This window comes from Ovis aries, chromosome 7, assembly GCF_016772045.2.
Source record: "Ovis aries strain OAR_USU_Benz2616 breed Rambouillet chromosome 7, ARS-UI_Ramb_v3.0, whole genome shotgun sequence".
Taxonomy (NCBI): domain Eukaryota; kingdom Metazoa; phylum Chordata; class Mammalia; order Artiodactyla; family Bovidae; genus Ovis; species Ovis aries.
The window spans coordinates 25,629,324-25,701,412 of NC_056060.1; the positions used below are offsets into that span (position 1 = coordinate 25,629,324).

The window sequence follows — 72,089 nt, forward strand, 5'->3', positions numbered from 1 at the left end:
TGTAGATTCTTAGACTGGATTTCTGTGATGTCAAAAAATTTTCAGATATTCAATTTCATTTTTAAATTAGTTTATTACATTTATTAAGTTTATGTAATTGGATATGCCAGTTGGTTGAACATCTCTCCCTTCCATCCTTCTTGAATAGTGTTGTTATGCTCTCTATATGATCTTGGATGATATGTGAAAACTTAGATACAAATATAAATAGAAACTAGAATCCTAGGGTATGAGGCAGAACTGGGAAATCAAACCCATGGTCAGTTCACTGATTGATATCTGTTTCTCTCACATTCAGGTGACAAAAGAGAAGTCCTTTCAAAGGTCAATGAATGAGACAAATCATTCTCAGGTGACCGAATTTGTGTTGCTGGGACTCTCTAATTCCCAGGAGCTCCAACCTTTCTTGTTTCTCATATTTCCACTACTCTACCTAGCAATACTGCTGGGCAATTTTCTCATTATCCTCACCGTGACCTCAGATTCCCACCTTCATACCCCTATGTACTTTCTGCTCGCAAACCTCTCTTTTATAGATATATGTGTTGCCTCCTTTGCTACCCCCAAAATGATTGCAGACTTTTTGGTTGAATGCAAGACTATGACTATTTCTTCTGATGCTTGTCTGGCCCAGATTTTTTTTTGTTCATCTTTTCACTGGCAGTGAGATGGTGATTCTCGTATCCATGGCTTATGATCGTTATGTGGCTATATGCAAACCTCTTCACTATACGACAATCATGAGCTGCCGTGTATGTATTATTCTTGTACTCATCTCCTGGTGTGTGGGTTTCATCCACACTACTAGCCAGCTGGCATTTACTGTTAACTTGCCTTTTTGTGGGCCTAATCAAGTGGATAGCTTTTTCTGTGGCCTCCCTCTGGTGACTAAGTTGGCCTGCATCGACACTTATGTTGTCAGCCTACTAATAGTTGCAGACAGTGGCTTTCTTTCTTTGAGTTCCTTCCTCCTGTTGGTTCTCTCCTATACTGTGATACTCATCACAGTTAGGAGCCACTCCTCTGCCAGCATGGCCAAGGCCCGCTCCACGTTGACTGCTCATATCACTGTGGTGTTGTTATTCTTTGGACCATGCATCTTCATCTATGTGTGGCCCTTCAGCAGTTATTCAGTTGACAAAGTCCTTGCAGTGTTCTACACCATCTTTACTCCTATTTTAAACCCTGTTATCTATACTCTAACGAATAAAGAAATGAAGGCAGCTATGTCAAAACTGAAAAGTCGCTATCTGAAGTCTGGCCAGGTTCTGCAGTCATAAGAACTATTGTATTTCTGGAAACAAAGTAAATTCACAGGACTGTTAACACTGTAGTTGTGTCTCTACATATTTACAAATGGAATCACTGTCATGTTAAAACCAATCATTTTAACCAGTGGGAAGCATTAATTAAGTTGAAATAAAGGTTAATGGTAATAATGAAAAATACAACAAACCTTGGCAATTTTCATCTTTTCTTCCTTCTATTATGTTTACTTACCTTTTTGACTTCCTTTCCTCCTTAATTTTTAGAATTTAAATTTGTTTTAAGATAAAGAGCTACTGACTGTGATGTCAATGGTACAATGTCTTTAACTTTATAAAGTGTAAATACATCGGGCCTTCTTTGGGTGGAAAAAGTATTGTTTATACCACAACGAACAGAATTATTTTTACTGTGTATAAATAAGGCAATGCACTGTTTCAAACAACTTTCAAAATTGGAAGAATAGTGACGTGTACTTTTTATTTTGCTGTTTTATGTTCACTCTGCTGCTATCACAGGAGAATATTGTGAATACTGTTCCGAGTCATTTGTTTGGTGACTTATCATTGGATTGTTAGTTTTCAAGGGGTTCCTCTACCAGCTCCATTTTTCCTTGTAAACTTCCTTGCCATTTGGGTCATTTGGGCAATGAATTCCAATGAAATGGAAGTATTCACAAGACACAAGGTCATTATGGGATTCACTAGCAGGGTCAAATAGATGAGCAGCAATGATAACTCTAAGGCTTCTGGAGGAAAATTCTGTACTCTGCAACTCAGCACCACCCACCATTTGAAAAGCAGATTGTAGGACCCTCTTGGGACTTATTCTGAATTGAGTTCCTAACCGTGAGTTAACAAGTGACTATGTGACTAGGATTTCCTACCATTTAAAAAAAAATCACAATTTCTATCATTCACTGTTCTTACATCAATGTCCATTATACACCATTCTCCATAGAGAAGGCAGTTAAGGCCTGGAAAAGGATAATCTGTTAGCCCACTTTGGTTCTGTATCCCTTCAGTACTTACATAATGGGGACATAAATCAGCTGGAATTTAGGCTATCGATCAGATAGTAAAGAATCTCCCTGGAAAGCAGGATACCCGGGTTCTATCCCTGGGTTGGGAAGATTTCCTGGAGACAGGAATGTCTACCCACTCCAGTAATCTTGCCTGGAATATTCCACGGACAGGGGACCCTTGCAGGCTACATTCTGTGGGTTTGCAAAGAGTTAGACACAGCTAAGCAACCAACATACACCCTGAAGCACTGGATTCCCTTTCACTAAGGCTTTTTGACTACAACAACTCTTAAAACTTTACCTGTAAGTAGAAGAGATTGATATTGAGAACTTGCCAATCGGTGGCAAGTAAATTACATCAGACCTCCTCCTACACAGGTGGTAGTGACTTGTCTTTACAGGAATGAAATTTTACTCTAGATATGAATTTTCTCTCTCTGCTTGTAGTTCTTCTTCCAAGATCACTATCTGAGGCCTCAGAAAGGCTCTGATATATGAATTTAGGATTCTACAAAGATTACCTGTGGAACACATTTTACTCTGAAAAATATTGTGGCAATGGACCCAGGACCATGAGACCAATTTTCCTGAAGAAGTCCAGGCTCAAAGAACAATTGAACATGCAATTAGATGCTCAGAAAAGAGTCTAGCATTATGATTATACCTACTTGGAAACAATGAACTCTAAGATATGACGTATGCATTGAGTGCTGAGTGCTGTCATGTCTGACTCTTAGCAACCCCATGGACTGTAACCCATGAGGCTCCTCTGTCCGTGGGATTTCCCAGGCAAGACTTGAATGGGTTGCCATTTCCTTCTCCAAGGGATCTTACTAACCCAGGGGTCAAATCCATATCTCCTGCATTGGCAGGCAGTTTTTTTTCTACCAATGAGCCACCAGGGAACCTATATACGTTGAACTAACAGTTAATTGTAACACTGTGTTATCAACTTTTAATATACAGTTTTTCTTTTTTAGTTTTTTAATTTTAAAATCTTTAATTCTTACATGCATTCCCAAACATGAGCCCCCCTCCCACCTCCCTCCCCATAACATCTCTCTGGGTCATCCCCATGCACCAGCCCCAAGCATGCTGTATCCTGCATCAGACATAGACTGGCGATTCAATTCTTACATGATAGTATACGTGTTAGAATGCCATTCTCCCAAATCATCCCACCCTCTCCCTCTCCCTCTGAGTCCAAAAGTCCGTTATACCTTGAATTGCCAAAGCAATCTTGAGAAAGAAGAATGGAACTGGAGGAATCAACTTGCCTGACTTCAGACTCTACTACAAAGCCACAGTCATCAAAACAGTATGGTACTGGCACAAAGACAGACATATAGATCAATGGAACAAAATAAAAAGCCCAGAGATAAATCCACACACATATGGACACCTTATCTTTGACAAAGGAGGCAAGAATATACAATGGAGTAAAGACAATCTCTTTAACAAGTGGTGCTGGGAAAACTGGTCAACCACTTGTAAAAGAATGAAACTAGATCACTTTCTAACACCGCACACAAAAATAAACTCAAAATGGATTAAAGATCTAAATGTAAGACCAGAAACTATAAAACTCCTAGAGGAGAACGTAGGCAAAACACTCTCAGACATAAATCACAGCAGGATCCTCTATGATCCACCTCCCAGAATTCTGGAAATAATATACAGTTTTGAAAAGCATAGAGTAAAAATAAAAGTGTTCCTCTTTCCATCGTTCTTAGTAACCTATTTATGAAGTTTTTGCTTCTTGCCACTGCAATTCCAGGCTTTGCTATACTGAAGATTCTGATTGCCAGAAAAACAACACTTATGAGAAATACACTATGATTTCCACTGAGCCAAATCTTTGCCAACTGCTTGACCACATTGGTATTTTCATGTTAGTCGACAAGCAGCCCACAAAAGGGGAGTCACTGCGTTAACTAGAATAGATGGCATAGTTAAAATGAGGAGCTAAATAATGTTAGTAAGTTCAGTCTCTCAGTCATGTCTGATTCCTTGCGACCCTATGGACTGAGGCATTCCAGGTTTCCCTGTCCATCACCAACTGCCAGAGCTTGCTCAAACTCATGTTAATAATGCAGACTGCAAAAACATATCAAAGTAAGACATAGAAGAAGAAAACCTATAAGAAGTTAATTAATGATCAGGTTAACACTATAGGAACTGCGCCTGATGTTCCTAGAAGCCTTTGATGAACCACATGTCCCAGGACCATATTGTTTTGATTACTATAGCTTTGTAATATAAGAAAGGGGAGGGAAATTTATTGAAAGAAATAATGACAGAAAATTTCCCAAATATGAGGAGGAAAATGAACATCCGTTTCCATAATACCGAAAGAACCCAAATAAGCCGAGCATCAAGAGATCTTCACTAACACATATTTTAATCGAATTGTCAAAAGTTAAAGACAGGGAATTTTGAGAATGGCAAGATAAAAGATACTGAAGACATAAGAGGGAATTCTTATAAGTCTGTCTGCAGATTCCTCTGCAGAAACTTTGCAGACCATGAAATAGTGAGACAATCTATTCAAAATACCTGAGAGAGAAAAGCTTCCAGTCAAGCTGAGGACCTTAACCCTGATCATCTTGCTGAATGTCACTCCACTCCATATTTATGTATTTGTTCAGCCTCAGCATACATGCAAGTCAGTTTTAGAATTATTAATATATATTCCCTGAGAAACAACTTTACCAACTATAGTACAATGTTAATGTATAATTATTTTTATCTTTAAACGTACAGGTTAAAATTGGAATGCTCTGGTTATGTAGGGTGGTTCCTTTTCTCCCTTCCTCCTTCAGCGCAATTATATAATACATTTCTAACATAGAGCTGTTTTTCAGATTCTGAATTCTAGGAGGGATGCCTTTACAACCTGGTTGATGTTTTGCTTGTTTGCTTATTTGTTTCTGTTTGCTACTAAAATTAAACACTTGTTTACATGTCTATGAGTTTTGAAAAATATATAAAGTAATTTATCCACCAGACTTGTAACATACAGAACAGTATGAGGCCCTTTTTAATGTAAAACAATAAAAACATAAAGAAAAGAATAGGGAAAAAATTTTAAACACATTTACCTTTCCTCCCATAAATATCAAATGTTGGTATTGTACCATAGCTGCCTCAGATCTTTAAAAGTATATGTAATATCACTGATCCAGTTGAAACAAGTTTCAGCTCACTTCCTATTCCTCTTATCTTCCATTCAAATACTACTTGGAATTTGGCGTTTATCACTTCCCTGGATGTTTTGGAACATTTATTGTCCATAATAATTTAAACCTGTGAAAATGTGATCACTTAAATTGTGATGAAAATGTGATCATTTAAAAATGATCATTTCATTTTTAAACTTTCTTAATGTTCATATATAAAATTCAATTTTAACTGTTGGTAGTATGCCATTGTGTTAAAATATTATAATTTTTTTCATTTCCTCATTTATAAATACTTAGATTGTCCTCTTATTGGAAAATACTTTAACAAATGGCATTGTGCATGTATCCTCGTACATGTAAAATTTTACTAGAGTAAACAGAAAACTGAGTTTGCTGAATGGTACAGAATCCCATCTTCCGTTCTTTAAAAATGACCGGTTATAAACTACAGCAGAATCTCTGAGAACAGTCAGGGATGTAACACATGTGAAATATCTAAACTATGGTCTAATAGACTACAGGTGTATTTGTCCAGGAGATAGAAGATTGTCATGGAGAAAAACGAAAGCATCTTCAAATATTTGAAGAACAAATATGTTGAAGGAGGAGATTTCTTCAACTACAGGTGGTAGTTGAACATTATAACAACAAACTAAACTGGCTTGCAAAGTAGTGAGCTCCTTGTGAGTGGAGAAAACCTTCCCCAAAGTTGGTGATCATTTATAAAACTGTATGATGTCTCTAATGATAGAAATTTGGGGGTCAAAAGATTACTCACTAGGAGTCTCAGTGATAATCAAACAATATTTTGCTTTCATATGTACCACTTAGTTGAAGTTTTTTTTTCTTTCAGCTTCTGTTAAAATTATTATGTAAAATATAATTATTTCCACTGCAGGACGACTTCACAGTTTTATAAAGGGTGATATTTCACTTCTCCAATGAGATCAGTTTCCTGGCATCCTGGTAATATAAAATGTCTTATCTTAGGATACTGAAATTTTATGGTTGAAAGAGGAGCAGAGCTTGCAGTACCTTGGCACAGAACCTGAGAGGCTTAGCACATTTCAGTGCAGAGACCAATTTAAAATCATGTCAAGAGTCTATTGAAAATGCATTTGACATGAAAATTCACAGGTTATTGAAAATTTAGAAGAGTCAGAGAAACAAGGACTGGGAGAGTTATTAGAACGTGTAAGTATCATAAGTACATTTTGAACAGATTTCCTTGGAATAGAGAAAGAAATATAAAGCTGTTTTCTAGATGCAAAATTGACAACTAGAATTCAGAAAAAGAAAGTCACTGTTGTCTCAAACTGGAAACTCCATTTAGAAAAGCAAATTTCTGTTTTTTTCTCTCTGCATATAACACAAACTCTCCTACTGCACTGGCTTTAGGGATAGCCCTGATAGGAATAAGATTAAAATTTGATGAATTGAGGGGAGTATGTTATAATCATTATCTATGCCTTCTTTGCTCCTTTTATGCTTTCTATTCAAAGGATATTTAGCCACTAGTAGCCTGGTGGGCTACAGTCCATGAGGTCACAAAGAATCGGACACGACTGAGCGACTTCACTTAAGTCTGTATTTACTGCCTATCAAAATTTGCCTGGAATGAAGACAGGAATTGCTGTTCTTTATTTAATTTTGTTTTTAATCTTACAGGAAAGTAAGTTTTATAAGATACATTATGGACAAGAAGAATTATGCATACCTATGTTCTCAGAGTTCTATTGATACTTTCTAGAGAAAGATATTAATGTAAGATTAATTCCCTAAGTATCAAACTTCACATAAAACCAGGAGGGAAAATTTATTTTATGATGGCTTTGCAGTCTGAAAATATTTTTATGCCTGAGATTTATTGGCAGTGAGAAAATATGTAAATCATTAACTAAAATGCTGCTGGGCTTTTTAAGGAAATTCTAAGAAATTTGAATGATTTTTCTGAAATTCACATGTTCCCATTACATAACTGCCTCTACATTTCTAATTTTGGAAATGAAAATAGCCTTGGAGATTATCTAGTCTTATTTTCTAAGCTAATAAATGGAAGAAGTTTATTTATCTATACTAATACGTGCCTATCTAAATTACTAAAAAAAAAATGCAAAATATATTGACCTGGTCTGTAACACTTGTATTAATAGTAAAGTCAATGTGGACAGGATATTCTAGTTACTTCTTTTGTTTTGAAAAGTAACTGACAATTCTATTGGCAAGATGGATATTATATGAAATTGGGAAGTTTCAGGAAATTTTTTAGAGATAAGACAATCTGTACAATAGATAATGTGTGATAACACTTCCTTGTGTAACACTATAAAACCTTGGGCTTTCTTCTCTCTTCAACTCCCATCCCTGCCCTTGTCCCTCTCCCCAAACCTCTCTGAGTATCTATTACGTTCAGCATACATATCTCTTGTCATTCATTACTACAATCTCCTAATGTTAAATCCCCAATTAGTTTCTAACCATTGCAAAGGCTTTCCTTTTATCTGTATGCTGAGGGCAATAATGTTTCAGAATGTAAATGGTTAGAGTGAAGTCTTAGAAGACTTGTAGTCTCTATTTCGACCTTTATGTAAAGGCTTCTGCAAAATTTTGTTTCACTTGCTAAATGTAGATACTACAAGGCATACATAGCACAAAGAGGGAGTTGTGCTGCCCTAGACTCTTGATTCAGTCAGAAGAGCAGAGAAGGCAATTTTTCTCTGCCTTCTTTTCTTAGGTTCTGTGCTCATTTTATCTATTAACAAATGTCTGAATACCTGACCCTGCAGAGTAATTGATGCCTAAATTTCTTTGATGAAACCATCATGATTTTACCTTTTCTTTTGTTTAACCATACATAATATTTCCATCAGTGTAACCAGTTACATCTTTTTTTTACATTTAAGCAATTTGCTCTCTAGAGATATTTTCAAATGCCAGAGAATCATAGGCTATTATGGTTGAATAAGAATAGTGCTCATCTGCCTCCTTTTTTCAAAGAGAAACTGAGTACCTGAAAGGTTGTGTGATTTGCCTAAAGTTTGGTAAGATAGTGGAAAAGAAGTAGAAAAGATTTTATCCAAGGCTAATGCTCTGTCTATATCATATGATACCTTTGGATGTCTTTTCTTGATGTGCCTTTCAGGCTATTTTAAAGCCTATAATTTAGAATGGTTTGCTTATTCAAGTCAAGAAAATATTAGTAGATATAAAATATATTTATAGCTATGGCACCCCACTCCAGCACTCTTGCCTGGAAAATCCATGGACGGAGGAGCCTGGTGGGCTGCAGTCCATGGGGTCGCTAAGAGTCGGACACCACTGAGCGACTTCACTTTCGCTTTTCACTTTCATGCATTGGAGAAGGAAATGGCAACCCACTCCAGTGTTCTTGCCTGGAGAATCCCAGGGACGGGGAGCCTGGTGGGCTGCCGTCTATGGGGTCGCACAGAGTCGGAAACGACTGAAGTGACTTAGCAGATATAGTTATTAGATATAAATAACTAATGAAAGGAAGAATCACTTGCTATGTACTTAATTGTGGAAAGAAAAGTGTACTGGAGTGACTTTAACTTTCACTTTTGCTTTCCTATATGATGCCTGTGTTTGAGAATATTATCACTAATGTTTTTATTCGTGTATGCTCAGTCATGTCCAAGTCTTTGCAACCCTATGGACTGTAGCCCTTCAGGCTCCCCTGTCCATGGGATTTTCTTGGCAAGAATACTGGAGTGGGTTGCCATTTCCTTTTCAGGGGCTCTTCCTAATATAGGGATCAAACCCATATCTCCTACATTGGCCGGCAGGTTCTTTACCGCTTGAGTCATCGGAAAAGCTCCACTAATATGGTTAAACCTATTATACTGTTATAGGATAAAATGTCTGATTCAATTATATGAAGATCATACATATCTCTGAGGAGGGAAAAATTAATATGTACTTTAAAATTAAGGAGAGTAGGAAAAGAAGGAAGAAGTCTAAAATTTTTCTAAGCATTATTTTGAGAAAATGATTAAATTTCCAGAAAATTCAGGAACTGTACAGAATCTAAATTTCATGGCAATAACTATAATTGATTGTGCTTCCAAAAAAAATTTGGAGTGCATTTGATTAATATTTCTGACTAAATTTTTTTCTGATCAGAAAAAGAAGGCTTACATGAAAAAATTATATCTGGAATGTTTTGAGTTCCTTCTGGATATCAATGTTTTAACTATTTGATTAATTCCATTCATATCTCTGGAGGCTAAGTTGGAAGGTCACATTTCCCAAGGATATGCAGCTGGAATGTAGGTCAGGATTCAGTCTTCTTTATGTGACCTTTAGTGAAGTTTTATTGATTTTGATTTCTAGAAGTCTCTACAAATTCCTGTAATTGCCAACATATTTACTGCTATCATGAAGAAAAGCAATGTAGCAACTAGGCTAAATCCTGCGCAACATTTGAAAATTTATTTTCGTCACTTTGCTTCTTTTTACTACCTCTTTCACCACTCTCAGATTCCTGAGAGCTCCAAGTGCTCCCTCAGCTACAAAGGGCTTCCATCAGGATACAGCATCCAGCCCTGTCCCACATCCTTGGAGACAAGTCCATCCCAGGTACAGGCACTGTGCCTCCTACCTTCTTTAGAAGTAAAGCTGTTTTATGGCTCATCATCTGAGGGCCATACCAGTTTTTCTTGGTAACTTGTGCGTGACAACTAAATCCTTTCCAAGACTTAATGACCATAGATAAAGATGTGTGCACACTCTTCATTTTATCCTAGATAAGAGGCAGCATTTTATTTGTGTCTTTCTGAGGACCATGCAACAGTGAGGGACCAGGAAAGGAGAAGAGCATGGGAAAAGTAGACAGTCAAGAAAGTTTCTGATAGTCTTTCTAACTCTATCTTTGAGCTGGTAGAGTTTATTGGCATCTGTAAATTATATTCATGCCTACTTTATCTTACCTATCAGGCATAATATTTCAGCAATAAAAAGTATTGGAGAGAGGCTTTATTTCATAAGATTTAGGAAAAGGAGGAATCTTCAAGCCACCTAGCAAAAACTCCTATGATTGCCTAAATTCACTCTAAAGTACTAAAAAAAAAAAAAAAAAAAAAAAAGAATTTACGTGAGCCCATCCAGTAGAGTAAACTGGTTCTTTGAAAAGTTAGATAATATCATCCTTGAATAGGTATTATTGTCAGAAAGAAAATACTCTGATATGAAATAACACATTATTAAGAATGCTCACATATGTGTACACTTTATTAAAAATTTAGTATTTATAACTTTTTTCTTTTAGCAAACATTTTCAGTGTCTCTTTCAGGATAACATTATTCTCAATGTTTTATTTCTGAGAATAATGAGCCCTGAACAGTTAAATGACTTGCTCAATGTCATACAGCTGCAAGTTGTGATCTTAACATAGAATATTTTCCCAATAGATTTACATTTCCATTATAGTATAGTATTTTATTGGGTATAAAAATAGTGTCTTTTTATTAAATGATAAAGCTATTCTTATTTCATTTAATAAAGAATGTACTGGAGACTGATAGAAAAAGAAGGTCCATTACCTTCTTTAAAAGGAGTAAGGATTATAATATTAGTAAAGAATTTTCAGGAGGGAAAGTTTTAAATCTAACTGCTTTATCACCATCCTACCTAGCTCAGTGTTATGGGGAAAATGGACAGTTAAATTATTATAAAACAAGTTTACTAAAAATAAGAATCGATTTATATTGCAAACCAATACAATATTGTAAAATAATTAGCTTCCAATTAAAAAAAAAAAAAACTTAGAGCTTTGTTTGCCCAAAATCTTCATCCTACATTCTTAAAATGGAGGTATTGATTTAAGAGCTTTTCTGAGGTCAATGAGCTACTCTGTAACAGAAAAGGAAATAGATATAATCTATATTTTTATCCTTCACATTTCCCCCCCTCCCCCTTTGGAGCAAAGATGAGAAAGCTAAACTTTCTTCCTCTTATGTCCATAGCCCCATATCATAAGAGAAAAAATGGAAAAGATGAAAATATTCATTTATTATGCAAATCTCAATGATTTATGACATAAAATATGCAATCATCTTCCACTAATACTGAATTGTGAAAGATAGTTTCTGAAGAAGCCAATGCCCCAAACTATCTTACTAGCAATGAGAAAATAATTTTAACTGTTACAGCAGGAGGTTTTTAGAATCCACAAGGGAAAGAAAAAGAAAGGCCCCTTTTTTCTGGACATCCTAAGAAGCCACTCAGTTGAATCAAACTCAGACCATTACTAGCAATCCAAAAGCCCCTCCAATGTTTCCTCCTGTCCCTTTAATTCCATCAAGGAAAACTGCTATCCTAGCTTCAAAGACTATAGACTTGCTTGTCTGTCTTTAAACTTCATTTAAATAGAGTAATAGAGCATTTACTCTTTTGTGTCTAATGTCTTTTGTACATTAATTTTGTGAAAATATATTTCCTTCTGGTAGAAGTTCACACATTTTTCTCTTTTTAAGAGTTCTTATTTTATGTAGTGAAGAAAAGATGACATTTGGTCTCTGTAGATAATAATAGTGGATTTCTGTGATATATAAACAACTTTTCAGATATTTATTTGTAACATTCACTTGTAACTCTAATTTGCAAATTAGCTTACTTAACTTACTAAACTTAAGCAATTAACGAATCAATTGGTTGAAATTCTCTCCACCAACCTCCCAACCACCACCCTCTTCATCTAGAAAACTTTTGGCTGAATATCCCATCCTGACTCTGTTCTCCTTTTAATTACTAGAGCACTCTCTGTATTTAGACATGTGTGAAGTCTAACAAGTACATTTGAGTAGAAACTAGACTCTCTAACTGAACTGGAAAATTAAACCATAATTAGTTCATTAACTGATTTCTATTTCTCTCCTATTCAAGTGACTGAACAGAAGTCCTTTGCAAAGTCAATGAATGAGACAAATCATTCTCGGGTGACTGAATTTGTGTTGCTGGGTTTATCTAGTTCCCAGGAGCTCCAACCTTTCTTGTTTCTCATATTTTCACTGCTCTGCCTAGCAATACTACTGGGAAACTTTCTCATCATCCTCACTGTAACCTCAGATTCCTGCCTTCATACCCCTATGTACTTTCTGCTCGCAAACCTCTCTCTTATAGATATATGTGTTGCCTCCTTTGCTACCCCCAAAATGATTGCAGACTTTCTGGTTGAGCACAAGAGTATTTCTTCTGAAGCCTGCCTGGCCCAGATTTTCTTTGTTCATCTATTTGCTGGTGGTGAAATGGTGCTCCTTGTATCCATGGCTTATGACCGTTACATTGCTATATGTAAACCTCTCCACTATACGATAATCATGAGCGGGCGTGTGTGTATTACTCTGGTCCTCATTCCATGATGTGTGGGTTTGATCCATACTACTAGCCAGCTGGCATTTACTGTTAACTTGCCTTTTTGTGGGCCTAATCAAGTGGATAGTTTTTTCTGTGACCTCCCTTTAGTGACCAAACTGGCCTGCGCAGACACTTATGTTATCAATTTACTAATAGTTGCAGACAGCGGCCTTCTTTCTTTGAGTTCCTTCCTCCTGTTGGTTCTCTCCTACACTGTGATACTCATCACAGTTAGGAACCACTTCTCTGCCAGCATGGCCAAGGCCCGCTCCACATTGACTGCTCATATCACTGTGGTGTTGTTATTCTTTGGACCATGCATCTTCATCTATGTGTGGCCCTTCAGCAGTTATTCAGTTGACAAAGTCCTTGCAGTGTTCTACACCATCTTTACTCCTATTTTAAACCCTGTTATCTATACTCTAAGGAATAAAGAAATGAAGGCAGCTATATCAAAACTGAAGAGTCGCTATCTGAAGTCTGGCTGGGTTTCTGCAGTCATAAGACATTTTTTTTTTTTTCCTAGAAACAAAGTAAATTTATAGAACTGTTATTACCACTGTAGCCTGTGGCTAGATATTTACAAATTGAATAGCTGTGATATTAAAGCAAATCATTTTTACCAATGAGGAGGATTGGTTAACTTGAATTAAAAAGCAATGATGATAAAAAAATACATTGAATGAATTTTACTTATTTTTATACTTTCTTCCTCCAAATATGTGCTTTTATTCCTTTTTTTTCTAATTCTATTTTCTACTTTTTATTTAACCTCTTAAGATACAGCCTTTGGAAACATTGAGAATGGAATTGATGTTTAAGTGGTAATTAAACTACATTTTTCTCTCTCAAGATAGTACTGCTTAGATGCCAATTTTAGAGTAATAATAGGTACATAACACTTTATCATGGAGATAATAAATCTGCATAGATAATGGATGATATACTTGAGTAAGAATGCATTGCTCACTGTACTCTGTAACTGACAGCATGAAGACAATTCTAATTATCTAGTAAGGTGTAAAATGGCCTGGTTATAAAGCAGAAGGCATTTATAGTCAACACGTTCACAAATCCTTCTTCATGTTGATGCTTAATATGCCTTATTTATGAAAAACAATTCAGAGGATAAATGTACCAGTGTGTTCTGTGTCTGGTTATCTTAATTTCTGTTTAATACTGATAAAACAATCTGGAGAATTTCAAAGATAAATTACAATTCTCTACTTCTTTTCTTCACAATGATGAGAGACTCTAAGATAAAACACACTCTCTCCCCCAGGTCTTCATGATTCCTGTATTTTCAGATAGGAGTGAAAGTCACTCAGTCATGTCCAACTCTTTGCAACTGCATGGACTATGCAGTCCATGGAATTCTCTAAGCCAGAACACTGGAGTGTGTAGCATTTCCCTTCTCCAGGGGATCTTTCCAACCCAGGGATAAAACCCAGGTTTCCCACATTACGGGCAGATTCTTTATCAGCTGAGCCACAATGGAAGCCCAAGAATACTGGAATGGGTAGCCTTTCCCTTCTCCAGTGGATCTTCATGACTCAGGAATCAAACCAGGGTGTCCTGCATTGCAGGTGGACTCTTTACCAACTGAGCTATCAAGGAAGCCCTTCAGGTAGGTACGGTAGTTTTCAAATAGATACTTGGTAGAAACTATCATTTTTCTATGTGGACTTTTTCTTTAGTTAACATCTTATTTTTTATATTGTCTAATGCATGTCCAGAAAATGACAGAATCCTATTTCAAGGCCTTAGGAATAGTCATGAATTTATCCTCCCAGTCACAAAATCAATATTTATTAAAGATTTCCTACTATATGCTATTTTTGGTTTTTCCTCTTGTATTGTACTCAAGACTTCTCCTATATTTCATACTGTGTTTGATTCCACCGTATGTTATAATGTTAATAGACTATTTTCTAGTCTTACCCTTTAGAGTCTCTGATTGCAGCCATGAAATTAAAAGATACTTACTCCTTGGAAGAAGAGAAAAAACCTAGATAGCATGTTAAAAAGCAGAGACATTACTTTGCCAATAAAAGTCTGTCTAGTCAAGGCTATGGTTTTTCCAGTGGTCATGTATGGATGTGAGAGTTGGACTGTGAAGAAGCTGAGCACTGAAGAACTGATGCTTTTGAACTGTGGTGTTGGAGAAGACTCCTGAGAGTCCCTTGGACTGCAAGGAGATCCAACCAGTCCATCCTAAAGGAGATCGGTCCTGGGTGTTCATTGGAAAGACTGATGCTAAAGCTGAAACTCCAATACTTTGGCACCTCATGTGAAGAGTTGACTCATTGGAAAAGACTCTGATGCTGGGAGGGATTAGGGGCAGGAGGAGAAGGGGACGACCGAGGATGAGATGGCTGGAGGGCATCACCGACTTGATGGACGTGAGTTTGAGTGAACTCTGGGAGTTGGTGATGGACAGGGAGGCCTGGCGTGCTGTGATTCATGGGGACGCAAAGAGTCGGACATGACTGAGCAACTGAACTGAACTGAAATACTAAAGAATGTTTTCACTAAGTCTCATTGAGAAACTGGGAATGAATATAATTATAATAAATCAATTTTCATTAGAAAGTGAATACAGCTTGTCATATTTTAATAGACACAATAACATTTAAATGTTGTTTTGTAAATTTAGCATGTATAATTATTGACTCACTTGAAAAAATTTTGTAATAAATTTTAGTATAAGATAGATTGTGTGTGTATGTGTGTGATATTGGTAGCAAAATATTAACTAGCATTCAATCAGAATGCTAACAAATTGACTAGTAGTTTATTTTTATGATTATTTTTATTTGCCTGGAAAATTTTACTAATTTTTGCTAATTTTTACTAAATTTTAATAATTTTATTAGTAAAATTTTTTTTAAAATTTACTAATTTTGCAAATTTTTCTCTGATAAAAGAACAAATAAACACAGCTTTATTAACATTTTATTAATTGAATTAGTTCTTCCTCATCCCAAAAGTTATTTTTCTACTTCATTAATACAGTTGAATATTAATACTTTATTTATTTTCCATACATTATTTCAGCTGTCAACACAAATTCTTCAAAGATTTCTTCCAGGTCTTTGATTAAATCTTACAGTCTTAAGTAATTTTATTAAATCTGCCTTCACCTCTTTATTCTAGAGATATACTATAGATCAAGGGGTTGAATAATGAAGTTAACATGGAATAGAACAGACTCAAACTTTTCTGGTTCTCTTGGATTCCCTGCTCTTGGACTCACATACACAATCACAATAGAGTCATAGAATAGGGACATCGCAGTCAGATGGGAGGCACAAGTAGAGAAAGCCTTAAACCACCTATCTGCTGAGAGGACTCTAAACCAAGCTCTGATCACCAGGGTATAGGAGCTGGTAATGAAGAGTAAGGTAGAAAAAATGATGACTGAGTTACAGGTAGCACAAATGATCTCAGTGACAGGAGTTGGCATGAGGACAACTTTATGAGATCTGGTTCACATAGGAAGTGATCAGTCTTATTGAGACAACAGAACTGGAGCTGAGAGACTAGGGAAATGGACAAGAGGAAGTACAAGAAGCAACACACGAAGCAGCAGGCTCCCATATGGATATAGCATAGTACCGTCATGACCGTGGGGTAGTGTAGGGGCCGGCAGATGGCAAGGTACCTGTCAAAGTCCATGGCAGACAAGCAGGTCTCAGTGGTGCCCATTGAGAATAAGTAGAACTTCAGGAAGCAGCCAGAGAAAGAGATGGTGTTGGTCTCAGAGAGGTTATCGAGCATTTGGACACAGAAGTGACATACCACATACCACAGAATTTAGGTTTCTAATTGAATTTCACAAGTTTCTTTACACAACTAGAAGCATTTAAATTGTAAAATTCCAAAGAGCTGTATAACTTGCATGATATTTTCTAGAAAACCATGCCTCCTAGATAAGTACTAGATTCTTTTTAGAGTGGTGGCTCAGATGGTAAAGAATCTGCCTACAATGCGGGAGACCCAGGTTCAATCCCTGGGTCAGGAAGACTCTCTGGAGGAGGGTATGGCAACCCACTCCAGTATTCTTGCCTGGAGAATCCCATGGACAGAGGAGCCAGGTGGGCTAGAGTCCATGGGGTCACAAAGAGTTGGACACGACTGAGCGACTATACTTTTTTTCACTTTCAATCCTTTATCAGCAACATTCTGAAGGAAGATTTAAAAGATGAAGTCTTTTTTTTTTTTTTTTCCAGGAAAACATCTTTACTGTATTACTGGATTTACCTGGAGTCTAGTCACTAAGGAATTTAGTGTGTTTCCCCTATCTTCTTTTCTTTACCCCAAGGGATTTCCTCATGTGAAAGGAGTGAATGGATAGTTGAATAGCCACTGTAATTCCTTCTTATACTGCATTAATAAGCACATTTTTTTGCTGCAATTTGGTCACCATCAAAATTGTCCTTATTATAACTTAACTATTTAGCTATAGTAAGTCTTTTTTTCTATACAATTTGATATTTTATACGTATTTAGAGAAAAGAACTTTATTACCGCACATTATTTATTTAATTATTATAGTCATTTCATTAATTCTCCATTTTCCACAATTTGCCTATTTTCTTTTATATAAGTAATTTATTTCTCATTCTTTTTTCCTACCCTAAATAATGCTTGAAATGTCACTGAAAGGTACTATTTAATTATAAATTATATGAATAATTTATTTTAAATGATTAGATAAAGATTTTATAATCTCAGGGACATAATAAAAAAGATTCCTTTTGAAAATGTGTGATAGAAAGCAATCTTTTCGGGAATATCAAGATGGCAAAACAAAAATTAGTTAAAATGATAACAAAATATTCATATTGTGCTAACATTTCTTAAATGATGGTATGTATACTAAATGAACAGTTGATATTTTCTACCTAAATGTGAAATGATTTCATACTGTTAAATTTGAAAAATTAATTGTTCATAATATAAAAATGCAATTTATATAGACAATAAAGTAAAATACAATTTAAAAAAATAAATAAGTAAGTATGCTGTGACTAATATTGCCCCATAAACTTTGTGACAGATTTAGATATGCCATAAATTGGAGTTTGTGTTTGATCTCTGGTCTTAACAAATACCTATTAAAATATAAAATGAATATAAAAGTTGGAAAAATCATCTATAATAAAAAATAAATATATAAATAAGCATAGTAGTACTTTTTGTAACTTTCGATTAGGCAAAGATTTCTTAGAGATGAAACCAGCATCACAAGCGATAAGGTAAAAAGATAAGTTGGACTTCATTAAAATTGAAAACTTCAAAGGACAATCATAAAAGTAAAAATGTAACTCACAGATTGATAAAAGATATTTGCAAATTATTTATCTAATAAGTGACTTATATCCAGAGTATATGTAAAGACCTCTACAGTTGAGAATTAGAAAGATGAATAGGCTAATGTTTTATCATTGAGGGTTTGACTATATATTTCCCAGTGAAGACATGCAAGTGGCCAATAAGCACACTGAAAGATAATCAGCATCCTTATCATTAGGGAAATGCAAGTAAGCGCCATAATAAGATACCTCTTCATATATACAAGGATAGCTAAAGGACAAAAAAACAAACAAAAAAAAAGAGCAAACAAGGGTTGGTGAGGATACAGTGAAACTGAACCCATACATTTCATACTATGCCGATATGATAGTAAAGATGGCACAGTCACTTCGGAAAATAGTCTGACAATTCTTCAAAATGTTAAATAGTTAATATACAACACAGTGATTCCTTTCCCTAGAGTAAACCCCCAAAGTGAAAATATATGTTCACACAAAAACTTGTTCATGTATAACTCATAATAGACCACTGATGGAAACAACTCAAAGGTCCATCAACTATTGAACAGATAAAATGTGGGTATATCCATACTAAGATATGCTATTCAGCCATAAAAAGGAATAAAGTACAGATAAACATGCTCAGCAAAAATGAATCTTGTACACATTATGTTAAGTGAAAGAAGTTGGTCACAAAAGGTCACATATATTGTATGATTCCATTTATATGAAATTTTAAGAATAAACAAAGCTATAGAACAGAAAGTAGATTAATTGTTTCCAAGGACTGGAGAGAGGAAGGATGGGGAAGTAATAACTAATGGATTCATGGTTTTTTTGTGGAATGAGGAAAATTCTGGCTGACAGTATGAGATGCTATTGTTCTTGACAGAGTTAGCAAAGCAAATCTAGCAATTTCTGTAATTGCAACAATACCTGAGGGTCACTGGCTGTTATCTCTAGCTTGTGGAATGCACAAATGACCTATCAGGAAAAGGCAATGTATGGTTTATTTTATAGAGAGTTTATTTTAAAAATAATTATTAAATTAAACATATAATGGAGAAATAATGGCAACCATCTGGATCCAAATTCTGAGTATTTAAACTAAATCTTGGTAAGAAAGTGGGAAGTACAATTACGATAAATGAATTTTTATAAAGAAGTTAATTAATTTTTCAGGTCTTTAATATTGACATGGACATTAAAATTTAAATGTTGTTTTGAAATTTAGCATGACTTTTGACTTACTAGAGAAATATTAGTAATAAATATTTGATTATTGTGTATACATGTGTAACTGATATGGTAACATAAAAATTTTAGTATTAATTCTGAATGCCAGGAAGAAGACTGATTATTTTTTCTTTGATTATTTTTATTTGAATGTGAAAAATTTTACCAATAATGTAAATTTTCTCAAACAATAAAAAAATGGACAGATGGCCACAGTTAATTTAATAAACATTTAATTACATTTGACTATGTTCTTCTCCCTCCCTCAAATATATTTGTCTAATGTGGTTAATACAATTGAATGCTAATCTTTCAATCATTTAGTTCACATATATTATTTCAGTTGCACACACGAGTTCTTCAAAGATTTCTGCCAGGCCTCTGCCTAAACCTCAAAGTCTTAAATAATTTTCTCAGAGCCTCCTTCATCTCTTTATTCCGGAGACTATAGATCAAGGGGTTGAACAGTGGAGTTAGCACAGAATAAAACAAAGTCACATATTTCTGAATCCCGGCTGGATTGCCTGCTGTTGGGCTCACATATACGACCATAATAGAGCCATAGAACAGAGACACTACAGACAGATGGGAGCCACATGTAGAGAAAGCCTTATGCCGGCCTTCTGCTGAGGGAACCCTAAACACAGCTCTGATCACCAGGGTGTAGGAGCTGGTAATGAAGAGTAAGGTGGAGAAAATGAGGACTGAATTGTAGATGGCACAGATGATCTCAATAACAGGAGCTGGTGCACAAGACAGCTTTATAAGGGGTCCTGGGTCACATAGGAAGTGATCAATTTTATTGAGACAACAAAAGGGGAGTTGAGAGATTAGATATATAGGCAAGAGGAAGTACAAGAAGCCGCACACCCAGCAGCAGGCTCCCATTCTGATGCAGCGTTGCACTGGCATGACAGTGGGGTAGTGAAGGGGCCTGCAGATGGCAAGGTACCTGTCAAAGGCCATGGCAGACAAGAAGAAGGTCTCAGTGGTGCCCATGGAGAAGAAGAAGTAAAACTGCAGAAAGCAGCCAGAGAAGGAGATGGTGTTGGTCTCAGAAAGAAAGTTGGCTAGCATATTAGGGACAGTGGAGGTGATAAACCAGATCTCCAGGAAGGAAAAATTGGCCAGCAGGATGTACATTGGAGTTTGCAGTTGATGGTCGCACCTCACAGCACAAATAATGCACAGATTTCCAATGAGTGTCAGAATATATGTCCCAGAAAAAACTGAGAAACAGAGGATCCGAATTTCCCAAGTATAAGGGAAGCCTAAAAGAATGAATTTACTCATAGAGCTAGAGCAATTCTCCACATGAGTATGCTTATTTGTTTTCAAAGCTGCAAAAGAATGACAGATTTCCATGTTAGAATTGGTTTTACAAAACATTACTCATTAGGGCAGATGACTTGCTTTGAGCCACATTACTTTGTGCTGTACTTAGTTGCATCCAACTCTTTGGTACCCCATGGACTGTAGCCCACCAGGCTCATCGGTCCATGGGATTCTCCAGTCTAGAATACTGGAGTGGGTTGCCATGCCCTCCTCCAGGAGAGCTTCCTAACCCAGGGACCAGACACAGATCTCCCACATTGCAGGCAGATTCTTTACTGTCTGAATCACCAGGGAAGCTCAAGAATACTGGAGTGGGAAGCCTATCCCTTCTCCAGTGGATCCTCCTGACCCAGGAATTGATCCGGGGTCTCTCGCATTGCAGGCAGATTCTTTACCAGCTGAGCTACCTACCATATACAGAGATGTTACCATGATTTTCAAGTATCCATATTCCTATTCTGGATATAATAAAAACAAAGTGAACAAAGAGCTTTCCTAATTTCCTACAGCTGACAAAGTGTTGACAATAAGTAAATATGTATAAGGACTTACCATTTTAAATAATACTGAAAAAAACACAGATTTCCCCCCCCCCCAAAAAAAAAACAAACAAAAACACAGCCAAGTTAACTCAGTGTTTGTGACATACAAAGACATTAAATATAATGCTATTCAATATTCTTTGTTCTATTTGTGAGAAATGCGTCGAGTTGAATTAAGGACATATCAATAGATCTAAATCCTTTATACAACTTTAAATTTTTTTGAGTTAGGCTATGAGAAATAGTCCTATATCTTTTTAAGAATAGATTATAAGTCAATATTAAAATGAAAATTTACAAGAGTTCACATTTCAATTCTTCCCTTCAGTAAAAACACACTCTTGAAAATACATGTTAAAGTTAAGTAAGTATCAATTACTAAACTATCTCATGTTTACTTATGCTCACAAAGAATGTCCTAAATTTTGCAATCTCAACTACAAATAAAATTCCTTGCCTGCTACTCATTAAAAGTAACAGAAAGTACAGGGGATAGACTTTTCTGAAAAAAGGTGTATCCATTTATTTTCTGGAATTTTCCCTGATTTTGGATCAGAACACCCTTATATAGAGTGAGGATAAAAAGGAGCACCTGGCAAGATCCTTTGAGAGTTTTAGCAAATGTTTGAAGTAACATTTTTTATAAGCTCTTATATAAAATCTCAGCTATGATTCTGGAGAAATAGTACTTTTATAATTCACATGTTAAGTTATCAAACAAGAAAGGGTAGAAGAAAGAAATAAGGAGAGCTCAGACACATGTGAGCTTTACCTTACCTGAAGATACAAGCTGAATATCATGGAATTCTGTATAGTTGAATGCCATTTTCCACATCTGAGTATACAGAAAGACCAAATACAACAGTTTTCTCATATCTCAGAAAAACCAGATATAGTAGTGTTCCATGAATTATTGTGGGAATTCATATGAATTGCTGAATAGGCTTTTAGGAATAACATTATGGGATTAAGAAGTCAGTCATGGGTAGTCTTCAGGCTTGCCCTCTGTAGTTCTCCCTTTTTATATAAACTGTAAAGACAAAGTGACAGTGGCAAAAAAAATCATGGTCTAGACAGAATCAAATGAAGAATTTAAATATTGTTCCCTTGTATGTTCTGTAGAGGCCATCTTTGGAAACTGGCCCTCTAGAGAGGGAATTCATTACACAGTAGTTCTGTTGAAACTGGTTTCCTATTTTGGTCTTTATTCAGCGTGCTGGATTAAGTTTCAGATTCTTACACAGTTTTTATTCTAATTTGAAGATTTCTCTTTTGTAATAATGAGGAGGAATGGAAACAAAAAAATTGGCAGGGAAAGTTTGCTGTTTTAGCTATGATGGAAAGTAAATTTATCTCTAGTGATTAGAAGAAAGTTGTGACTGGCAATGAGACTTGATTTTACATTTGAAGAAAAGTCTCTGGAATAAAGCTTAGCATAGCGATTAGGAGTCTGTGTATTTAACCGTATTAAAGACCCCTTTCCATGTGTTAATTCTATCTTTGATACCCTAACCCAAGCTCACCACTACAACCACGTTGAGAGACACATTCTTTAGCTATGAATAAGATATTTTAAAATAAAAAGTAATTTATAAAAATTTACCATGCAGTTAGCCACTTTAATAACATGTTTGAATGATTCTGTACTAAAATATTAGTATTATTATATGGATATATACGATTTTACACAATGACTACCTAATTGTTGAGCCCTTAGGTGTGATAACCAGAGTTACAAAGATTATATTATATTAAGCCACATTCTAGAGAAAAATATCCAAATAATAGAATATTATCAAGTAAGATGTATACCTTAAGAGCTCTCCATTATTGTATCATATGTGAATATAATATATAAATATAACAGACTTTTTAATTAATAAAAGTAACATAAGAATGTCTTGATAGATGCAGAAGCAAAAATAGATAAAATTGAAACCCATTTTTAATAAAGTAAACCAGAAATAGAAATAAATGATTTAACTCGGTAAAAAAAACCCACCTCATCAGAAATAATTGGCAAAAGCATACTTTAGTTGTAAAACACAAAAACATTACAATTAAAATCAAGGACAAAACAAAATATTCATATGACAGAGTTATTGCTCTAAGTGATTCATTTTCCTTTTTTTACTAGAGGATAATATTTCTATGTTTCACAAATGTTAGACTAGGCAGTATGACTTGGTTTGCCCAATAAGACAAATTTTCATACGGCACTTTTAAAGAAAACCTTTAAGAACCTTTATGCAATGCACCATGGCTCTTTTTCCTGTGCAATAAAGTACACCCATAGCTGATTCATGTCAATGTGTGGCAAAAACCACTATAATATTGTAAAGTAATTCAGTTCAATTCAGTTCAGTCGCTCAGTTATATCTGACTCTTTGCAACTCCATGAACTGCAGCATACCAGGCCTCCCTATCCATCACTAACTCCCGGAGTCCACCCAAACCCATGTCCATCGAGTCAGTGATGCCATCCAACCATCTCATCCTCTGTCGTCCCCTTCTCCTCCTGCTCTCAATCTTTCCCAGCATCAGGGTCTTTACAAATGAGTCAGCTCTTCGCATCAGGTGGCCAAAATATTGGAGTTTCAGCTTCAACATCAGTCCTTACAATGAACACCCAGGACTGATCTCCTTTAGGATGGACTGGTTGGATCTCCTTGCAGTCCAAGGGACTCTCAAGAGTCTTCTCCAACACCACAGTTCAAAAGCATCAATTCTTCAGCACTCAGCTTTCTTTAAAGTCCAACTATCTCCATACGTGACCACTGGAAAAACCACAGCCTTGACTAGACAGACCTTTGTTGGCAAAGTAATGTCTCTGCTTTTTAATATGTTGTCTAGGTTGCTCATAACTTTCCTTCCAAGGAGTAAGCGTCTTTTAATTTCATGGCTGCAATCACCATCTGCAGTGATTTTGGAGCCCATAAAAATAAAGTCAGTCACTGTTTCCCCATCTATTTGCCATGAAGTGATGGGACCAGCTATGGTTTTTCCAGTGGTCACCTGATGCAAAGAGTTGCCTCACTGGAAAAGACCCTGATGCTGGGAGGGATTGGGGGCAGGAGGAGAAGGGGACGACAGAGGATGAGATGGCTGGATGGAATTACCAACTCGATGGACGTGAGTCTGAGTGAACTCCAGGAGTTGGTGATGGACAGGGAGGCCTAGCATGCTGCAATTCATGGGGTCATAAAGAGTCAGACACGACTAAGCAACTGAACTGAACTGAAACATGGTGTATGAGCTTGAGAGTCCCTTGGCCTTCAAGGAGATCCAACCAGTCCATTCTAAAGAAGATCAATCCTGGGTGTTCTTTGGAAGGAGTAATGCTAAAGCTGAAACTCCGGTACTTTGGTCACCTCATGCAAAGAGATGACTCATTGGAAAAGACTCTGATGCTGGGAGGGATTAGGGGCAGGAGGAGAAGGGGACGATAAAGGAAGAGATGGCTGGATGGTATCACAGACTTGATGGATGTGATTTTGAAAGAACTCCGGGAGTTGGTGATGGACAGGGAAGCCTGGTGTGCTGCAATTCATGGGACCGCAAAGAGTCGGACACGACTGAGCAACTGAACTGAACTGAACTGAACTGATATGACCGGATGCCATGATCTTAGTTTTCTGAATGTTGAGCTTTAAGCCAACTTTTTCACCCTCCTCTTTCAGTTTCATCAAGAGGCTCTTTAGTAAAGTAAGTAGCCTCCAATTAAAAAAAATAAATTAATTAGAAAAAAAACCCCTATTTGCAGGGCAGGAATAGAGACACCGATGTAGAGAATGGACTTGTGGACATAGTAGGGGAAGGGAAGGGTGGGATGAACTGAGACAGTTGCATTGACATATATTCTTTACCATGTGTGAAATAGCTAGCAAGCTAGCAGGAAGCAGCTGTATAGCACAGGGAGCCCAGCTCAGTGCTCTGTGATGACCTAGAGGGGTAAAATGGGAGGAGAGGTACAAGAGGGAGAGAAAATATATATATCAACCAGAAGCAACAAGTCAATGCGAGTGAAAAAAAAAAAAAAAAAGAACTTGCTGTAAGTCACTGATACTTACAGGTACTTAAAAGATAATGTACTTTGGGGAAAGTCAGTTGCTACATCATCATCACTGCTCCTATATACACCAGTGAAATGACACAAAGGTTATAACATACAAACATGAGTATTAGGAAGAGAAATTTTGACTGGCTAAGAAATGAATGTCCACCAAGAAAGAAAGAATAAACTAAAACACAAAATGATTCAATAAGTTGGCTAACTACAAAACATGTAGGTAATAAAACTTTCCTTTTATGGATGAGAAGATTTGTAAATTCTTACAGGTAAATTATTTCATTTTCAGTATCAACACAAATCATCTGGAAATAAACTTTGAAAGATAGTACATGCACCATTAAGAAAATGTGAATCTTTACAGAGGTATATAAAAGAAAACCAGATTATCAGGAAAGTTATACCATGTTCTTTCATGGATTGACTTCTTAGTGTTAAGTATAAATATTTAACACAAGGCAGTACACAAATCCAAGGCAGTCTAGACAAATCCGAGTCAGACTGTGGGAAAGAAACTGTTATAGAAGTTTTCCACTTGAGAAAGATATTTTTAAAATCTCCTTTGAAATAAACTCTCAGGATAATAAATGTATTTTGAAAAAGTAAAATAATGAAATAAATTTGATTTATCAGATACAAAAAATGAAAATACAACTTACAGGATGGGAGAAAATGTTTGCAAATGTTGCCAGCATCACCCTGATATCAACATCAGACAAAAATATCACTAAAAAAGAAAACTACAAGTCAATATCACTGATGAACGTGGATGCACAAATCCTCCAAAAAATTTGCAAAACAAATTCAACAGTACTTAAAATGATTATACATCATGATCCAATGGTGCTTATCTCAGAGACAAAAGGATGGTTCAATATCCACAAAGCAATCAACCTGATACACTACATTAACAAATTGAAGAATAAAGATCAACTATCATTTTAATAGATCCAGAGAAAGCTTTTGACAATATTCAACATGCATTTATGATAAGAACTCTATGCAAAGTAGATATATAGGGAAGGTACTTCAACATAAAAAAGCCATATATAATAAGACCACAGCTAACATCATACTCAGTGTTGAAAATCTGAAAACATTTTCTTTAAGATCAGGAACAAGACAAGAATGCCCACTCTCACCACTTTTGTTTTTCATAGACTCTTCAGTAGATATCGTTGGAAAACCTGGATAGCTACATGCAAAAGGATTAAACTAGACTACTTTCTCATGCCCTTTGTAAAAATTAATTTAAAATAGATTAAAGACTCAATGGGGTAGCAAACAGTTGGACACAACTGAGCAACTAACACTTTAACTTCACTTTTTTTTCTAAAGTGTAAAGCCTCAAACCATAAAACTCCTAGCAGAAAATGCAGAAAGTATGCTCTCTAACATGGTCATAGCATTATTTTTCTAGATTCATCTTTTTAAGCAAAGGAAATGAAAAAATAAATAAATGTGAATAGAGCAAACTTAGCCTTTTGCATGGCAAAGGAAACCATCAACAAAGTGAAAAGGCAGCTTACTAAACTGGAGAAATCATTTTCAAATAATACACATGATATGGGGTTAATATCCAAAATATATAAATCACCCATATACCTCAACAACAGAAACTAACCAGTTGAAAAATGGGCCACGAATTGACATTTTTCTAAAGAAGACATACATACAGCTGGCCAGCAGGCACATGATAGGATATTCAGCATCAGAAATCATCAGAGAATTGCAACTGAAAGCCATAATAACTGAATGGCTATCATCAAACAGACAACAAATAAGGAGTATTGGTGAAGATGTGGATAAAAGGAAACACTTGTACACTGCTGGTGATATTTTAAATTGGTGCAGTCACTATGGAAAAAGTATGAAATTTCTTCAAAAGCTTAAAATATAACTGTCATAGGATTCAGCAACTTCATGTCTGGGTATTTATCAAAGAAAATAGAAACTTTAATTGAAAAAGATATATGTACCCCAATGTTTATTGTATCATTATTTATAATAGCCAAAATATGAAAACAACTTAAATTTCATTACCCTGACATCAAAGCCAGACAAAGACATAGGAAATGAAAACTACAGACCAATGTCTCTAATGAATGCTGAAATAAAAATCATCAACAGAATACGATCACAGAGAATTTAACAGCATATTAAAAGGATTATACACTGTGACAAAGTGGGTTTTTTTTCCTGGAATGCAAGGATGGTTTAAAAGATGAAGAACAGTCAAAGTAACATATTAACTACATGAAGGACTAAACTCACATAAATATCTCAACTAATGCAGAGAAAACATCTGACAAAACTCCTCACCCTTACATGATAAGAAACATTAAAAAAAAAACAAAACTAGGTGTAGAAGTGAATTATCTCAACATAATAAAGACCATTTAGGAAAAGACTCACAGCTAACATTAGAGCCAATGGTGAAAGACTGAAAACATTTCCTCTAGATTAGAAATAAGGCAAGAATTCCCACTCTTACCTCCACTATTCAACATAAGAAAAAGCCCAGAGCTATTACACAAGAAAAAGAGGTAAATATTATCCAGAAATAGAAAAGGAAGAAGTAAAATAATTTCTGATTGCAGACATGATCTTATAAGTAGAAAACCCTACAGATTCCAACAAACTGTTAGACCTTATGAACAAATTCAGCAAAGTTGTAGGATTAAAAACTCAAAGCACAAAAAATTATTTGCACTTCTAGATACTATAAACAGTCTAAAATAAACAGTCTATAGTCTAGATACTATAAACAGTCATTCATTTACAATAGTATCAAAATTAAAATAGGAATGAAGCTAACATAAGGAGGTTGAAGATACATACACTGAAAACTATTACATACTGTTGAAATAAATTATAGAGCCAAATAAATGGAAATACATTCTGTGTTCATGGATTGGAAGACATAATATTGTTAAGATGTGCATACTAGCCAAAGTAATCGGTAGATTCAATACAATAATATTTAGGCCAAGTGAATATAGCAAAGTCACTGCAACTGTTTAAAAAATAAAATTAAAGAAAGAGAAATTTGCAGTAGTTCAAAAATAACATAAAGAGTAAAAAAAATCTAAACTTTACTCTGAAAACTAAAACACATAACTGAGAGAAATTAACTGAAGCAACATGTTCATGTTTATGTACACATGACTCATTGCTGTTATAGGGCAATGATCCCAAACAGTTACATTGTTTGACATATAGATTATATTTCCAGTTAGTATCCTTATATATGCTAAAAGAAGTTGATAAGCTAATTCTAAACTGCAGGTAAAAAAGAATAGGGCCTGGAATACACAAAGCAATATTAAAGAACAAAGGTAATTAGCCTCCAATTAAAATAAATTTATATTAAAAAAAGAACAAAGGGGGAGATTTATAGTATCAGATATCAAGATTTAATGTAACTCTTAATGTGACAATGTTGTATTAGTAAAAGTATAAAAAATAGAGAAGATTGACATGGAGGCCCATATATAGTGTTATTTATCGCATAGTCTCCACTGCAATCTAGCCAAAAATCAATGGTCTCTTTAGTAAATATTTTTGGTCAGTTAAATATCCATATGAAAGAAAATGAAGCTTGACGCCCTACCTCACACCACATACAATTACTTTTAAAAGGATCATATCCTTACATGTGAAAACCAAAAATCTTTAAGCATCTATTTTAAAATGAGAATATGTTCATGACTTTGAAAGAAAGAAATATTTTTCAAAAGAAATGTCTTTAACCATCTATGAAAAACTTGGCATTATTAAAACTAACAGCTTCTGCTTACTAAGACACCATTAAGTGAAAAGGTAAGTGTTAATAGAATTAAATCATTGTACTGCATATATTCAACAAGGGATTTGCTTATACATGATACAAATAATTTAAGTCAGTAAGAAAATGCCCATGATCCAGTTAACAACTGAGCAAATGATTTGAATTGGCATCTCATGAAAATGCCCATATATCTATTTCCAAATAGCCCGTAGATATATGAAAAAGATGTCAGTTTGATTTTGGATTTTTCCTACAACACTGAAGATAAAAACTGATATGAGAGAATAGCATGTTTATATTACAAAAAGGGAAACTACTGATGTCAATAAAGAAAAATATTTGGCAGTTTCTTATTGAATTAAGCACACATTTATTCTACGATTGAAAAGTTCCAGTTGATATGCACACACATCCAACAGAAATAAGTGTTATGTCCATTAAAAAACATGAGCAGAAATGTTCATAGTAGCGTTACTTGTACCTGACAAATGTCCAACAACAATGTAATGTGTAAGTAAATTACAGTATGTTCATACAATTGAAGGAAATAATACAGTTCACTGGTAACAAAAAATAAACACTGATTAGCATAATTGCTTGGAGAAATTTCACAGATAGTATAAAATCAAAGTAATCAAACATATACAGCATTATCATACAATTCCCCTTATTGAAGTTCAAGAAAGCTAAATTAATTAAGAGTGATTAAAAAATCATAAAAAGAGTTTTAGGGTTTTTGACTGAGAGGAGGATATAAGTAGCCTCCTGAGGTACTGCTGATATGCTATGTCTCTGTTTGGAAGTTTACATAGGTAAAAATTGAATCAATTATAAATTTAGGCTAGGGTTAAATATCAATATTTCAACTATTTGCATCTTGTAATATCCTTGAAATCTAGAGAATTTCTGTACATTACTAATGAAAACATAATAGACAGTTAAGTAATAACATGCTCAGGAAATTTTCAGAAGAGGGAGTATTCAGTTCAGTTCAGTCACTCAGTCATGTCCGACTCTTTGTGACCCCATAGACTACAGCAGGTCAGGCCTCCCTGTTTGTCACCAACTCCCAGAGTGTATTCAAACTCATGTCCATTGGGTTGGTGATGCTATCCAACCATCTCATTCTCTTTCGTCCCCTTCTCCTCCTGCCCTCAATCTTTCCCAGCATCAGGGTCTTTTCAAATGAGTCAGTTCTTTGCATCAGGTGGCCAAAGTATCGCAGTTTCAGCTTCAACTTCAGTCCTTCCAACAAACACTCAGTACTGATCTCCTTTAGGATGGACTGGTTGGATCTCCTTGCAGTCCAAGGGACTCGCAAGAGTCTTCTCCAACACCACAGTTCAAAAGCATCAGTTCTCTGGTACTCAGCTTTCTTTACAGTCCAATGCTCATACCCATACATGACTACTGGAAAAATCATAGCCTTGACTAGACATACTCCTTGACGAGACTTCCCTGGTGGCTCAGATGGTAAAAGCATCTGCCTACAATGTGGGAGACCTACAATGAGATCTTCCCAATGGGTTGGGAAGATCCCCTGGAGAAGGAAATGGCAACCCACTCCAATATTCTTGCCTAGAAAATCCCATGGACAGAGGAGCCTGGCAGGCTACAGTCCATGGGGTCCCAAAGAGTCGGAGATGACTAAGCGATGCCACTTCAGATGGAGCTTTGTTGGCAAAGTAGTCTCTGCTTTTTAATATGCTGTCTAGGTTGGTCATAATTTTCCTTCCAAGGAGTAAGCTCTTTTAATTTCATGGCTGCAGTCACCATCTGCAGTGATTTTTGAGTTCCCCCCAAAATAAAGTCAGCCACTGTTTCCACTGTTTCCCCATCTATTTGCCATGAAGTGATGAGGCTGGGTGCCATGATCTTAGTTTTCCTAATGTTGAGCTTTGAGCCAATTTTTAAACTCTCTTCTTTCATTTTCATCAAGTGGCTCTTTAGTTCCTCTTCACTTTCTGCCATAAGGGTGGTGTCATCTCCATATCTGAGTTTATAGATATTTCTCCCAGCAATCTTGATTCCAGGTTGTGCTTAAAGAGTATACAAATAGTTAAAAATCCAAAGATGTTCATGAATACTGCTGATGAGGCAAACACAAATTAAGATAATGAACTATTATTTTACCTATCATATTTGCAAAATTACAATAAAGATTGATATTATCCAGTGTTGGAAAGAGTGCAAAATAGCACCATGTATGTTTTTCACAGGAGGAGAAAACAGTCTGTCAACATTCTTCTCAGAAATTTCACTCTCAGGCCTGTATCCCTTCCAAATGCCCAATAAATACCTAAATAACTATGAGCAAAATTCAAAATTTAAAATTATTCATTGTTGCGCTGTTTGCAGAAGTTATAAAATAATAAATGATATGCATATCCATTAATTAATATTTATTTCATTATGGCAGAACTATTTTTAAAAAATTATGTATTATTTAAAAAGAATTAGCATTGCATACAGTATATGAAAGTATATCCATAAATCAATCTTTCTCTCTCTTTCTGTTCTTTCTTCTCCTTTCCTCTCTATTTACCCCTCTCTCTTCTTTCCCCTTGTGGTATGGATGTGGCAGTGGAAGAAAGGGTGAGAATTTAATCTTATTTACATAGTTTTATAATTTAGAAAAATAAAACAATATAAAATCTAAAATGGGAATCCTGACTAGAGAAGGCACCCCAATAAAGAAAGTGGTGAAAAGGTTTACTGTTTTTGGCAAGGCACTTGGAACCAAACTTTTCCTAATGTTTCATTATTTTTTTATTAATCTCAGTCCTGGTAACATTTACCTCTCGATTATATAACATTTTTAAAAAAGGTCTGCTATAATGAAATAAATATTCAATTAATGGACATGCATATCATTTATTATTTCATAACTTATGCAAACAGCACTACAATGAATAATTTTAAATTTAGAAATTTTAAATAACCCAGCTGACATACTGTAACTATCACCTAACTGATATATTGCAAAAAAGAATCTTTTTTCCTCTTCTTTTTCCCTATCCATTACCATTTACCTCTGCATCCCACTATTACCCTAAAACACACATATTTTTTGTGTTTGGTAATTTCTGGCAATAGATTATGATTTAAAAATTTTAATAATTCCCATTGCAATTTGATTATGAGTACCTGAATCCCTAAATCCCTGAATGCCCAAATTTCCTAATAATGGCCAGTGTAACCTAGGGGTTCCTCCTTATTTGTTTATTTTCCTACATCTGTAGTATTTAGGATGATGGCTCTGTAGCGTTAATGTGTCAGGCTTCTGACCACAAGACCCGAGAATCCACACTTTATATGCAGAAGGTATATAATTAGACTTAAACTCTATTATGTTGAAAGCTTTACTTCATGTTCCTGTTATCTATACCCATTTGCAAGATCCGTATTTAATGGAAATTGCAGAATTTTTCAGTAGTAGATCATATTGTATATGTAATATCAATTATATAAGTAAAAAATACATTTTAGAAAGCTTTCAAGACACACTAAAGTTAACCATGTTTGCTTCTTGGTATTAGGAAAATTATTTTCCTCATGTTTATCATGTTTCTAAATTTCAGCAATAAATGTTCTTTATTTTTGTAATTACAAAAATGTTTAAACATGAAAATTTAATCATGAAATACTTTTTGAAAAACATTTATCATTAAAACCTTGCTTTTAATAAATCTGAGGTGTTTTTTTTTTATATCTGCTGCTGCTGCTGCTAAGTCGCTTCAGTCGTGTCTGACTCCCTGGGATTCTCCAGGCAAGAACACTGGAGTGGGTTGCCATTTCCTTCTCCAGTGCATGAAAGTGAAAAGTGAAAGTGAAGTCACTCAGTCGTGTCTGACTCTTCGCGACCTAGACAACAATAATAGCTCTGTAAAAAAGTTACATGGATTATAATTAAGGAGATTTTTAATCTGAAATTTAGTAACTAAAATAAGCAACAATTAAGTTGCAAATAAAGGACAAAATCCAAATATTCAGTTTTTTAATATAAAATAAGAGTTTTGCTATCAAAAAAGCTGTGTGGATATTTATAACTGCACAAATTCACAGTTATATATTAATCAAAAGTATAATTGAGTTTATTATAGAAAATTTAAAACTATCAATAAGTAAAAAGAAAGTTTTAATTGTCCAAGTAAATATTTATATTTTGTTGTCTTTTCCTTTAGTATAGCTGTTTATATAGCTTAACTTTCTGTGTATATAAATTTCTTTCATGTTTTAAGTATATTTTTGAGTGTTGTTTTATTTCCCTTTATTATTTTATCATTTTCTCTGGTTAATGAATCTTTTTGCAAGCATCACTTTAACAAAATGATACTTAAATTTGGGAGATTTTCTTTTATTATTCCTTGATAATTTTAATTGTTAGCATATAAATAACAATATTTCTATTCATATAATTTTTTTCTTTTTTCATATAATTTCTTTAATTGAGAAGTAATATACATTTTTATCGTTTTCTTTAATTTTTATTTGGCTTAAAATTATCTTTTTCAAAACTTGCATTCTTGTTAAACGCCTAAATGAAGATATTCAGTTCATAGACTCAAACAGGGCATGGTAAAATATGAAGAATATTCATTGATATCTAAACTTGAAATTATTGTGTCTTAATCCCTGAAAACATTGCTATGTGTGTGGCAGCACTGTAGAATTTGAGTCGATAGCAGCTATTGCGTGTACTCACAGTCCTCAGTAGACTACTACCCATTTCATTTCATGCAGCAGCACCTTCTAGCTATTGCTCATATGAATGGATGAAATACACAAACACACTTCCTGGACTGCTAATTCTTTCATATAAAAGAAATCATTTCTTTGTGCCCAATTTGATAGGAGTCAAACAAAGGAGTAACTTGAATGTATGAGTAACCATCATATGATTCTATTTAGATCAATAAAAGCATACTATGTACCCATATGTCCACAGCTATGACTTAAGATGAGAAATGTTATTATAGATAATAATAAGCTGGATGGAAGTATATTATAATAATAATATGCAGGACAGACATTTAGCAAACTTAAGTAAGTGTCATTACTTAGGCAATGAGCTACCAATAAGACCAAAGTGGCAAATAAACTTCCCTCTAGCCATTTTTACAGGGTGGAGCCTCAAGAGTTATCTTCATAGAAAAGGCCACAGGGTTATTATAGTAGCCTAACCATCTACAGTGTGATGATTTTCTTATTTCAGATAAAACCTTTATAGACTCTAATGCCTGCCTGTACACTGGAATTTTAAATTCTATCTTCTAATTTTATTTTTTCTAAAGATTATAATTTTTTAAAATGTTAATATCTTAGTGAAATATAATATTGCCTTGAGACATTGTAAAATAGGGGAAGGAAAATGCTGACTGATGGAAGATAGAGATGCATCAAGTTGAAGTTAAAAGTCCAGTACCGGTGAGTTAAAAAAATGTTGGCTACTTCATCAGTATCTCAAAGCTAGAGTTGTTGGGTAATATATATTCATATCATCTAAGGAAAAAATAATTTCTTCCAGCTAACCAATCAAGACGCATTTTAGAGAAAAAGTTCACTTTTGAAATAAGGTTCTTACATTTTGTGTGAAATATCTTATCCATTTTTAACATTACTAATGCCCCATTGTTTAATTTTTTTGATCCAGGTGAAACCAAATCAAATGGATGAAAACCAAACAAAGGTAGTGAGAGAATTTATCCTGGTGGGTTTCTCACAGACACAATCTATTGAAACAGGGCTCTTTGTACTATTTCTTCTCTTCTATGTGTCCACTTGGGTAGGAAATGTCCTTATCATGGTCACAGTAGTCTATGATAACCATCTGAATTCATCACCCATGTATTTCCTTCTTGGCAACCTCTCTTTCCTCGATCTATGTTATTCAACAGTAACTACCCCTAAGCATCTGGCCGACTTCCTTGATAATGAAAAGCTTATTCCCTATGGCCAATGCATTGTGCAGCTCTTCTTCCTGCATGTTGTAGGGGCAGCAGAGATGTTCCTGCTCACAGTGATGGCCTATGATCGCTATGTTGCAATTTGTCGCCCCCTGCACTATACCACCATCATGAGTCGAGGATTATGCTGTGTGTTGGTAGCTGCCTCCTGGATGGGAGGATTTGTGCACTCTACTGTCCAGACTATTCTCACTGCCCGTCTGCCCTTTTGTGGGCCAAATCAGGTGGACAACTTCTTTTGTGATGTTCCCCCTGTCATCAAACTTGCCTGTGCAGACACTTTTGTCATTGAATTGCTAATGGTATCTAATAGTGGGTTGATTTCTACCAGCTCCTTTGTAGTGTTGGTTTCTTCCTATGCCACTATCCTAGTCAAGATTCGCTCCAAGGAAGGAAGGCGAAAGGCACTCTCAACCTGTGGCTCTCACCTCATGGTGGTAACACTCTTTTTTGGACCCTGTATTTTCATCTATGCTCGTCCATTCTCCACTTTTTCTGTGGACAAGATGGTGTCTGTACTCTACAATGTTATTACTCCCATGCTGAACCCCCCCATCTACACACTTCGGAACAAAGAGGTCAAGTCAGCCATGCGAAAGCTGTGGGATAGGAGTGGACTTACTTGGAAAAAGCAGGAGACATAAGAAGATGAAGTGAGCTTTTGCAAGCAAAGAATCTTGGGTTAGAATAATTACTTTGGGAAGAATGTGTTAGGAGATGGTAGCTTAGTTGTTTGGTTTTCTTCCATTAAATCATAATACTATTTATGGCTTTATAACAAAATTAAACCCAGAAAAACTCCTTTCATACTGAATTGTTCTGTGTTCTGCTTCCTTTTCTTCCCTAAAGAAAATCTGGTTTCTCTTTCTGATCAATTTAGGCTCTTTTATTCTATACATTTTGTATATTCAGTTTGCTATTACATACAGGTACAATCTACCCTTTTCAAATTCTCATCAATTTCTTCTCCACCTTGCCACAGGTTTTGTCTTGGTCTCAGTTTCAACTTACTCCAACTAAAAGTCTGCAATGAATTAAGTAACGAATTTATACAGGTTTCTTACTCTCACAAAAAAAAAGGAATATCAATTAGATGAGTCAGAGTGAATCAGATTTATATGACTGTATAACAACAAACTGGTGGGATAAAAGTCGGACACGACTGAGTGACTTCACTTTCACTTTTCACTTTCATGCATTGGAGCAGGAAATGGCAACCCACACCAGTGTTCTTGCCTGGAGAGTCCCAGGGATGGTGGAGCCTGATGGGCTGCCATCTATGGGTCGCACAGAGTCGGACACGACTGAAGCGACTTAGCAGCAGCAGCGGCAGCAGTGGGATATATTAGTCTGCTTCATCACTTCACCACACTATTAATTACCATCTAGTAGTATAATTGAGACAGCAATTGTCTAATACTGTGGGTTCAAACACCCCTCTTCGAATTACAAGTCAAGTAAAGTCCCTACCTGTAGCATGTATAAATTGATGCCTATTTCCCAGTACTTTATGAGAGCTAAAAATGATGATAGATATGAAAGCAGATTGGTGCCTGATTCATAACAGGGTTTCACTATTATTTACTCATTGAAGTTGGTACTTTTTCAAAAGATACAGATGGCGAAATTCTAAATTTCTTGATTTGCCTTAATGAAGCAACAGTGTAACCTACTGTAACTGGTTTGTGGAGAATGCCAGAAAGTGTACCAAAATGTCATAACATTTTCAATTTCATCAATTATTGGGCATAGTTTATATTACTGTCAATATTTTCATCAATACATTGGTTATCCTTAAAGTTATATTAAAACTAACTCATAGGTTTGTGTTTTTGTTTATAAGCAAAGATAGGAAAATTAAAATGACATTCAAGTTTAGAACAGCTAGATACAAATTTAATATAAATGTGAAATACAAGTGAAGCCTCCACTTTTTAGGGTTTTTATGTCATTGGATTATAGAAGCCATTGCAGCAACTAATTTGTGTGACAGAGACAGAAGCCAAGAATATTTGGTTAATTTATTGGATACTGAGGTTTTGTTTTTATTATCTATACATTTCTGAGTCAGAGTCAGATTTAGCTCTTTCCTATTTAACTCTTCCCATGTGAAGACTCACACGGTCCCGTAGCCAGAGCTGGTGAATGCGCAGAATAGATGCAGCAAAACTCCAAGTGAGTGTCTGAATCTCCGCTCAAGTGTTCTCTTAGCACTTATTATTGTTTAGTCTCCAAGTCATGTCTGACTCCTTTTTGACCCCAGGGACTGTAGCCCGCCAGGCTCCTCTGGCATCGAATTCTCCAGGCAAGCATATTGGAGTAGGTTGCCATTTCCTTCTCCAAGGAATCTCCCGACCCAGAGATGGAAACCGCATCTCCTGCATTGCATGCGGAATCTACTGCTGAGCCACCAGGCAGGCCCTACATATTCCCAACACTTACTTTTTGAAATGTCCAAAGTAAAATGAATTAAAGACTCCATAAAAATATGCTGAATATATGAAGGAAGCATCTGACTGATGTGGCAATGATTGGGGAAGAGATATTTCAAAGCTGAGGCTTTTCCCCCCATACTGGGAAAGAGAATTTGCAACGTTTTCATTGAGACATAGGAAACATTTTGAGAGACATGACAGAGCAAGAACAGATCAAAGGTGCTTTAGTTCTTAAAACAGATATAAAAACATTTATGGGTACACCACCTGTTGTCAGTGAAGACCAGATAGACACCTCAATACTGAGCAGATAATTAGGAAACCTGATTCATAACACAAATAACTAGAAAGCATGTGACTTCATCTATAGAAAAATGACTATTTATAATGGCTATAGTTGAATTATTTGTCAGTCTTTTAGTTTTTATTGCTTAAAAACAGTATTACCAACAGAGGAGACAGCAAGGGTTAAAATTCAGCAGGATTGAGGCAATTCATCATAAAGACATAATGCAGTTTATTTTTTTCTAGAGATTAAGAGAGAGGATCTCTCTTGCTCCTAGACATTTTCCACTAATCAATAATATATGGGAAAAAGTGATACTTAGGAATTTAGAAAACGGTTCAACATTTCGTAATAGGAGGAGAAGATTAAAATTACATAAAATTAAATCAGCAATCTTAGAAAATATAAAGAAACAGTTCGGTTCAGTCGTGCCCGACTCTGCGACCCCATGAACCGCAGCATGCCAAGCCTCCCTGTCCATCACCAACTCCCAGAGTCCACCCAAACCCAGTTATAACTATAAATTCTACAGGATAAATGAGAATGCACGTTTAAACAGATGTACAAATAGAGCTCTCTAGAATTCTTGAGAAAGCAACTGTCCCAATAATATATCCCTAATATCACTCTTTGATGACTTTTGCTGCTTCTCCTCTCATGACCTCCATTTTTTCAACACCTGTATATCTGTATTTTTAAATAAGAAATTTAAGAAGTCCATTGTATTTCTATACACTGACAATACAAAAATTGAAAATGTAATTAAAAGTACTAAAATTATACTACATGTAAAGCATCAAAAGCAAAAAGATAAGAAAATAAAATAGTTATATATTCAATTCATAATTATGGATTAGTGTACTTGATGAAATTCATCACTCACTCAAAAATAGCAGGAAACTCCTTATTATTAGAGAGAATATCAATAAATATCTACTGAAAACATCAGCATGTGAATTTTTAAAAACCTTTCCAATGAGATATGAAGAGTGCCAAAGAGTCCCAATTTTACCATTTAAATAATATGCTGCTAGACACCCTATCTAGGCTATATCACAAGGAAAAGAAACTGAAAGCCGTAAATGTTGGGAACAAAGAGACAAAATTGCCTTTTACAATGACATAACCTTACCACAAGTACATGCTCTTATGATTTCATTCTATAAGCTCGAAAAAAGAAGAAAATAATGTATCCATTAAAAGCCAAGACTGTAGTTATCCTTAGTGGGTGGAGAATGGAAGGGGGAGTGAGGGGACTTCTGATGCTATGTTCCTCAATCTGTGTGTTCATTTTGTGAAATTTTGTTGAGCTATATAATTATTATTTGTATACTCCTCTAAATTATATGCAATTCTTCAGTAAAAATGTTTATCTGTAAAAGGTAAAAATAATAAATAAAATGTTACTTATTTGAATAGTATTAAAATAACCATCTGGCAAGATCAAAATAAAAATGAGGCAAAAAATAATTTAATTTTGGTAGTATAACTGTCCCTCACTTAATCCCTCTCCCAATATACCAGGCTGTTAAAACTTGGTGGGTGATTTTGCTAAATTTTCTAGAAAACACACTTCTCCCCCTGTGCAAAAGTATTCCAGAAAAATAAAAGTTCTCAAACGTATTTTATAGGACTCCTATAAATTCAATACCAAATGAAAAAGAAAAAATAAATAAAATTATAAACAAATCTTACTAATTATTATGAAAGTGAAAGTCGCTCTGTCATGTCTGACCTTTGTGACCCCATGGACTGTAGCCTGCCAGGCTCCTCTGTCCATGGAATTCTCCAGGCCAGAATACTGGAGTGGGTAGCTGTTCATTTCTCCAAGTGATCTTCCCAACTCAGGGATTGAACCCAAACAGATTCAAAAAGATAACAACACTTTTACAAACTCAAGTTAAGGCTGTATTTGTGTTCCTTTATCAAGTAGAATTTATCCGAGTATTATTTATGCAAAGATGGTTCAACTTTACAGAATTTCTCAGTGTAATATTATATTGAGCAGATTGAAGAAGAAAAATATATTATTATCCTAATGTATGCAAAATATCACTTGACAGAATGTAAAGAAATTATCATTCTGTTGATATATCTCAGAATTTTGCAGGAGAACCACTCTCTACTATTTAGAGTCAATACTTTCAGTTATAACTGAACAAAACTGTGAATTTACTTTTGAGTTTTCTTGTTTCCCTTTCAGCATATTCATGATGAAACTCTCGACATCCAGCACCTCTACTAGCATCTCTACAATCTTACACTCATTTTATTTTAGGAAAAGAATATTTATACTAATCACACAGACCATGCTCTATGCTTCTGCTTAAGGTGGAATCATAAGGATTGGATTTACTTTTCCTTCTAAAGTAACTTAACATAAAATACACAAAACAATAGTTTCAGAATCCTGGACATCAGGCATCGAAGGACAACAATGGTCCCTAAGAAGGAAACCATTGAGTCCTACAATTGCCCAGCTTTTTGCTGTCAGGGATTTTTCTGGGCTGCAGAGATATACCTGTGAGAACACATTCTGGTCCATTAGTAGAGATTTCTCTCACAAGAAAATCCTTCCAATCGTACCTTAATAGCAACTACTCCTGCAGATTGATAATGTCAACAATTGTTCTGTGGTTCTCAATCGTGGTTGTGAATTACAATTACTGAGGCAGCTTACAGGTAAAAAAAGAAGCACATATTATTTGCATTTAAAAATCATTCCAGGTGGTTTTTTAGTATAAGTAGCTTTCAGATTACGCTTTGAGAAACACTGTATTATGTATTTAATTTACCTTATCTCAGAATAGGAAAATAAGTTTTATAAATGGTTCCTCAAAACTCAAAGAATTCCTCTATTTAGAATATATGACTTCCTATGAATTGACAGTGGTGAATTTCCTGCAAATTTTAGAGTCTGTGGAGAACAGACACTGATGACTCCTTTCACACTAGTTTTACTAACACATCAAGTATCCGTGTTTATGTCCAGACAGCTTAAATGCAGGGATTTCTCCACCTAGACTGATAATGCAATGGTCCACATCCATCTTCATGGATCTGGCATAAGCAACACGGAGAGTTGAGCAGATATTAGAGATGGGACATAGCCATTGGCTGGTTTCATTAATAAAAAGAAACATAGGATTTAGCATATATTTGGGCACGTACTATATGACTGAGCCATGCTAACCTAAATGAAATGTGTGTGTGCACATACGTGTGTGTGCAGTAATATAACAGAATCCAGAATCCTAGGGGAAAGAAAAGCTGAAATAATAAGGGAAATCTTCTCTGAATATAAAAACTGAACTAGGTTTCCCTCTCATTTTCTCTGAGCATGTCATGTTTATTCCTACCACACCTTTAATTTAATAATATGCTTTGATTGTGTGTATAATCAACTTTATTCCACTAAACTGGAAATGTGTGTTCTTAACCACTCTATCTTCACTCCTAGTGCTGTGCATTGAATCTTTTTATTTTTTTTATTTTTTTTTTTTTTTAGTTTTTTATTTTTTTAATTTTAAAATCTTTAATTCTTACATGCATTCCCAAACATGAACCCCCCTCCCACCTCCCTCCCCATAACATCTTTCTGGGTCATCCCCATGCACCAGCCCCACGCATGCTGCATCCTGCGTCAGACATAGACAGGCGATTCAATTCACATGATAGTATACATGTTAGAATGTCATTCTCCCAAATCATCCCACCCTCTCCCTCTCCCTCTGAGTCCAAAAGTCCGTTATACACATCTGTGTCTCTTTCCCTGTCTTGCATACAGGGTCGTCATTGCCATCTTCCTAAATTCCATATATATGTGTTAGTATACTGTATTGGTGTTTTTCTTTCTGGCTTACTTCACTGTGTATAATCGGCTCCAGTTTCATCCATCTCATCAGAACTGATTCAAATGAATTCTTTTTAACGGCTGAGTAATACTCCATTGTGTATATGTACCACAGCTTTCTTATCCATTCTTCTGCTGATGGACATCTAGGTTGTTTCCATGTCCTGGCTATTATAAACAGTGCTGCGATGAACATTGGGGTACATGTGTCTCTTTCAATTCTGGTTTCCTCGGTGTGTATGCCCAGCAGTGGGATTGCTGGGTCATAAGGTAGTTCTATCTGCAATTTTTTAAGGAATCTCCACACTGTTCTCCATAGTGGCTGTACTAGTTTGCATTCCCACCAACAGGGTAGGAGGGTTCCCTTTTCTCCACACCCTCTCCAGCATTTATTGCTTGCAGACTTTTGGATCGCAGCCATTCTGACTGGTGTGAAGTGGTACCTCATTGTGGTTTTGATTTGCATTTCTCTAATAATGAGTGATGTTGAGCATCTTTTCATGTGTTTGTTAGCCATCCGTATGTCTTCTTTGGAGAAATGTCTATTTAGTTCTTTGGCCCATTTTTTGATTGGGTCGTTTATTTTTCTGGAATTGAGCTGCATAAGTTGCTTGTATATTTTTGAGATTAGTTGTTTGTCAGTTGCTTCATTTGCTATTATTTTCTCCCATTCCGAAGGCTGTCTTTTCACCTTGCTTATATTTTCCTTTGTTGTGCAGAAGCTTTTAATTTTAATTAGATCCCATTTGTTTATTTTTGCTTTTATTTCCAGAATTCTGGGAGGTGGATCATAGAGGATCCTGCTGTGATTTATGTCTGAGAGTGTTTTGCCTATGTTCTCCTCTAGGAGTTTTATAGTTTCTGATCTTACATTTAGATCTTTAATCCTGTGCATTGAATCTTAAATATGGCAGGTGCTTGACAAACATTTGTCAACTGAGTAAATAAATCCATGAATAGTATTTGCTATATCTTTGAGGATGAAAAGAGCTATGTCCGAAATCTGTAAATCAAAAAATCAGCGTTACATCAATAAAAACTAAGGAAATTAATCCCCAAACAGATATTGATTTCCTCTTAAACTTTTTCAGTGTTCACCAATGCAATGAACATGAACCTGGGCAAATGCCAGGAGATGGTGAGAGACAAGAAGGCATGCTGCAGTCCGTGGGGTCGCAAAGAGTTGGACACAAGTGGGCAAATGAACAACAATGTTCACATATATGGGCATAGTCATAAAAATTGACTATGTCCAAATTTATAAAGTAGAAACAAGGTATTATCATAATAGCAAGCCAGATGACTATAGAGAAAATATCCCAAGGAAGAAGTTGTTTTTCTTCTATGTTCTTTAATTGTTTAGGCAAATGTGTAGAATTATAGTCAGAAGGAAAAACAGAAGTACCCAGGAGCATGCCTCTCTTGATTGACAACAATATCCAAAATTATTGGAAGTTTCATCCAGTTACTCAAATAATTCATGCATTACCCAATTCTGTCCTTTGGCTTGATGTTTCTGAATCAACTTATGAGAAAATTGCTTGAATCCTCTAAACATTAACTTAGTGAATATCAAACTTAATTCTTGCTTATGATTGTCTTTCAGGATCCAAAAACATTCAAAATTCAGCATAATATCTGAATCTGTGTTATTCTGACAAATGCTTCCTAATAGATGACTCCTTAAGGGACAGCATCAACTCAGGAAGATGCAATGTTTATTAAAAACCTACTATAGGTAAAAATTTATTAATTAAATAGTCCAGTGTATGTCATACAGTAAGTTATGTTTATACCATGAAATGTGTGGCCATAAAATATTGATTTTCCCATGTTAAAATTGACTTCTATAATTCAATACCAACATGCATTCAGTTTTTAAATAAAAATTTTAAATATAATACACATTCAAAAGAAAAAATAATATGCTTTTTAAAGCAATATGATCCTGAAAGTGTGAAGTATTTTTTCCTCTCAGGGTTTCAAAGCCAGGACAAAGACTCACATGGTATTATTTACTCTCAAGCTACTTTCCCTGTGCCAAGTATCTCATGTCTTGAATATCTATGAACTGAGAGCCCTTTCTGTGTTGCACTATAATTGTGTATGTGTGTATGTGTGTGTGTGTGTGTTCAGTCATGTTTGACTCTTTGCAGCACCATGGACTGTAGCCCACTAGGCTCCTCTGTCCATGGGATTTTCCCAGGCAAGTATACTTGAGCGGGTTGCCATTTCCTTCTCCAGGGGATCTTTCCCACCCAGTGATCAAGGAAGATTCTTTTCCACTGTGCCACCTGGGAAGCCTCACTGGACTATGATTAAGAAATAAAAACTCATTTTTAATCAATTTTGTTAGACAAACTGTTAAGAGAAATCTGGCTTAAAAAATTTGTGGCATCCATTCCAAGGAGGATGTGTGGAACTGAGTAAACATAAGCATGCGGGCCTGCTTAGTAGCTCAGTTCTGTCCAGTTCTCTGTGAACCCATGGACTGTAGCCTGCCAGGCTCCTCTGTCCACGGTATTTTCCAGGCAAGAGTACTGGAGTGGGTAGCCATCCCACTGCATGGGCTTTTCCATGGGCTCTTCCCAGGCCAGAGATAGAACAAGTGTCTCCTGCATTGTAGGCTGATTCTTTACTATCTAAGCCATTAGGGAAGCCCTGAGTAAACATATATTGTATGAGTAATTACATATGCATATATATAATATCACATACAAAATTATGTATATATTTTGTTGAAATCAGTAACTATTTCTCTATAATGTTACACAATACAAATTATACCGATATAATGTCAGAATGAAATATTTGATCAGAATTATATTAAAGAAAGTATCTTCTGAATGAATAATAACATATAACTTTTTGGAAAGCTGGACTTCAGTGAAAAGTCACATGTCGGTTTCTCAGTTTCTTCATAGATATTTTCATCTCCTTATTTCTCAGTGTGTAGATAAGAGGGTTAAAGAGGGGAGTAAAAATGGTGTAAAACACAGAGAGGAGCTTGTCCACAGAGAACCTACTAAAAGGCCACACATAAATGAAAATGCAGGGCCCAAAGAAGAGTGTGACTACCATAATATGTGCAGAGCAAGTTGAGAGTGCTTTGGAGACCCCACCAGCTGCACGCTGTCGGACAGTGATAAAAATAACAGTGTAGGAGATCAGGAGGAGAAGAAAACAGCTCATGGAAAGCAACCCACTGTCTGAGATCATAAGTATACCCAAGACATAGGTGTCCAGACAGGCAAGCTTGATCACAAGAGGAAGGTCACAGAAAAAGCTGTCCACCTCGTTGGGGCCACAGTAAGGTAAATTTACAGTAAAGGCTACCTGACTGATGGAGTGCACAAATCCAATGACCCATGAAACCAACACCAGCCCCACGCAAGTCCGCCGGCTCATCACTGTCATGTAATGCAAAGGCTTGCATATAGCCACATACCTGTCATAGGCCATGGTAACAAGAAGTACCATCTCAGCCCCACCAACAAAGTGCAAGAAGAAGATCTGAGCCATACATCCTCCGAAGGAGATGAGCTTTTGATCACTAAGGAAGTCCCTGATCATCTTGGGAGTGGCAAATGAGGCCCGCCATATGTCCAGGAAAGAGAGATTCCCCAGCAGGAAGTACATAGGGGAGGAGTGTAGGCGGGGGTCAGATATTACAGTGACCACAACAATAAGGTTGCCCAGAACAGTGACCACATAGATCTCAGAGAAGAATACAAAGAAAAATTTTTGTAGATGTTGTGAAGTGCAGAGTCCATGCAACACAAATTCTGACACCAAGGAATAATTCTGCAGGTCCATTGTCACTGGTCTCAGATTTTGTTCTGAATCTACACAAAGAAAAGAAATATAAGTGAAAGTGCCTATCATTTCCAGGCACATGAAAATGAACAACTAAGTGTGATCTAAACATAATTTTTAAGTTGTAAAAGACAACATAAAATAAGATATATAGAAGATTAAAACCAATTCCCTACCAACATATTTATTCACCTTTTTCAGACTTCAGTGTTTCCTTAGGGGCAGTTAGACATTCTAGGAGACTCCAGCATATGAGAGTTTGGGAATATTTTTTTCTTATCTAGCCTTTGCCTGTGAGCAAATGTAGAATCAATTATGTACAGAATGTGGATCAAAAATCCTTGTAGGATTGAGAATATAAAGATTTTCTTAATAGTATTGTAGTCTGTCCACCTGTCAATATTATCAGCCAATGTGTAAATGTTTTTAAGTAACAAACATAAGAATTGGAATTAAAACTTAATTTAAAATAATGCCATCAATGACGAATGAACATTGTCAAATCTCCCCATCTCTCTTTTCCATTTACCTGTTCTGTGCTTAGTCACTCAGACATGTCAGACTGTTTGTTACCCCATGGCCGGTAGCCCTCCAAGCTCCTCTGTCCATGGGGATTCTCCAGGCAAGAATACTGAAGCAGGTTGCGGTGCCCTCCTCCAGGGGAGCTTCCCAACCCCAGAATCCAACCCAGGTCTCTCTCATTGCAGATGGATTCTTTATCCACTGAGTTTCTAGGGAAGCCCCTTGCATTTACATAAACTTAAAACAATATCTGGCAAAGACATTTGATGGGTGGCCATATCTACATATCTGAACACCAATCAACATGTCTCTCACCAGAAGCCAAGAGATGAAGTAAATTTCATTCCTTAGTGGCAAATTAAAAGGAAAAGTATTCCTCCAAACTAAAAAGCATGATTTGGGTTAAAAACATATTTGAGATGATGTATGAATACAGGATAACTGCCAGATTGTGAACCGTTGTTTATGCTGTTTAGTAAACTGGGGGGTAGTGACGTTATTGTGCTATATATGAGTTATAGAGTGGCATTTATCGTATTTTCTGTTACTGTCTTTCAGCAAAATTTGATCTAAATAGTAGCCCAATTATATACAATTTTAATCTAAAGCATGAATCTGTACCATCAGGGAGAATAGCCTCAGTTGAGGCCACCAGACTCTTTCCTAAACTTTACTATTTGTCAACATCTTGGAGAAAACTTAATTATCAAATCTACAAATGACAGAAATCTGATGGAGTTCACTTATTAAATATTTCAAAAGGCTAGAAAAATGGGCTGTAGTCAGCAAATTCTATATATTTAAAAGAAGGAGAAAAGAGTGTAGAACCGATACTTACCATGTTAATAGGGATATAGACTATTATCCATGCACTTCTTTATAATTCTGTTTTTTATGCTTTTAACTATACCGAGAATATATTTTTTCTTTTATCATTTAGAAGTAAGAGAAAACTGTTTTTGTCAAAAAATGAAAAAATCCTTATAGTATAGTTTGTTATTAATGCTTGTAATTAACTGAATGATAAAGAAGATCTGGTTCAGAAAAATCATATCTTATTTTCCAATTAATATTCAATTCAAGATATGGCTTCCCAAAAAGCAATAGAGTTAGTATCTCTTTCAGGTTAAGCCTATTTGGAATTTTTTTTGGTCTTATTTATTAAATCCAATTTATCAACTATAAAATTCACCTATTTTAATCACAAAAACTCTATTATATTTAGTAAACATATCTTCTGTACTAATTTACTCACTCCTTCACACACTCACTATTTCAGACCATATCTATATAACACCAACAGAGTTTCCCATTCTTACTTAATAAAGTATATAGAAATCAACCAATATGAAAGAAAATAAATTTACCTAAGACTTATACAGTTCCTCTGATTCCACGCATTATTAAAAATTGCTGCTTTTGTCATCTTTTTCAATTTAGTTTGGGAATAAAAAGCTAATGGTCTAATTCATTTGTATTTGTAATTTTTTAAAATAAACTGACTATTTTGAAAGGATTTTAGGATGGCTTTCAATGAATGAGATTTTTTTTTTAGTACCTCTCAACAAGAACCAGAGCATAAAACCTATGAAATAATTTGGTGAAGTTGGGGGAGAGGCTGCTTTCACAATTACATATAAAAGATTGCTAAATTCAGCATTTGATTTTAAAATGTAGCTTTGAGCTCCCCAGAAATACAATGAGATGTATCCCACTATGGATCCCACTATTGATTTATCATGAGAAATAAGCTGGTGTTTTGCTTTTCTTACAAGAGGAAATTATGGTATAAATCTATTTGTGAAGGTATTGAAAAGAGTTCTTTATGAAAAATTTTACAATACATGTAGAACTGTCCTTTGTAAGAGTTTTATTTTGCTTATACTTCATAAAATTGAAAATAAAAGTTTTGTAAGGTGTTTACAGGGAACTAAAGTAACATAGGGGCTTCCCAGGTGGTGCTAGGGGAATCCACCTGCCAATGCAGGATGTGCATTGAGATGTGGGTTTGATTCCTATGTTGGGAAGACCCCCTGGAGTAGGAAATGGCAACCCACTCCAGTATTCTTGCCCGGAAAATTCCATGACAGAGGAGGCTGGCGGGCTACAGCCTACCTGGGGCCCCAAAGTGTCAGACACAGCTGAGCAACTAAGCACATAAAGTAACACATTCCACGCTTGAAACATTCTAATGATATGAATAGGATACAATAATAAAATTTTAAAATCTATAGGAATTAATGATTTTATCTGTTTTAAACCACTCAAATAGCACTCAACAGACTTGTCAAGATAATAAAGACTCAGAACTTTTTTATTCCTCTTGAACTTTTATAAATGCATTATATTTAATTGCAACACCTTTGGTAATAGACTGGGGTTATAAATTTGAAGTTAAGTGCTTCATGGACAGAATGGTCATAAATCACAATTCAGGAACCCTTGATAAATGTAGTTGGATTACCCTGACACCCGTGGTAGCATACATAGTACAGACCATAATGGCAGTATCTTTATTGATATTTCTTTCTCTTAATGACCACGAAAAATTTCACATGTAAACCTAAAACATAACTATGTTTAATTTAGTGTTTTATAAAAAGTAAGAGAATGAGACATTGAAATAATCAAATGGAAAACTCAGGAAACAAAAAAATTTTTAAAAAATTTCTACTTGCTGTTGAATCAAAATGTTCCAAAATTAGACACTAGTGATAGATGCACAACTCTGAAATGTAAAAATACTAAAAACCATTGAACTGAACACTTAAAATCAGTGAACTCTATGGTATGTAAACTATATCTCAATAAAGTTTTTTAAAAATAGATACTAAAAGAAGTAGAATAGGAAAAACTCAGTCAGTTCAGTTCGGTTCAGTCACTCAGCCGTCTCCGACTCTCTGCGACCCCATGAATTGCAGCACGCCATGCCTCCCTGTCCATCACCAACTCCCAGAGTTCACTCAAACTCACGTCCATCAAGTTGCTGATGCCATCCAGCCATCTCTGTCGTCCCCTTCTCCTCCTGCCCCCAATCCCTCCCAGCATCAGAGTCTTTTCCAGGGTTCTAATTTCAGAGACTCTTTTTTATTTGCAAGGGCTTTTTAGAGCTCATTGAACAAATGTTGAATTTGCAATCAGGAAAACAAATGAGGCTGATTATGTATACCTACAAAAGATACTTAGATACAGCAATGAAGAAATTTAAATGCTAATGCATTTTACTCTAATCATTTAATACACAAGATAATAGAATAAATCAGTCTTTACCTGACTTTTATGTACAGACACACATTCACTTAAATATACATGAAATGATTTTTACTAACCTATTCAGTACTGACACTGTAGATCCCTCAGTTTGAATTTTACATCTACTATACTTAAATACAAAATTTATATTTTTATTCCAAGAAGATTTAATTTTCTCTTCTTTGTCCTAAAAAATAATTCAGAGAAACATCATTTTAAAAAGATAGGGAACTTCAGATTTGAGTCTCTCCCAGATTTCAGATATAAATGTCTATATCCTCTCACCCATTGGATTAAGAATCCTTTAAAGACGGGCTATTTTTGGCCAATTATCATACTGGCACCTGGGGAATAAACCATCGTGGAAATTTTTGGTAGTGAATCATGTTCACTTCCCCAATTGATAATGGAAGAAACATTTCAAATGTCTGTCAGATTATAGTATCATAGTTGCAATTATTTTAATGTCGACTAGAATAATAAGGCATCATTATCTAGTTTAAAAAGAATAAAATATTCTTTCCTCTTGGTTGGTGGTTGAGTCGCTAAGTCATGTTCGACTTTTGTGATCCCATGGACTATAGCCTGCCAGACTCCTCTGTCCATGGGATTCTCCAGGCGAGGATACTGGAGTGGTTGCCATTTCCTCTCCAGAGGATCTTCCCAACTCAAGAATTGAACCCTGGTTTCCTGCATTGCAGGCAGATTCTTTACGAACTGAGCTATGAGGGAAGACCTAAAAAACATGCATGCTTTTTTCTTAAATAGTTAATTAATAAGTTGCATTCTAAAAATACGCTGAAAATCTGCCAACCTCATACATTACTTTTATGCAATCTTGATCAAGCATAACACTTTGGAGAAGGCTCATTCTTACCAGCAATATCAGATTTATATATAACAAAATATCTTCTTTCTCAAAGTCAGATTCAAGTGATCATGTATAATGACCTGTTGTCCGGGTTACTTGCAGATAATTTATAATTAGTGTCCCACTTACTTCCCCCAAAACATTTTAAATTAAATCAAGTTTCTTATTCTAATGGTTGTATGATGATTGCAAAAATCTTAGAATGTTCTAACAAATGATAATAACATTTGCAACTCTGTACATAATATTGAATTCCATATTAGACATATACATGCAGTCAAAGTTATGACAAATTTTTCTTCAAAAAGATAGTTCAGTTCAGTTCAGTTGCTCAGTTGTGTCCGACTCTTTGCGACCCCATGAATCGCAGCACGCTAGGCCTCCCTGTCCATCACCAACCCCCGGAATTCACTCAGACTCGCATCCATCGAGTCAGTGATGCCATCCAGCCATCTCATCCTCTGTCGTCCCCTTCTCCTCCTGCCCCCAATCCCTCCCAGCATCAAAGTCTTTTCCAATGAGTCAACTCTTCTCATGAGGTGGCCAAAGTACTGGAGTTTCAGCTTCACCATCATTCCTTCCAAAGAAATCCCAGGGCTGATCTCCTTCAGAATGGACTGGTTGGATCTCCTTGCAGTCCAAGGGACTCTCAAGAGTCTTCTCCAACACCACAGTTCAAAGGCATCAATTCTTCGGCGCTCAGCCTTCTTCACAGTCCAACTCTCACATCCGTACATGACTACTGGAAAAACCATAGCCTTGACTAGATGGACCTTAGTCGGCAAAGTAATGTCTCTGCTTTTGAATATGCTATCTAGGTTGGTCATAACTTTTCTTCCAAGGAGTAAGTGTCTATCAATTTCATGGCTGCAGTCACCATCTGCAGTGATTTTTCAGCCCTCCAAAATAAAGTCTGCCACTGTTTCCACTGTTTCCCCATCTATTTCCCATGGAGTGATGGGACTGGATGCCATGATCTTCGTTTTCTGAATGTTGAGCTTTAGGCCAACTTTTTCACTTTCCTCTTTCACTTTCATCAAGAGGCCTTTTAGTTCCTCTTCACTTTCTGCCATAAGGGTGGTGTCATCTGCATATCTGAGGTTATTAATATTTCTCCTGGCAATCTTGATTCCAGCTTGTATTTCTTCCAGTCCAGCATGTCTCATGATGTACTCCGCATATAAGTTAAATAAGCAGGGTGACAATAGACAGCCTTGACGTACTCCTTTCCTACTTGGAACCAGTCCGTTGTTTCATGTCCAGTTCTAACTGTTGCTTCCTGGCCTGCATACAGATTTCTCAAGAGGCAGGTCAAGTGGTCTGGTATTCCCATCTCTTTCAGAATTTTCCACACTTTATTGTGATCCACAGAGTCAAAGGCTTTGGCATAGTCAATAAAGCAGAAATAGATGTTTTTCTGGAACTCTCTTGCTTTTTCCATGATCCAGCGGATGTTGGCAATTTGATCTCTGGTTCCTCTGCCTTTCCTAAAACCAGCTTGAACATCTGGAAGTTCATGGTTCACGTATTGCTGAAGCTTGGCTTGGAGAATTTGGAGCATTACTTTACTCGCATGTGAGATGAGTGCAATTGTGCAGTAGTTTGAGCATTCTTTGGCATTGCCTTTCTTAGGGATTGGAAAGAAAACTGACCTTTTCCAGTCCTGTGGCCACTGCTGAGTTTTCCAAATTTGTTGGCATATTGAGTGCAGCACTTTCACAGCATCATCTTGCAGGATTTGAAATAGATCTCCTGGAATGCCATCACCTTACTAGCTTTGTTCGTAGTGATGCTTCCTAAGGCCCAATTGACTTCACATTCCAGGATGTCTGGCTCTAGATGAGTGATCATACCATCGTGATTATCTGGGTCATGAAAATAATTTTTTACAGTTCTTCTGTGTATTCTTGCCACCTCTTCTTAATATCTTCTGCTTCTGTTAGGTCCATACCATTTCTGTCCTTTATCGAGCCCATCTTTGCATGAAATGTTCCCTTGGTATCTCTAATTTTCTTGAAGAGATCTCTAGTCTTTCCCATTCTGTTGTTTTCCTCTATTTCTTCGCATTGATCACTGAAGAAGGCTTTCTTATCTGTCCTTGCTATTCTTTGGAACTCTGCATTCAGATGTTTATATCTTTCCTTTTCTCCTTTATTTTTCGTTTCTCTTCTTTTCACAGCTATTTGTAAGGCCTCCCCAGACAGCCATTTTGCTTTTTTGCATTTCTCTTCCATGGGGATGGTCTTGATCCCTGTCTCCTGTACAATGCCATGAAACTCATTCCATAGTTCATCAGGCACTGTATCTATCAGATCCAGGCCCTTAAATCTATTTCTCACTTCCACTGTATAATCATAAGGAATTTGATTTAGGTCATACCTGAATGGTCTAGCGGTTTTCCCTGCTTTCTTCAATTTCAATCCAAATTTGGTAATAAGGGGTTCATGATCTGAGCCACAGTCAGCTCCTGGTCTTGTTTTTATTGACTGTATAGAGCTTCTCTGGAGAAGGCAATGGCACCCCACTCCAGTACTCTTGCCTGGAAAATCCCATGGGCAGAGGAGCCTGGAAAGCTGCAGTCCATGGGGTCGCTGAGGGTCGGACACGACTGAGCGACTTCACTTTCACTCTCATGCATTGGAGAAGGAAATGACAACCCACTCCAGTGTTCCTGCCTGGAGAATCCCAGGGACAGGGGAGCCTAGTGGGCTGCCATCTCTGGGGTCGCACAGAGTTGGACACGACTGAAGTGCTTAGCCGCATAGAGCTTCTCCATCTTTTGCTGCAGAGAATATAATCAATCTGATTTTGGTGTTGAGCATCTGGTGATGTCCATGTGTAGAGTCTTCTCTTGTGTTGTTGGAAGAGGGTGTTTGCTATGAACATTGCATTTTGTTGGCAAAACTCTATTAGTCTGCCCTGCTTCATTCCGCATTCCAAGGCCAAATTTGCTTGTTACTCCAGGTGTTTCTTGACTCCCTACTTTTGCATTCCAGTCCCCTATAATGAAAAGGACATCTTTTTTGGGTGTTAGTTCTAAAAGGTCTTGTAGGTCTTCATAGAACAGTTCAGCTTCAGCTTCTTCAGCATTACTGGTTGGGTTATAGACTTGGATTACTATGATATTGAATGGTTTGCCTTGGAAATGAACAGAGATCATTCTGTTGTTTTTTAGATTGCATCCAAGTACTGCATTTCAGACTCTTCTGTTGACCATGATGGCTACTCCATTTCTTCTATGGGATTCCTGCCCACAGTAGTAGATATAATGGTCATCTGAGTTAAACTCACCCATTCCAGTCCATTTTAGTTCGCTGATTCCTAGAATGTTGACATTCACTCTTGCCATCTCCTGTTTGACCACTTCCAATTTGCTTTGATTCATGGACCTGACATTCCAGGTTCCTATGCAATATTGCTCTTTACAGCATCAGACCTTGCTTCTATCACCAGTCACATCCACAGCTGGGTATTGTTTTTGCTTTGGCTCCATCCTTTCATTCTTTCTGGAGTTATTTCTCCACTGACCTCCAGCATATTGGCCACCTACTGACCTAAGTAAGACAAGTTCCAAATTGGTATTACATAATTCAATAAAAGAAATAATAAAACCTTTCTAAGTTTCTGTTTCTCTATTTAAGCACAGAAATAATAGTTGCTAAATAATGATTGTAGAAGTAAACTACATACATCATTGTCACTTGTTTCTGAAATAGAGCTTTTATATTATGTAAAACAGAGAATTACAGAGAAACTTGTGACAACGCACAGAAGTGGATACTTGATACAAAGGTAGGGAAGGATTTACTAAACGTGATAATTAATTTTATGTGTCAACATGGAGAGTGTCTTTGGATGAGACTGATGTTAAATGGTGAACTCTTAGTAAAGGAGATCACAATCCACAATGTGGGTGGGCCTTATCCAATCAGTTGAAACTAAGTGAATAGTCTAGATTATCCTCTAAATCTTTGAGATTGAATAGAAGACAATAAGCAAAAACAAATAAACAAACAAAAAAAGCAGTCTTGCCAAGCAAGAAGAAATTCTCCTGTGGACTGCCTTGGACTTCATCTGGGCCATCAGCTTGCCTGGGATTCCAGCTCGCCAGTCCACACTTCAGATACCAGACTTGCTAGGCTCCAAATCACATGAACCATTCCTTAGAATAACTCTCTTCTCTTCTTGTCCTTTTCCTTCCCTTCCCTTCCCTTCTCCTTTCCCCTCTCCCACCTCTTCTCTCCATAATGGAAGAATTCAGATAGTAGAAGGATAAAATATCAAAATATTTTAAAAAATTTTTAAAAAACTTTGTATTTGAGACATCATCACAATAATATTAAAATCCACCTACAAACTGGTTAGCTATATGTCTAAACTTGTGATATGTGTAAACTTTAACTACTCAAGTCCTACTGGCCAAAGGGTCTTTGAGGGCTGACATCCAGCCTGTACCCCACCCATCCAATGAACCATATATGCTGATCAGGCCTGAGTCTGCCAAAATGGAATCACTTTTTTGTCCAATCCACACAAAGTTCCAGAGTGGCTGTTATAGCCCTGATCACAAAGACCTAATATCTTCAACACAGAAAAAAAAATTACAATTCAGTAAGAAAACTTGAAGAGAATAACAAACAAAAAGTATAAGAAAACTATTTTTTAAATGAAGAGAATAATAGGCCAGTGAACATTAAACATCTTACCTCAATAAATGTCAAACATAAAAATTAACAAGATATTACTTTTATTCACATACAAAATTTGGAATGAATACACCACATCTTTGGTCAAGTGTGAGGTATGTTTTAGTTAGTTTATTTTTCCAGGGAAAGAGATGAGTTCAGGTTCCTCCTACCCTGCCATCTTGGACTCCTCTGTCTTCAGCTAATGTTTTGTCTTTTTTTTTTTTTTTTGAGCGCATATCTCACTCTGGTCATGCATGTAACTTTCTAATTCCTCAATGTACATAGTCATTTTTGAAAGAAACAATTTCCCAAAGAAACTCTCCCCCAATTTTTTTCATAAGTTTTGGTGTTCTATTGTATACCTCAACAGTAAACTTTTGTCCCAGGTTGCTGTGGATTTTTTATTTGCATTACAATGTTTTTGAGGCATGTTGTCTGCTTTTCTATCTTGAATGAATTCCTAGGTGTGTGAAATAAAAACAAGTGCTACTCCTTCAGATAGCCTAAAGATAAGTAAAGGTAGATAAATATTATTTAAAAAATAACATTTGCTTTGTTCCCTCTAGAACTTTAAGTATGTCATTCCACTTCTGACCTTATGTTGTTCAGATATGAACTGCTTGGCTCAGCCCTTTCTTACTCACTGACCTACAAATTTGCAAGCAGAGTATAGTGGCTATATGAGCCACAATATTTGGGGAAGTGATTTGATGCACATCAAACTGAAACACTCATGCATAATCCTTCTAGAGCCCCATAAGGTCATGTCAGATAGACTTCCATACATTCTGTGTTTTCATTTCCTTCTACCCTTCTCTATGTCAGTTGTCCCCAATAACACATCCCTAATACTACTCTTCGATGACTTTTTACTGCGACTCCTCTCATGAACTTTCTTCTCAAAACTCTTTAGAGTTGAACTATCTGACTTTGAAAGCCTTCTACTCTAGCCTGTAGAATGAATTCTTATGCCAAATCTGCCATCACCCTTATTTTTTAAAGAACACCAACATTTTCCATTGAGAAGCTACTGCTACCTTCTTTAATGCTCACTTTGCCTTACTACCTCTGAAGTTTTGTTTAGGATTCTCAGGCTTCCATGCACACTGGTTATCTGACTGCTGTGGGCTAAAGCTGTTCAGATCAGAAATAAGATCTCATATTTCCACAGATTAAAAGAAAAGAAAGTCTCTAATGTTGTCTGTTAAATTACAATATCAATTAAAATGATTCTCTAAAAATGCCTTGGAGAAGGCAATGGCACCCCACTCCAGTACTCTTGCCTGGAAAATCCCATGGACGGAAGAGCCTGGTAGGCTGCAGTCCATGGGGTCACAAAGCAAAGAGTTGGACATGACTGAGTGAATTCACTTTCATGCATTGGAGAAGGAAATGGCAACCCACTCCAGTGTTCTTGCCTGGAGAACCCCAAGGACGCAGGAGCCCGGTAGGCTGCTGTCTATGGGGTCGCACAGAGTCGGACATGACTGAAGCAACTTAGCAGCAGCAACAGCAGCAGCAGCAGCTAAAAATGCCTAAACACTGATGGTTTCAAAATTAAAGATCATATGTTAACCATCCAAATGCATTATACGATCTAAATACTAGTATAAACTTCAGTTCAGTTCAGTTCAGTTCAGTTCAGTGGCTCAGTCGTGTCTGACTCTTTGTGACCCCATGAATTGCAGCACGCCAGGCCTCCCTGTCCATCACCAACTCCTGGAGTTCACTCAGACTCATGTCCATCGAGTCAGTGATGCCATCCAGCCATCTCATCCTCTGTCGTCCCCTTCTCCTCCTGCCCCCAATCCCTCCCAGCGTCAGAGTCTTTTCCAATGAGTCAACTCTTCCCATGAGGTGGCCAAAGTACTGGAGTTTCAGCTTTAGCATCATTCCTTCCAAAGAAATCCCAGGGCTGATCTCCTTTAGAATGGACTGGTTGGATCTCCTTGCAGTCCAAGGGACTCTCAAGAGTCTTCTCCAACGCCACAGTTCAAAAGCATCAATTCTTCGGCACTCAGCCTTCTTCACAGTCCAACTCTCACATCCATTCATGACCACAGGAAAACCATAGCCTTGACTAGACAGACCTTAGTTGGCAAAGTAATGTCTCTGCTTTTGAATATGCTATCTAGGTTGGTCATAACTTTTCTTCCAAGGAGTAAGGGTCTTTTAATTTCATGGCTGCAGTCACCATCTGCAGTGATTGGCACTCATTAAATGTTTCTGGAAATGACAATTATTTCAAAGAAATCTCTGCCACTGGCCATAAGAGAAGATAATGCTAAAATTACTATAAATGAGGGAAAGTTTCTGATATGTACAGAAAAAAACAGCTTTGAAAAGCACACATATTTAGACCCATGAACAATATGAAAAGGCAAAATGATAGGATACTGAAAGAGGAACTCCTCAGGTCAGTAGGTGCCCAATATGCTTCCGGAGATCAGTGGAGAAATAACTCCAGAAAGAATGAAGGGATCAAGCCAAAGCAGAAACAATACCCAGTTGTGGATGTGACTGGTGATAGAAGGAAGGTCTGGTGCTGTAAAGAGCAACATTGCATAGGAACCTGGAATGTCAGGTCCATGAATCAAGGCAAATTAGAAGTGGTCAAACAACAGATGGCAAGGGTGAACGTTGACATTCTAGGAATCAGTGAACTAAAATGGACTGGAATGGGTAAATTTAACTCAGATGACCATTATATCTACTACTGTGGGCAAGAATCCCATAGAAGAAATGGAGTAGCCATCATGGTCAACAAAAGAGTCTGAAATGCAGTACTGGGATGCAATCTCAAAAATGACAGAATGATCTCTGTTCATTTCCAAGGCAAACCATTCAATATCACAGTAATCCAAGTCTATGCCCCAACCAGTAATGCTGAAGAAGGTGAAGCTGAACTGTTCTATGAAGACCTAGAAGACCTTCTAGAACTAACACCCAAAAAAGATGTCCTTTTCATTATAGGGGACTGGAATGAAAAAGTAGGAAGTCAAGAAACACCTGAAGTAACAAGCAAATTTGGCCTTGGAATACGGAGTGAAGCAGGGCAAAGACTAATAGAGTTTTGCCAAGAAAATGCACTGGTCATAGCAAACACCCTCTTCCAACAACACAAGAGAAGACTCTACACATGGACATCACCAGATGGTCAACACCAAAATCAGATTGATTATATTCTTTGCGGCCAAAGATGGAGAAGCTCTATACAGTCAGCAAAACAAGACCAGGAGCTGACTGTAGCTCAGATCATGAACTCCTTATTGCCAAATTCAGACTTAAATTGAAGAAAGTAGGGAAAACCGCTAGACCATTGAGGTATGACCTAAATCAAATCCCTTATGATTATACAGTGGAAGTGAGAAATAGATTTAAGGGTCTAGATCTGATAGATAGAGTGCCTGATGAACTATGGAATGAGGTTCGTGACATTGTACAGGAGACAGAGATCAAGACCATCCCCATGGAAATAAAATGCAAAAAAGCAAAATGGCTGTTTGGGGAGGCCTTACAAATTGCTGTGAAAAGAAGAGAAACAAAAAGCAAAGGAGAAAAGGAAAGATATAAGCATCTGAATGTAGAGTTCCAAAGAATAGCAAGGAGAGATAAGAAAGCCTTCCTCAGGGATCAATGCAAATAAATAGAGAAAAACAGAATGGGAAAGACTAGAGATCTCTTCAAGAAAATTAGAGATACCAAGGGAACATTTCATGCAAAGATGGGCTCGATAAAGGACAGAAATGGTATGGACCTAACAGAAGCAGAAGATATCAAGAAGAGGTGGCAAAAATACACAGAAGAACTGTACAAAAAGATCTTCATGACCAAGATAATCACGATGGTATGATCACCCACCTAGAGCCAGACATCCTGGAATGTGAAGTCAATTGGGCCTTAGGAAGCATCACTAAGAACAAAGCTAGTGGAGATGATGGCATTCCAGTGGAGCTATTTCAAATCCTGAACGATGATGCTGTGAAAGTGCTGCACTCAATATGCCAACAAATTTGGAAAACTCAGCAGTGGCCACAGGACTGGAAAAGGTCAGTTTTCATTCCAATTCCAAAGAAAGGCAATGCCAAAGAATGTTCAAACTACTGCACAATTGAACTCATCTCAAACGCTAGTAAAGTCATGCTCAAAACTCTCCAATCGAGGCTTCAGCAATACGTGAACCGTGAACTTCCAGATGTTCAAGCTGGTTTTACAAAAGGCAGAGGATGCAACATTGTCATCATATCTTCTTTTATTTCTTTAATCATGTGTTGCATCAAATAAAGAAAACCAATATAGATATTGAAATTATAAAAAATGAAATTACTCAAAGGAAATAAAAGAGTTAAAAGTACAATAACTAAAATATTAAAAATTCACTAGAGCTACTCAACAACAGACTTATAATGGCAAAAAGAAAGAATTTAAAAACTTTAAAATAGATTAATAGGCATTATGCAAGCCTAAATAGCAAGAAAAAAAAGATAAATGGAGACAGACAAATGTGAAACATTGAGCATCAAGGTACATATAGTGAGAATACCAGGAGAAGAGAAAAGTAATTTGAAGAAAAAATATTGAAGAAAGTGTGGCCAATACAGCAGAGTAGGAAGACCTCATGTTCACCTCCTCTGACAGGGATATCAAAATTAGAACTATTCACAGAGTAGCTATCTATGAGAGTGACCTGAATGTTAGCAAAATAGATTTACCACAACTACAGATACATAGAACAAAGCATAAGGAGATGGGTGAATAAAGCTGTAGTTATCAAGCAATAGAGTCCAGGTACCAAAAAAAGACACATAGATAAATGGAACAGAATAGAGTCAAGAAATAAACTCATGGTTATACAGCTAATCAATCTAGAACAATGGAGACAAGAATATACAATGTGGAAAAAGACAGCCTCTTTAGTAAATATTAAGGTCCTTAATTCCCACATAATTTCTTCTTTATATCTTTGTAATCCTTATTTTGGAATAAAATACACTTTTAATGCAAAAAAAAAAAAAAAAAGAAAAGGCAGAGGAACCAGAAATCAAATTGCCAACATCTACTGGGTCATGGAAAAAGGAAGAGAGTTCCTATTTCTGCTTTATTGACTGTGCTGAAGCCTTTGACTGTGGGGATCACAATAAAGTGTGGAAAATTCTGAAAGAGATGGGAATACCAGACCACCTGACCTGCCTCTTGAGAAACCTGTATGCAGGTCAGGGAGCAATAGTTAGAACTGGACATCGAACAACAGACTGGTTCTGAATAGGAAAAGGAGTATATCAAGGCTGTCTATTGTCACCTTGCTTATTTAACATATGCAGACTACATCATGAGAAATGCTGCGCTGGAAGAAGCACAAGCTGGAATCAAGATTGCCAGGAGAAATATCAATAACCTCTGATATGCAGATAACACCACCCTTATGGCAGAAAGTGAAGAGGAACTAAAAAGCCTCTTGAAAGTGAAAGAAGAGAGTGAAAAAGTTGGCTTAAAGCTCAACATTCAGAAAATGAAGATCATGGCATCTGGTCCCATCACTTCATGGGAAATAGATGGGAAACAGTGGAAACAGTGTTAGACTTTATGTTTTTGGGCTCCAAAATCACTGCAGATGGTGATTGCAGCCATGAAATTAAAAGACGCTTACTCCTTGGAAGGAAAGTTATGACCAACCTAGATAGCATATTCAAAAGCAGACATTACTTTGCCAACAAAGGTCCATCTAGTCAAAGCTGTGGTTTTTCCAGTAGTCATGTATGGATGTGAGAGTTGGACTATAAAGAAAGCCTAGCTCCAAACAATTGGTGCTTTTGAGCTGTGGTGTTGGAGAAGACTCCTGAGAGTCCCTTAGACTGCAAGGAGATCCAACCCATCCATTCTAAAGGAGATCAGTCCTGGGTGTTGTTTGGAAGGACTGATGCTAAAGCTGAAACTCCAGTACTTTGGCCACCTCATGTGAAGAGTTGCCTCACTGGAAAAGACTCTGATGCTGGGAGAGATTGGGGGCAGGAGGAAAAGTGGATGATATAGGATCAGATGGCTGGATGGCATCACTGACTCAATGGACGTGAGTCTGAGTAAACTCTGGGAATTGGTGATGGACAGGGAGGCCTGGCGTGCTGCAGTTCGGACATGACTGAGAGAGTGAACTGAACTGAACTGAACTGAAATCGTACAGTTACCAATAATTAAAAGAGAGTTTAATTCATCTGACGTTAACATATCAATTGGGATTTCTATGGCTAACCTGCAACTATACTGGTTACCAAAGTATTTTCTGTAAGTAGTTCTCCTGTATTCTTTTGTCTTGCTTCTAATCCCATGCCACTGCTGACTTCTGAAATATATTAATTGACCATTTCACTGCCACACTAACTGAAAATGTTAAGATATAACTGATTCCTCTTAAATCTTTAAATCTTCGTTACATAATTAACTGTAGCACTAATTGCTTAAAATGAATCTGCCCTGAGAATCTATTTTATGCCAGAGATTGTATTATAATCTAGTGGGAATAAGAAATGAAACATCATTGCAGCCTCACAGGGTAACTTGATTAGTGGCTCTTGACGAAAAATGCAGTAAAATGTCAAACTTTTAATGATAGTATCATGTAGCATGGACAGTGTGTACACAAAAAGGACAGTGGTCAGGTTAAGATAGAAAACATCATTGAGGGCACAGAACTACCTGCTCAACTTTTTTTTTTAACTACTATTTGTTGGGTATTTAATATTAACTATGGACTATGTTAGTTTGTGACTGATAAGAGTTATTGAAGTCTGTGAAAGACTTAATGTAGAGGATCTTTCTCCAGTGTGACTGCTAACAAATTTACTCAAATATTAGTATTTAATTAATATTCTCTCATTGACACTATATGGTTTCAATACTCTTTTTATGGGTTTTACTAACAGCAAACATAACATTCACAAACATTTATCACATAAGACATTTTATTTATTAATTTATTTAACACACATTTCATTTCTCTTCTATGACAGAATTTTCTAAGCATTATCATTGATGTTTTAGTCTGGGGTAATTTCAAACAATTTCAGTGCTTCAGGATGGAGCAATTCTGATAAGACTTTTTTTTTTTTTCTCTTTCTCTCTCTCTCTACTACTTTGTGTCTTTGTGCCACATTTTTTTGGAGGACAGATATTCAGGAAAATATATATTTTTAAATAATTAAAAGGGATCCCAAAGCTCCACACTGAAATGGGAAATGGACTGCCTTATTAGATACAGAGCTCCCATTCCAGGGGAGGGTTTCTTTCCCCTGGGACTTCAGAGCTGAAATGCTGCAGCCAGAGGTTACCTCTACCCACAGCACAGCCTTCCCCCTGATCCCTGCTTGAAGGAAACTAAAAACACAAATCCCAGCTTTGGAATTAAACATGAGACTCTGGACCAGCTCTACACCTGACTTGCTGGATGATCTCTGAATGTTGCTTAACCTCCCTGTGCCTTATCTTCCAATGTGCCAGACACTGGTCTGGGTGCTGGGATAAAGGCAGGGTCCTCACCCAGGTCATGTCTCTGCTCCCTTTCTGTTCTAGGTCTCCTCCACACACCACCACTGGCCTCTCTCCATCTGGTAGAGCCATGAGCCTTTTCAGGAAGGTCTGATCCAAAAGGGAACCACTCACCAGTTACCAAGGGGCATCTTAAAATCTTCCTAGGGGCTAGCTGGTGGCTGAAATGGCACTGCCACCTGGGTGGGGCCAGTGTGACATGAAGGAAGGGAGGAGTGTGAGGCTCAAGGGCAGTTCCATCCACAGAGCCTCATTTCCCATTGCTGGCCCTTACAGGAACAGCTGCAACTTTGTGAGCACCAGTGGGTATGAGGGAGGAATTGCTTGGTATTAGTATATGCATATATTTAATTCCATTGTGTGTTACCCACTCAGTCATGTCCAACTCTTTGCGACCTCATGGACTGTAACCCAGCAGGCTCCTCTATCCATGAGATTCTCCATGCAAGAATATGGCAGTGGGTTGCCATTCCCTTCTCTGATAAATAATGCCATAATTCTCTCCAAACTGGTTTCTCTCACTAATGTTGCATGAGTCCTATATTTTCACGTTCTTGTCATCAATTTGAGACATTCAAAATCTGACTTTCATGTTAATTTGGTAGTGCAAGCTTGTATTTAGCCTTAACTTTTTTCTAGTACATGAAGTAAATTTCCTTGGCTATATTAGTTTCCTAGGGCTCATGGAGAAGGCAATGGCAACCCACTCCAGTACTCTTGCCTGGAAAATCCATTGGATGGAGAAGCCTGGTAGGCTGCAGTCCATGGGGTCACTAGGAGTCGGACTTGACTGGCGACTTCATTTTCGCTTTTCACTTTCATGCATTGGAGAAAGAAATGGCAAACCACTCCAGTGTTCTTGCCTGGAGAATCCCAGGGATCGGGGAGCCTGGTGGGCTGCCGTCTATGGGGGTCACACAGAGTCAGACACAACTGAGGCAACTTAGCAGCAGGGCTACCATAACAAATTGCCACAAGCACTGTGGTTTAAAACAAGAGAAATTTATTGTTCCACATCCTGTAGGTAAAAGTCTGAAATAAAGGTGTCATCAGGGCCATGCTCCCTCTGACAGATCCTGGAAAGGATCCCTTCTTGCCTCTTCCAGCTCTGGCAGCTCCAAGTGTTCCTTGGCTTGTGGCAGCGTAACCCCAAACTCTGCCTATTGTGTCTTCACATGGAATTTTGTTTGTGTAAGTGTGTGTCCTTTTCTGTCTCCATGGGGCACACTCATTGGATTCAGGGAACACCCTAATCCAGTATGATCTTATTTATACCACTATCTTTATTCTATCTGCAAATACACTATTTCCAAGCAAGGTCACATTCTGAGATTTCAGGTGGATATGAATTTTGGAAAATGCTATTCTACCAACTACACCTCTACGGCAAAATTATAAATTATATACTATTTACTGTTTAGCTTTTACAATCAACACTACTTGAAAATTTCATCATATTTATCATATATGGTTATTTCAAAACCTCAATGCTTATGAGCAGGCAAGTCTTACAGTTGAAGTGTTCAATATCACTTTTTCAAAATATCTTGAGTATATAGGAAAATAAATTAGCTTTCGCATTATTTGTCCATGGACTCAGCTTCCCTCTGTTAGGTTTTAATCTCTTTCAGGATCTTGGGAATGGGTTGTTTATAAATGTGGTTTCCAGAATTTGGGTTAAATGTAGAGGTAGCATAAGAATTATAAAGAGATACATGGAGTCTAAAAACAGACTGAGTTTGAATCTCAGTTCTTTACTTACTAGATATGGAAACTTAGGTAAATTATGAAGCCCCTCTGTGACAGTTCCCTCATACATAGAAATGGGGATAAAAACATCAAGTAGCTAATAACACTGAGATAGCCAAGTTATTTCGTTTCTCATCCATTATATTATTTTTAATTAAAAATTAATTTAATTCTACTAATTTTTTTAAGTCTGTCTTTTGACTACTGACTGAAGAATTGCCTTTGACCACTCTTTCTGTAGTAGCCTTAAACAATTCCTATTTTTCTTGGAACATATTAACAAATCTGATCAATTATGCTCAAAATAAAATCTTGCAAATTAAGATTATAATGGGTATTTTATATATTTGTTCCTCCTGAAATTTGGAAGGCTCATCCACACTTTTAGAGAAGTTAAATAATTAGTTTTGTAAATTTATTGTACATTATAAAATTTTTAAATCATAAGCAATAGATAATTTCTTGCTACTACTAATAGTTTGACTTGGCTTTTTCACCCTAATGGTGACTTGGTAGGTGGTGATGTCTACTGGGATTATAGACTTGGCTGATGAGTGCTAGAGGAAAGAAAGCTCTCAAAATAATGTTAAAACTTGTCTGTGAAAATGGCTATTTTTTGGTAATGATGAGAATAATCAGCCTGACTTCCTCTTTGGGAAGTACAGGACTTAGAGCCAAATCTATTGAGGGGATTGGGAAGAATTCAGCCCATTCTTATAAATTCTCCTTCCTAATTCTTGGTTTCTTGTTTAAAGCCAGGAAGAGAAACAGGAGGTTGCTCTCTCTAGATGGCACCCAAGTTCCTTATAAATTTGTGTTATTTTTTTCAGCTTTAGATACATTTTCTTAGATTTCTTACACCACCTAAAAGATTTACCTCTGCCTGTTGTAAATGTTGACAGTAGCTCCAAAGAAATTAGCGATTTTATCCATGTCAACATAGTATATAAATAGATTAAAATCAGCAAAATCTTACTGGAGTTAAACTGTCTCACAAATTTTATGGCATATATCTATTTTGTTCTCCAGCTTTTAGGAAAAAATTCAGAAAATGTACTAAGTCTTCAACATGTCATAAGATATAAAATAAAATACTGAAAAATAATAGAAAAACATATTTATCATAGATGAAATATTATATACTAAGCCCCCCAAAACTGACTAAAATTTTGAATTGTTTAGAGTTTATTTTAGTGGTTAGTTTCAAGTAAGTATATATATGTATCACACACAAACACACACACACACATATAAAACTAGACTTTCTTCACTCCAGAAATAACAAAAAATACAATTGAAAATGACATTAAAATTAAATAAGTCATAATTTTAATAGTTTTAGCATGTAAGGAAAAACTTTATTAAACATTGTTGGAGGACACAAAAGAAGACCTGAATAAGTGCAGAAATAAACATGTTCTGTATTAAAAAGCCCAAAATTGTCAATATCTTACTTCTCCCTAAATTGATGTTTAAGATGAATGCATATATAATTACTTAGTATTCATGTTATTTCATAGAAGTATTCTACTTAGTATCAGTGAATAACTGAATTGGTTTCAGAATAATTTTAGAAGAATTCTAATCGGGATACTTAATAGATAGATATTAAAATGAACATGGGTTTATGGTAATCAAAACGACTTGTTATTGAATGAATCTCACAGGCATTATGCTAAGTGAAGGAAGTCGTGTTCAAAGAACTATTTGTATATGATTCCATGTCATTCTAGATCCAAGTCTAGAAAAGACTAACACTAGGGACCGAGAACAGATCACTTGTACCAAGACCAGAGGAGGGGAGAGAAGGTTGACTACAAATGGGGCCAGAGGGATTTGGGGGTTTGATGAAACCCTCCTATGTTACTGTGATGTTTACATGACTATATGCTTTTGTCCAAATTTGCAGAATGATACACTAAAGAGAGTGATTTTTTTTTCCATTTAAAAACTACTTTTGAAGAAAAAAATAATAATAAAGCCTGATACTGGTACTAGGGTACTAGGAATTAATTGCAGGATTCTGAGAACTATTAATCATCACTTCCCCCTTGTAAGTTCTGAACCAGTCTATAAATAGAATCAGGAAAAAAGAAGAGACAGAGTATCAGTATTATTACTGGTAAAGCTGTATTGAATAGGTAACTCCAAAAGTCTCTGTACCATTTCCCCTTAATTTTAACCCTGAAACCCAAAGAGAGGGTTTGCAAAACAAATACTTAAACAGGCAGGGACAAGCATAACTTTAAACTGCACATACCTCTAGAGCAGATAATTCTTAAAGGAAGACACTTTGAGATGTTTCCAAATCTGCTCCTAGAATGCAGGTTATAATCCCTGACTCAGGTTTAACACCAAGAGCAGAAAGAGAACTCATGTGTATGTGAGCAACTCTGAAAGGGCAAAACTATGAAGACATCATGCTCAGTCTCCTTTCTAAATCTTAATGATCTATAAATCATTCTTCATACCAAGAGGAATAGTGAGTGAGTGGTATAGGGAAAGAAGTGCAAAAGGAGAGAAGACTTGCTAATATCAAGATAAATGTTTCTGTACTACAGGTCGATGGCAAGCAGAATTGTGAGAGAGGGAAATTATTCCTCCTAACAACAGCAGTTTACAAATTTCACATAACAAAGTAAGGAGGATAAATTATATTAAAAATAATGATATGGAAAAATCTGTAACTGGGGGAAAATCTTGAGTAGTTAGTGGTTTTACTCTGTGTTGGCATAAAAGAAATAAATAACAAATAATTTAAATTACAAATTTTGGGCCACAACCATCAATCAGTAATGTGCTTGTAGAAACAAGACTGTAGACTATTCTAAATCTATGATGCATTTCTATAAGATGCGCTCAGAGAAAAGATATCTCTAGCCAGATAGAATTCAATATGTATGTACATTGTTTTGTCCAGAAACTGGTTTTTCAGTATAAAACAACTAAGGTTGATGTGATGAGGCTTTTACGTAGAAATGACCTATTGATGTGTTGCTGCCATAGTATTTAATTTATTTTCTGGGTCATGCTGCTGCTGCTGCTGCTGCTGCTAAGTCGCCTCAGTCGTGTCCGACTCTGTGCGACCCCATAGATGGCAGCCCACCAGGCTTCTCCGTCCCTGGGATTCTCCAGGCAAGAACACTGGAGTGGGTTGCCATTTCCTTCTCCAATGCATGAAAGTGAAAAGTGAAAGTGAAGTTGCTCAGTCGTGTCCGACACTTAGCGACCCCATGGACTGCAGCCTACCAGGCTCCTCCATCCATGGGATTTTCCAGGCAAGAGTACTGGAGTGGGGTGCCATTGCCTTCTCCGTTTCTGGGCCATAGCTATGATAAATTCCGTAAATGCAATAAGATTCTGTTTTATTGTGTGCTGCAGTTAAAAGACAATGGGCATCTCTTCCCATAACCAGTTGCCATAGATTTCCTTTCGCCTTTTATTCAGTTCCAGGCTTAGTTGCTTAGACGGCAAAGAGGAATATCATAGACAGAGCTGAAATGAAGAAGGTAAACTTGGAATAAGAACAGTACAATGTATGATTTGGGGCAGGAAAGTCTATGCTTTCTTTTTCCTTCTGTTTTAATTTCCATATCATATAGTTTTGAATGCCAGGGAGTGAGTGCCCTTAGGTCTGCTTTTATAAGATAAGACTGCATTTGACCTAACTCTCTACCTCAGCTCTTGCTATCAAACTCCATGTCCCAGCTCAGTGAAATTATGTGTGCTTCCTCCGAGGTGTCGTACTTCTTGCTTCCATGCATGCTCCTATACAGCTCCCTTTGTCAGGATGTCTTTCTTCTCTATCCAACCAATGCTTACTCCAGCTATTTCCTTCTCCTGGAAGCCTTCCTTGCACTTGCTCTGATATAGATGTCACTCCTCTGCATTTCTATAGCATCCTGTGCATCCTTTAATATCGTGCTTTCATGCCACAACACAACTGCAAATTTAGTTCACTCTGGCCATGCTCCTCACAGTCCTAGAGACATCTTCCAGGACTTTGCAGACTCACTAAATATATGTAGAATGGTTGGAGGCTCTGTGGTAAGTAGGTAATTAAAAATTAATACATGCTGACTAGGGATTATTTATAAAATGCAGCTCTCTAGCAAGGTAGTTAGCCAGGCCCTTAGCTAAACAACTACATGAAGGGTCATCTGTGTGCATATTCCAAATGCCGAATACCATTGTAATGACAGCAGCTATAACAGCAGCAATAACAATATACTTTACAAGGTTTAAAGACATGTTAAATAGTAGAATAAACATACCAGGAAGTTTTTCTAGATAAAGAAACTAAGTTGCAGAGAATTTATTCATTTTGTTCAAATTTCCATGAGAGAAAGTGGTGAAGGTGGGATTTAAATGCACACCTGCCCGAGTGTAGATATTATGCATGTAAACATTAAGGATGACAATAGGGAGGCTTCCTTTTTAACAATCACATACTGTTTTATAGAACTTGAAATACATTTAAAGTACATTCCTAAATAATGTCCAAACACCCCTTCAGCAGTGTCATCTACAAAGCGTGCTTTGAATTTGTATGTCGAGTCCTTATCTTCCTAATGGCTGCTTTTACCTCTTGATTCCTTAATGTATAAATAATAGGATTTAAGAGAGGTGTGAAAATCGTATAAAACACAGAAAGAATTTTATCTATGGAGTATCTGCTGAAGGGCCATACATAGATAAAGACACAAGGGGCAAAGAACAGAGTCACTACTGTGATGTGCGCTGAGAGAGTGGAGAAAGCCTTAGAGGAACCACTGGCGGTGTGGTGCCTAACAGAGTAAATAATCTGAGGAGGAAGCAGACCAGGGACAGGAGGCCACTGTCAGCAATGACCAGGAGTTGGAGTACATAGGTGTCCTTGCAGGCGAGTTTGATCACAAGGGGTAGGTCACAGAAAAAGCTATCCACAACATTGGGGCCACAGAAGGGCAAATTCAGCATGAAAGCCATTTGACTAGATGAGTGCACAAATCCAACTGCGTAGGAGGAGAGCAGTAGCCCAAAGAGCACTCGTGGGCTCATGATGGTCATGTAACGGAGGGGTTTGCATATGGCAACATACCTGTCTATTGCCATGGCTACAAGCAACATCATCTCACTCCCACCTAGGAGGTGCATGAAGAACATCTGAGAATAACATCCCCACCAGGAGATGGTCTTCCGGTCTCGGAGGAAATCTGCAATCATCTTCGGGGTAGCAAAAGAAGCCAGGATCATATCAATACACGAGAGATTGATAAGCAGAAAATACATTGGTGTGTGAAGGCATGAGTCAAAAATCACAGTGACTAAGATGAGGAGGTTTCCCAACACAATCCCTCCATAGACCACAGAGAATCCCACAAAGAATAAAATCTGAAGATTCTGAGATTTGGAAAGTCCCAGCAAAATGAACTCAGATACCACTGAATGGTTTGTCTTTTCCATGTCATCCACTTGTCTGGCTGTCTACTTAATCCTATAATAATCAAAATGAGTAAGAATAAGGAGTATGAAAATTGTGTTTACTTAGAGATGGTTCATGCTGATGTCCAGCTTTGCTATTTAGACATGGTAATGAATATATAAGCACTTCCCACTTTTGGGAATTTTTGTTGGTCAGTGATTCACTAAATGGTCCAGAGAAGTATCCAAATACTAGTAGAATTCAGAATATACATTTCTGAAAAACAAAAATAAAAACAGTTTATGAAACCACAATTTTATAGGTTGTGAACTTGGAATTAGAGGGCTTCAGTACAACAACTAGCTGAGCTATTCATTGAGCAACATAGGATATGCCATTTCCTTTTTGATGGTCAAGTTCCCTTCTCTGTAAAATAAAAAAAATTGGACAAGACATCAAAAGCCTCTTCGTGCTATGAAGATCGCCCATGCATTAGATAATTATGGTGGGTTCTATACTGACAGAGCAATATTGAAATTTTTAATCTGGAAGTTAGAAATGTAGAAAATATATCCATGATTCTCAAGAACTATATTTTGAAATAGATTTTGGTAAAGAACTATGAATTAAAACATAAATTAAGGTTTAAATATATGCTTTTAGTTCCTGAGAACTAAATCTACCTTTATTTTTCCATGCTCCATTCCCTGTTTCAGTGCAACAATGTCTCACAGCTTAACTAGTGATGGTCATTACACACTTTTTAAAAGTATATAAAAATACAACTTATTCACTCAAAATTTAACTGTATTCACATCAAATGGCTCTTCTAGAATTCTGGGGAAAAAAAATAGAAAAGGTGAAAAAAATCCACAGCCAAATGTAACTGATTTTATTTCATTTTTAGTTTTGAATCATTTATTTGTTTTTTGTTTGCTTGTTGCTGTATAGAGGACCACTGTTTGGTTCGTGCAGGTGTATCTGTAACAGGCTTCAAAATAACTGAAAAAGTTTGAGGCAACTAGCTTATACAAATTCTGCGGTAGAATCACCTAATTAAGCCCATGCTTATTGCAAAACTGATTTGACTAGGTTTACTTTTTAAAAATTGCTTTCATCATTCAATTCAGCTCAGTCACTCAGTCATGTCCAACTGTGCAATATCATGGACTGCAGCACGCCAGGATCCACACCCATCACCAGTTCCCGGAGCTTACACAAACTCATGTCCATTGAGTTGGTGATGACACCCAACCATATCATCCTCTGTCATCCCCTTCTCCTCCTGCCTTCAATCTTGCCCTGCATCAGGGTCTTTTCCAATGAGTCAGTTCTTCGTACAAGGTGGTCAAAGTGTTGGAGTTTCAGCTTCAGCATCAGTCCTTCCAATAAATATTCAGGACTGATTTCCTTTAGGATGGACTGGTTGGATCTCCTTGCAGTCCAAGGGACTCTCAAGAGTCTTCTCCAACACCATGGTTCAAAAGCATCAATTCTTCGGTGCTCAGCCTTCTTTATACTCCAACTCTCACATCCATACATGACTACTGGAAAAACCGTAGCTTTAACTAGATGGACCTTGATTGGCTAAGTAATGTCTCTGCTTTTTAAAAATGCTGCTTAGGTAGGCCATAGCTTTTCTTCCAAGGAGCAAGCATCTTTTAATTTCATGGCTGCAGTCACCATCTACAGTGATTTTGGAGCCCAAGAAAATAAAGTGTCTCACTGTTTCCATTGTTTCCCCATCTATTTTGCCATGAAGTGATGGGACTGGATGCCATGATCTTCCAGTCTGCTTCCCTGGTGGCTCAGAGGTTAATGCATGTGCCTGCAATGCAGGAGACCTGGGTTTGATCCCTGGGTCAGGAAGATGCCCTGGAGAAGGAAATGGCAACCCACTCCTGTATTCTTGCCTGGAGAACCCTATGGACGGAGGAGCCTGGTGGGCTATATAGTCCACAGGGTCGCAAAGAGTCAGACACGACTTCACTTTTACTTTTGCTTTGCCATGATCTTAGGTTTTTGCATGTTGAGTTTTAAGCCAGCTTTTCATCCTCCTCTTTCATCCTCATAATGAGGCTCTTTTGTTCCTCTTCACTTTCTGCCATAAGGGTGATGTTATTTGCATATCTCAAGTTATTGATATTTCTCCCGGTAAGCTTGATTCCAGCTTGTGCTTTATCCAGCCCAGTGTTTCTCATAATATACTCTGCATATAAGGCACTCCTTTCCCAATTTGGAACCAGTCCATTGTTCCATGTCCAGTTCTATCTGTTGCTTCTTGATCTGCATACTGATTTCTCAGAAGGTGGGTAAGGTGGCCTGGTATTCCCATCTCCTTAAGAATTTTCAAGTTTGTTGTGATCCACATAGTCAAATGCTTTAGCATAGTCATTAATGATTTCTAAATGACCTGTTTTTATAAATCTCCTTCAGTAAATAAAATATAGTCTTCTTTTTGCCCCAATGATACCCAGCAGACAGGGAGAAAATATCTTCATGTGAAGGTGCCTTCTGTGAATCCCAGGGGTATCCATGCATCTTCTAGCCTCAATCCCATCAATTTCCTACAAT

General features: G+C 36.6%; 6 protein-coding genes and 1 pseudogene across 6 annotated transcripts; 3 read left to right on the forward strand and 4 right to left on the reverse strand.

Moving 5' to 3' along the window:
• Nucleotides 1–328: 328 nt before the first annotated feature.
• On the forward strand, nucleotides 329–2,788 carry LOC114115707 (olfactory receptor 4K15-like). The gene is given in 3 exon segments (XM_042253110.1): nucleotides 329–637; nucleotides 639–1,242; nucleotides 2,751–2,788. Coding segments are annotated over 3 exon segments (951 nt in total).
• Nucleotides 2,789–12,336: 9,548 nt separating this feature from the next.
• On the forward strand, nucleotides 12,337–13,389 carry LOC101103325 (olfactory receptor 4K15-like). The gene is given in 1 exon segment (XM_042253119.1): nucleotides 12,337–13,389. A coding segment is annotated over 1 exon segment (987 nt). The 5' UTR covers nucleotides 12,337–12,402.
• A 2,618-nt stretch (nucleotides 13,390–16,007) lies between these two features.
• LOC114115834 (olfactory receptor 11H6-like) lies at nucleotides 16,008–16,624 on the reverse strand (annotated as a pseudogene).
• Nucleotides 16,625–19,758: 3,134 nt separating this feature from the next.
• LOC106990620 (olfactory receptor 11H4-like) lies at nucleotides 19,759–20,763 on the reverse strand. Its single transcript, XM_015096724.3, has one exon. The coding sequence runs from the start codon at nucleotides 20,761–20,763 to the stop codon at nucleotides 19,759–19,761; it is 1,005 nt and encodes a 334-aa protein (XP_014952210.3).
• A 14,039-nt stretch (nucleotides 20,764–34,802) lies between these two features.
• Nucleotides 34,803–35,744, forward strand: LOC101103819 (olfactory receptor 4Q2). The gene has a single exon (XM_004010950.4). The coding sequence runs from the start codon at nucleotides 34,803–34,805 to the stop codon at nucleotides 35,742–35,744; it is 942 nt and encodes a 313-aa protein (XP_004010999.2).
• Nucleotides 35,745–44,557: 8,813 nt separating this feature from the next.
• On the reverse strand, nucleotides 44,558–45,490 carry LOC101118790 (olfactory receptor 4K14). Its single transcript, XM_015096761.4, has one exon. The coding sequence runs from the start codon at nucleotides 45,488–45,490 to the stop codon at nucleotides 44,558–44,560; it is 933 nt and encodes a 310-aa protein (XP_014952247.3).
• A 23,146-nt stretch (nucleotides 45,491–68,636) lies between these two features.
• Nucleotides 68,637–69,559, reverse strand: LOC101104071 (olfactory receptor 4K13). The gene is given in 2 exon segments (XM_027972229.2): nucleotides 68,637–68,917; nucleotides 68,920–69,559. Coding segments are annotated over 2 exon segments (918 nt in total). The 5' UTR covers nucleotides 69,557–69,559.
• Nucleotides 69,560–72,089: the final 2,530 nt, after the last annotated feature.

Coding starts and splice junctions, on each gene's coding strand:
- LOC106990620 (XM_015096724.3), bottom strand. CDS start 20,763: ATGGAAATCTGTCATTCTTTTGCAGCTTTGAAAACAAATAAGCATACT.
- LOC101103819 (XM_004010950.4), top strand. CDS start 34,803: ATGGATGAAAACCAAACAAAGGTAGTGAGAGAATTTATCCTGGTGGGT.
- LOC101118790 (XM_015096761.4), bottom strand. CDS start 45,490: ATGGACCTGCAGAATTATTCCTTGGTGTCAGAATTTGTGTTGCATGGA.